Genomic DNA, 68,879 nt, shown 5'->3' on the forward strand with positions numbered 1-68,879 from the left:
CGTTATTTCGGTTATATTGTTCTGCTTCTATTGCGTTTGGCTTGCTTATCAAGTGATCTAGACACCATCACGACCGATTGGTGGTTTTGGGTCGTGAGAAGTTGGTATAAAAGCTCTAGGTTCATAGGTTCTACGAGTCACGAGCAGGTTTAGTAAAGTCTTACAGATCGATACGAAGACGTCTCTACTTATCTTTAAGAGGCTATCGAACTGTTAGGAAAACTTCACTATCTAGCATTCTTGTCATGCAAATTTTTTAATTCCTAAGTTTGACCATTACCTCTTCTTAGAGTGATTTCAGAGGCTTCATCCTCCCCAGTTCCGTGGGGGTGAATCAGAGGATACTCAGATTGTTTTATTAGTGTCACCGGATTCTTTGCACATCGAGTCTTGTGGATCTAATGAAATTGATTTTACTATTTTTGAGCTGATGGGGCCAACCTACAGGTGGTGGAAGACCTATAAGTCAGAAAGACCAGTTGGAGCAACACCATTTTCATGGCATTAGTTCTCAGTTTTCTTCTTAGAGAAGTTTGTTCCATAGACTTGAAAAGAGGAGTTGCGTAGGGAGTTTGAACATCTTTCACAGGATGGTATGAATGTCAACCAGTACAAGATGAGATTCGTGGAGTTTGAACGTCATGTAGTATTTATTGTCCCTACTGAGAGAGAGAAGATCAGGAGGTTCACTAATGGCCTCAACTATAGTCTACGATATGGTTTGGATGAGAGGTCAAGGCGGACACTAGATTTGACCAGGTGGTTAAGCTTTCTAGGCATTTGGCACATGTTCGAAGGCTTGAGCGTGAGGAGCGGCTGGCCAAGAGTCCCTGTGGTATGGGTTGTGTTGGTGGTGCCTCGTCTGGAGGCTAGTCATGTCATAGTAGAGTTCGTCCTTTTAGGCTCACTCAGGTAGCTGGTCAGATTTCTCGTTGTTCATCAGTTACCTAGAGTTCATATAGTTCTCACCCAGTTCAGACATTATTCAGTGTGCTACCGACAAAATGTGCTTACGTGCTCTATTGGCGTAGGGTTCCACAAGCAATTATTCGAGTTATCAGGGTCACCAGCCTCGTCTGAGGAAGAGTTGTTTCGATTGTGGAAACTTGATTCATCTCAAGAAGGATTGACCCCAAACTTCTGAGTAGAGTCGTACAACAGAGCACACAACCTTTTGTTTCAGCAAAAGTAGCTACACCACCAGCACAACCAGCTAGGGGTGGGACTTAGTCGGTTCTAGGTCGCCCTAGAGGAGGAGGCCACTCATATTGCAGACAGGCTCATTGCTATGCATTTCCATCTAGGCCAGAGGCAGTAGCTTTCAACGCCGTGATGGCAAGTATTGTTTAAGTGTGCCACAGGGATGCATCAGTATTATTTGATCCTGCTTCCATTTATCATTATGTGTCATCGTAGTTTGCTAGTTATTTGGATATTCCACGTGATTCATTTGATATTCCTATTTGTGTATCTACACTAGTCGGTGATTCTATTATGGTAGATCGCATATATTGGTTTTGTATGGTTACCATTGCGGGTTATGAGACTAGAGTTGATCTTATATTGCTTAGTATGATTAATTTTGAGGTGATATTGGGTATGGATTGGTTATCTTTGTACCACGCTATTCTTGATTATTATGCTAAGACTGTGACATTGGGTATGTCGGGGTTGCCGAGGCTGGAGTGGAGAGGTTCTCTTGGTCACACTCCTAGTAGAGTGATTTCATTCTTGAACGCTCAATGGATGGTTGAAAAGGGGTGTTTGGCATATATGGCCTTCAAGAAGGATGTTAGTACTAATACTCCCACTGTTGAGTCAGTTCCAGTAGTGAGGTAGTTCTGAGATGTACTTATAAGTTGGTATTTTACCAACTTATCTTGTCTTTAAGCTCATATTTTTGCTATGTTTGAGTGATAAAATCATGTGATTAATGTCGTTTACTTCTATTTTATAGGTACTATGTGATTTAGAAGTAATCACGATGAAACCAAGCAAAAACGAGTCAAAAATGAGTTGAATAGAAGAAAATATGGAAAATGGCCTCAGATATCGCAATTGAGACATAAATGTGGGAAATACGAAGATAGCAGCAATCACAATTGCGATTAACAAATCGCAAATACGAAGTCAACCCAGTCAAGCAGTGTACGCAAATGCAAAAAAAGGATCGCAAATGCGAAGTCAAACCAGACAGTCAACCTTCGCAAATGCGAAGTCTTTATCGCAAATGCAATAGTCAAGAGTAAAGTCATAGTTCACAAATGCGAACATAGCTTTGCAAATTCGAAGATCGCGCTTCAGTTCTGGGTACTTCTGTAATTTCATATTTTTTGGCCCCAAAACCATTTAATACACGACCTAGCTCATTTGTAAAATATCTTTGGCAAATCTTTGGCAGCCTTGACTAGAGAAGACAAGTTTTGGAGCTAGGGTTCTTGCACACACACTTGGGTCTCGAAGATTTGGAGCTTTTGATTGAGAATTTCTTACCCATTTATGTTCATTTCTTCATTTCATTGCTTTGTATTGTATATCTAAGTGTGTGGTATTTTTTCCAACACTTGAATCTTGTTTATGGAAATATTCATATTTAAAGTGTGATTAAATATCTTGTTGTGCTTATGTATTGAACGATTTTTATTTATTATGAAGTGAGTTATTGTTTCTTTATTTATTCTTGTTCTTTAATGTTTCCAAAGGGATTAGCTAACTCTAAAACTCACCCATTTACTTCGAATTAATTTTGGGAAAGATAATTTGGGGTTGGGAAAGATTAATTAACAAGAACTTGAGGCTTTAACCTTCACTTTATAGGTTCTACCTAGGGATAGGATTGAACTACTTGTAGCCATATTCGGGTGTGCTTAATCTCTTAATTTTTTAGGGATAATTCAATTAGGAAGTCTTGTTAGTTTTTGGAAGAAGTTAATATAGAATTATTACCCGAGGTTAATTAACATAAACTCGCTCAAATTGGTAAAATCGTGAAATACATTGGATCGTTACTTGAGTGTAGTTCCCTATGCATCCATGTTGTAGCCATTGATAATTTTATTTTCTTTCTAGGTTATTTTACATTTTCGCAATTAGATATAAATATTTTCTCAAAACATTTCTAAGTGTATGGCTTAGCACAATAAGTGATAATTCTCTTACACGCCTAATCGCCTACATATTGTTCTCTGTGGGATTCGATCCTGACTCATAGTTGGGTAAATTATACTGCATGTGACCGTGTCCATTTACTTTTTAGTAATGGATTTGGACGTCATCAAAATTGGCGCCGTTGCCGAGGAACAATTTGGCGTATTTAGGTTGTTTGAGAAGTAAGCGTACGTGCTTTGGTCCAAACTTGTGAATATTTGTTTAATTATTTTCAAATATTTGTTTATCTTCTTATTTGTTTTCTTGTTTGTTTTCTTAGTTTTCAAAAAATGGCATCATATAATGAAAATTGATCGGATGGTAGTTGTTCATACTTTGATGAACCTTGTCCTTATGGTGGAGGACCACACTCTTGGCAAAATTGTTTAAATTCTCCCAGGGGTGGATTGTGCGCACAATCTCAAAACCATGAGTGGAGTATTTGTGATACGTGTGGTCGTCAAAATGGTCATTGGGATTATTGTGCTTATTTGTCCTTCCCTTCCTCGAACCCCTGCTATGATGATTCTACTTTTTGTGATGACACGTATAGGCATATGAAAGTGAAAGAAGTTGAGCATGGTAAAAATAGAGAGTTCAAGGTCATGGTAGAATGCCTACTTGAAGGAGGAAACAAAGAGCAAAATGCCTTGGAGGAGCTTTTGAAAAATAGTCTCCAAAACGATTTGGTGCTTGAAAGGTTGAACTCACAAATGGGAGAAAAATTTGAAGCTTTATAGGTCCAAAAAGCCTCAGAAGTGAATGATAGCCAAGAACCTTCCTTAGAGGTTGAAGCCGAAAATCCTCCTTTGGCACTTGATCAAAACCAAGAAGAACTCTCAAATGCTCAAAATGAGAGGATGATGCTAATGTTGGAGGCCATTCTTGAAAATGAGGATAAGCAAAGCTTGGCACTCGAGGACTTAAAACAAGCACTACATAAAAATGATGAGACTATCCACACTTTGGAAGATCAAATGAAATCATTGATTGAGGCTCATTATGCCTATCAATTTGAAAGTGTGGAAAGAGGTCAAGAAGAGTCCTACTCCGAGGAAGAAAGTGAGATTTATTTTGAGGAATCAAGAATTGAACATCCGCCAACCGGCTTCATACTTGTTGGTGATGCCCAGAAAAATATAGAATTAGAGTCAACTGGTGTTATTAAAAATATGGTTGAGATTGACTGTAGTTCGGGGGGGAAAAGAGGATGTCAAAATCCGAAAAGAATTGAAATTTGGAGGATTGATGTCACATTCCAAGCATTTTTCAACATTGGAATTGTGTAGTGATATGGAAATTTAACTACACGAATCAATGAGGGATTGCGAGGAGGAAAGAAAAAGGCCATACATTTTACAATTTGAAGGAACAAGAAGGCAAAATGACATTCCTCACATGAAAGCCAAGAAATGCAAAATGAAGAAATTAAAGTTTGGCTTGATCATCTATTTACCACCCCCCATCGCTCGTGGTCACAAGTTTGAGTCCAAGTTAGGTGCCCAATTCATATCGTCCAAGTGGCGATAAAAGTGGTAAAGTTGATTCGCGTCGTGACACGACGTTAAATGCGGCGCTTGGTGGGAGGCAACCCATCATTTTCAAAAATTTTAGTCGTTTTTGAAATTTTATTTTAGAATAGCTTATTATATTATTTTTGACTAATCTGCCAAGTTTTAAAAATTTTGGAGTTGATTTGAGCAGGTCGGGGTGACCAGAGAGCCAAAACAGTAGTTGCTGAAGTTGCTGAAGCTCAGTGTCCGCATTTGCGAATAAAGGTTCGCATTTGCGAACTTGGACCCACCGAAAAACCGAGGACTAGGTCGCATTTGCGACCTTTGATGAAATTTTAAAGTTCGGAATAGCGAAGAAGGGGTCACAAATGCGACATCATGGGCCTTAAACGAGTAACTGTGTTCCATTTTGAACAAAAATTAAAAACAATTGGGGATCTAAAACCTTCATCTTCCTCACTCTCCTAACTCTCAAGTTCAAACATTTTCACTCTTAATTGCAAGCATCAAGGTATGAAGTCTTAAGTTTTATGCTCTTTATGTTCTATTGCATCATCATATTCTTCTTCTCTCCTTGTGCTCTCAAATACTAGGGCTTAAATTAATTCTTCTTTTCTGTGCAAATACTGTTTGAAAAACAACAAGAATCGTGTTGTCATTTATGGGTGAGGTTGGATGAGAGTGTGAGATTATTTCTTTGCTTGAAAAATAGGAAAGTCTGAGTACCCATGACTTTGTTAAAATAAAAGTGATTTTGTGTGCTTCCTATGTGATCGATGAAAGGCCCGAATGAGATTCTTGGCCGAATCATTGAAATTTCTTCAACTCGTGGTTGTGTGTGAAGTTTATTGCATGTTTGTGTGCCTAAAAACTGATTGGGTTATCCAAATGTGTGCTTTTGTTCGAAATTTTTGGGGCTTGGGACTGTTCTCTAAGAGAAGCTTGGTTGGGGACGACGCGATCGCAATTGCGATGACCTCTTCACATTTGCGAAGAGGTGGTCGCAATTGCGAAAACTGTCAAGCCTGGCAACCTTCGCATTTGGAAGATGAGCTAGCAATTGCGGACTCTGTAAATCTTTGTTGCCTTCATAATTGCGAAGGAAATATCGCAATTGCGACATCAGAGAATTGTGCTTTACAGATTTGAAAATCTAAAATTTTTTCTAAGGTTGAGTTTCGACTGTCCAATCATTTCTTGACCATATTTGAATCATTTTGCAATGTTTATCATAGCCATACCATGTTTTCACTCCAATACTTTGTTTACCGATACCGTAAGCTGGAAATGAGCTCTAACTCTGATGAATCCGCGAATGACAACCCTTTGGAAGTGGAGGAGAACTATGACCAACACCGGTTCTTGTCATTGGAATGCCAGGAACGGTACTATGCCGAGTTGATTTCGAAGAAAGTGCTCCCAAAAAGTGGTATATTACTAGAAAAGGTCCTGGAACGTCTTCCCGAGTTCCATCAGAGGCCTGTGGACATGGGATGGACCTGTTTTACCCCTCAACCTTGTAGAGACAATGAGCAATGGGTGGGGGAGTTCTATGCAAATATTCCAGCCATCGGGTTAAAAAGCCAAAGATGAGGATTCGCGGCAAAATGGTGAATTTTGAAGTTGAAGATGTGAACCAAATCTATCACCTACAGGACTATAACATGCCCTCATTCGGTGCGAAAGATTGTACCTCATGCGATTGGTTGGTATCCAAATTGTGCCCGAGTGTGGATGTTCCATGGGCAGCTGAAAAGAGATGGATCACGTCCCAAGAATTCACTGCCGAAATAAAGACTCCTTTTCGTCGAATATATGGAATGTACCAATAAAGAGAGCTCAAATGATAGCCTCCATTCTTGATGGTATTTAGATCAATGTTGGTAAGATTTTCATCAATGAAATGAGGAATGTCGGATTCAGAATGGTCCATCATTGATATTCCCATCTCTTATCGCTGAGTTGCGCCAACTTGTTGGGGTTCAGGAGGACCCGGGAGACAACTGGATAGATCCGGGAAAGCCTAATAATCCATTGAAGAAAAGAGGAGAGGGCTGCACCGTCAAAAACAAAAAGAGAAAGTTGGGATATTCTTCTCAGACCGGCCAGGGTAGCCAGCCATCATCTTCTGCAGGAGGACCATTTGCTATGCTTTCCGAGGAAATGCGGCTAATTCGCGACCTAGTAGCTGGCCTTCCACAGGAACCTGGGGAAACATCTGAGGGACCCTCTGTAGGCATTTCAAAGAAAGAATTTCAAAAGTATCTTGATGATCAGAAGAAGCAGGGGGATCACCTTAAGAAGCCGGAGAAGGCATATACTGATTTGTCCATGGCACACGGTACTTTGAGCACTTCTCATGACAAACTGGAAAATGCACACACCAGGATGAAGAAAAGGGAAAAGAAGAGAGATAAATTCTTCACCCGCATGTGGAAGGGTGTGAAGGGGCTATGGAAAGTTCTAAAGCCTCAAGAGCTAGTGCCATCGACCGAGCCGGAAGATGATGATGATGCTCCAGTTCATTGGTCCTAGGAAGAAGAAGAGGAGGAGGATGCGACTAAGTCCGACAGCGAGGGGATCACTTGATGCAGTATTCAGGGAGTACTTTCCACCATTTTACTCTATTTTGTTTAGTTGCATTGGGGACATTGCAACATTTTTAGTTGGGGGTGGCTTCTTGTATAACTGTGGATATGGTAGATTGATATTTTATTTTTATGTGATGTTATTTTATTTTCATGTGATGTGTTATATTAGTATGTTTACTAGCTTCTTGAATTTTTGTTTTTATATATAGTTTGTTTTATTGACTTGATGTTTATTAGCTTCTTGATTATTTTTAAATAGTATGTTTTATTTTGGTGGCGATATCCTTGGTTTTCTTTTTACCACGATTCTTTTTTCGAGGATGCCAATTTTCTTTTTGAACCGGGTATTTCTTGGTAAATTTTTGTGTCGACTTTTCCCGATGATGGATATCTAGGAGACTTTCTTAAGGGAATTAGTCTTGTATTTTATATATAGGTTTTGTTAATTTAGGAAGAATAAGTGGTATGAGTTGGGGTTTATGCCCATTGGCCAATTTGTGGCTTGCTTGGTACCAACATGATTTAAACATCGACATATGAATTCTTGATCTTTAAAAAAAGAAAAATGATTGAAGTAAAGATCATTGTCATGACTTTTAGACTCAATTTTTGGCTCTTTGATTCACTAAATAGTTGTTTAGGCTATATATGACTTCTTTGAGTTCATTGGTTTCAATTGGATTTTGGATTTGTATTCCGCTTGAGTTTTCATGTGCCATGTGTGGTGAGATTTATTGTGAGTTCTTTTGCATCATTTGTAGTCTAGAACTTGTCTGGAATGTGCTTCAAGGAGAAATTCTAGACTAACTTGGGTTGGAAAATGATGTTAGGCCTTCCTTGGATCGCTATTGTGCCTTAAATTTCCTACCTTTGTATTTTTTCCCTAGTCAACCCCTTTTGAGCCTTTAATCTTTTTCTTTGGAAACCATGTTACAAGCTTTAACCCTTCGTTCTTTATTGATTTATCTTTTGTCCCCCTACCTCCCTAAGTACTTTGAAAGTATAAACATAGGCTAAAAGCCTAAGTTTGGGGGTGAAGGTTGAAAAAGTTCTGATGTGGAAGTTGCTTAAAAGGTGAAAGGTAATAAACAAAAAGAAAAACAATGAGAGAAAAAGAGTAATATTTGAGAAAAAAGAAAGAAAAATAAGGAATTGTGAATAAATGGAAGACTAGGTAATGAAATAAAAAACGAAGAAAGGGTGGAAAAGTTCTTGAAGGAAGTGTACTTTGATTGTTGAAAAATTATAGTGCTTAGGGAGGTTTTGATTCACTCTAACCAAAATTGTGCCCTACCTTAACCAAAAGCCTAAACTACAACCCTTTAAGTCCTAATTTATTTTGAACCAAGTTTGTCTACATTAGTGGAGAAATACATGAAGGGAAAGCCTATGGCACTACTTGTGTGCATTTGACCATTTTTGTGAGAGAGTTAATTCTTTCCATTTGATATCCCATTTAAGTTTTGAATTGCAATTTATGAGTGTGGGATTCTCTCTTAAGTGTGAGGGCACATGAGATTTGAGTTGTGAATTTAATCCCATTTTTTTCAATTGGGAGGAATGAACGAGGGAAGTTAATTATGATAGAGAGGCAAATATTAAAGATTTAGTGTCATGACTTGATTGCCACTTTTAGTTACATAGTGTTTGAGCACTTGAATTCTTTTGCTATTTCATATGCTTTGGATTAATTGTTGGTACCAATCGAAGTCATATGTTTGTGCTTACAGTAGACCTTTTTGACTTGGCATGATATTGATGCACTATTGAGTTAAATACTTGGAAGGAGATTTTGTCGCTTTCATTGCTTGAGGACAAGCAATAATTTAAGTTTTGGTTTGATAAGTTGGTATTTTACCAACTTATCTTGTCTTTAAGCTTAGATTTTTGTTGTGTTTAAGTGATAAAATCATGTGTTTAATATCATTTACTTCTATTTTATAGGTTCTATGTGATTTAGAAGTGATCATGAAGAAACCAAGTGAAAACGAGTCAAAAAGGAGTTGAGAAGAAGAAAATCTAAAAAATGGCCTCAGATGTCACAATTGCGACATAAATGTGGGAAATGCGAAGATAGCAGCAACCGCAATTGTGATTAACAAATCACAAATTCGAAGTCAACCTAGTCAAGCAGTGTGCGCAAATGCGAAAAAAAGATCGCAAATGTGAAGTCAAACCAGACAGTCAACCTTCGCAAATGCAAAGTCTTTATCGCAAATGTGATAGTCAATAGTAAAGTCATAGTTTGCAAATGCGAAGATCGCGCTGCAGTTCTGGGTACTTCTGTAATTTCACATTTTTTGGCCCCAAAACCATTTAATACACGACCTAGCTCATTTGTAAAATATCATTGGCATATCTTTGACAAATCTTTGGAAGCCTTGACTAGAGAAGTCAAGTGTTGGAGCTAGGGTTCTTGCACACACACTTGGGTTTTGAAGATTTGGAGCTTTTGGTTGAGAATTTTTTTACCTATTTACGTTCATTTCTTCATTTCCTTGCTTTGTATTGTATATCTAAGTGTGTAGTATTTTTCCAATACTTGAATATTGTTTAAGGGAATATTCGTATTTAAAGTATGGATTAAATATCTTGTTGTGCTTATGTATTGAACGATTTTTATTTATTATGAAGTGAGTTATTGTTTCTTTAATTATTCTTGTTCTTTAATGTTTTCAAAGGGATTAGCTAACCCTAGGACTCACCCATTTACTTCGAATTAATTTTGGGAAAGATAATTTGGGGTTGGGAAAGATTAATTAACAAGAACTTGACGATTTAACCCTCAGTTTATAGGTTCTACCTAAGGATAGGATTGAACTACTTGTAGCCATATTCGAGTGTGCTTAATCTCTTAATTGTTTTAGGGATAATTCAATTAGGAAGTCTTGTTAGTTTTCGGAAGAAGATAATATAGAATTATTACTCGAGGCTAATTAACATAAACTCGCTCATATTTGTAAAATCGTGAAATACATTAGCCATTGATCTGTCACGACCCAATTTTTCCTCTGTTGGGTATCGTGATGGCACCTAGTCTTAGGGACTAGGTAAGCCTAACATCTCTTGAATAACAACAATAATAAAGTAACATCTAATAATTTCTGAAATGAAATTCTCTATACAAGTTTACAATTCTCAAAACCGGTAGTACAAGTCATAAGCTCTAAAGAGTTTTACTACATTTTTCTAATACAACTGTTTGAAATAAAGTAAACAGTGGGAATATAGATCAGAAGGTGACTCTGAAGCCTGCGAACGTAACAACAGGTTTACCTTGAGTCTCCAAAGCAGCAATCCGCACAGCTAGCTAATGATCAACTGACTTCGAAATACCTGGATCTGCACAAAAATGTGCAGAAGTGTAGTATGAGTACACCACGGCGGTACCCAACAAGTATCAAGACTAACCTCCGTGGAGTAATGACGAGGAACAGTCAAGACACCTACTTGACTAAGCAACCTGACCGAGTATAAATATAGGAACAATAGAGTATGATATCTATATAAAGACTACGCGAATGGCAATTAATGCGGTAATTACAGTAAGGAAGAAAAACAACAACTAACAGCGGTGCACCATAATAATGACATAAAAGAATGACCGGAAACACAACCTAAATCCGATAATCACAGATAAAGAAATGGACAAGAACAACTCGACAAAAAATGACCGTTTTCACATCAGGTTTTAGTCAATAAACTCCACAAGGTACCGAACCTCGGGCTAATAACAACTCACGGGTCTCAATACCTAAACCCTAACAGTTGGCATCCTATGCCCTCATTACACTTCACAACTGCACTGACGACTCACGGCCAAATAGAGCCATTCTCAGATAGAAGGCAAGTAAACAAGGATGTGCATCTATACTCAACAATATCAAGAAACAAAACCTCTTAACCGATAAGAGTGCTTAACTACGTGTATACTTGTGCAAGTGTCCTAACATAGTTCAAACCAGCTAGTAAGCATAAGAAAAAGAACGGATAGCACGTAGAATGTTTTCTCACAACTTTCAAAGATAAAGCTCACACAGGTAAGTGTACCACTTCACAAATATCAACAACAAGAATGCCCCCAGGCCATCACAAATCATGACAATTCAATCCCTGACATAGCCCACCTTGTCTCGCCACATGTGCAATAGTAAAGTAAATGCGTTGTCTTGCCACACATGCATAATAATGTTCCTACCTTGTCTCGTCACATGCGTAACCCACATATATAGATATCCCGCCTTGTCACGCCGTATGTACAAATATCAATAGTAACAACAGCACGGCAGAAACCTCGTGCAACCCCATAACAACACCACACGGCTAAAACCTCGTGCATCACAATAACAAAAACCACATGGCAGAAACCTCGTACATCAACATAACAAGTACAACAACAAAAATGACAATAATAAAAAGTACGGCAAGTAAATCAACTCAAGAGCCTTCGATCACAAGAAATGGTAGAACTAGTTCACAAGGAATAACCATATTTAAAGAATACCAGGCGTAATAAGAACAACTCAACAGGGAAGAAATAAATATGTAACAATGGTCCCGCAACATAAGGTTCAACAGCAAGAAACTAACACGAGTCAAATAATTCCAAATAAGGGCAAGTCAACTAAGGCATAAGATATCTAAGCTTCTTTTAAGGTTGGGCAATTATGAAAGAGATACAACAAATTCCATTAAAGGTAGACAGCGGGAAGATAACCATAACCTCAATTAAGAATGGACAATTACAAAAGGGGTAGCTATAACTTCAAACAAAGATAAGCAGTTAGGGGAATGATAACATGGCAATAGAAGAGATAACAATTCCAATTAAGGCACATATGAATCAAATAAACAATAAGAGTGGATCATGAAGAAATTAGTTCTAACTAAAGCAGGTAGAGGTGAAGCTAGTCATTAAGAAACGTATTCATAACAAAACAACAGCATGATTAGCGGACACAAGGACCTGAGAACCCTAAAAGGCCAATTTCCACAAATAAGTCCGGGCATGTACTCGTCACCTCGTGTACACGGACTACAATCAACCTAGAAGACTCAAATCCTAAGGGGTTGTTCCACCACATAAGTTTAGGCAAGATACTTACCTCAAAGAAGACAAACCGATACTCTAAAATGAACTTCTTGGGTAAAATGACCTCCAGACGGCTCAAATCTAAACCAAAATAACTTCAAAGCACAAATAAAACTCATAAGAAACTATTCCAGATCATAAAGTCTCAATCTTTATCAAAATCTAAAAATCGACCCAAAAATCGATCGCCGGGACCGCACCTCAGAACCCGACAAATTTCACAAAATCCGAACACTCATTCCGATACGAGTTCAACCATACTAAAATTATCAAATTTTGATACCAATTCGTCCCTCAAATCATGATTTTTCATTTTGAAGATTTACTTCAAAAACCACCATTTTCCCCAACTAAAAACACAAATTAAATGATAAAAATAAAGATAAAATCATGAAATATATTAAATTCTAGGTGAAGAACACTTATCCAATCGATTTGCTTGAAAACCCCACAAAGAAGCTCCCAAAACCGAGGTCTAAATATCAAAATATGATAAAAATAGCCTAACCTCGGTTTGAAGATCTTATATTCTGCCCTGGACTTTATGCATTGAGAACGCGGAGAAAGGATCGTGCTCGCGAAGAAGGAAAATGAGGCTGCCAAGAAAACCCTTCGCGAACGCGAGAGAAGGGTCGTGAATGCGAAGAATAAGGGACACAAACTTACGCGAATGAGGGATAGCAGCTGCGGACCCGAAGAAGGAAAAAGCAAAACTTCGTGAACGCGAGCGTGTGAACGCGAACGCGAAGAATAAATATGAGGTGGTCAGCAGAAACACTTCGCGAATGCGAAAGGCACTTCGCGATCGTGAAGAATAACATCAGATGACAGAAACAGCAGTTCTAAAATATGAGGAAATGACCTGTAGCCCATCCAAAACACACCCGAGGCCCTGGGGATCCCGTTTAAACACACAAACAAGTTGTATAACCTAACACGGACTCGCTCGGGATCTCAAATCGCATCAAACAACACCGAAAGTACAAATCGCGCCAAGAATCAAACTTATGAACTTTCAAATCTTCCAATTTCGAAAACTCGTGCCGAAACCTATCAAACCATCCCGAAATGACGTCAAATTTTGCACGCAAGTCCCAAATGACATGACGGAGTTGTTCCAACTCTCAGAATCTCATTCTGATCCTGATATCACCAAAGTCAATTATTGGTCAAACCTCCCCACCTTCCAAACTTCAATTTTTCCAACTGTCGCCAAAATACTTTAAATCACCTTACGAACCTCCAAATCCGAATCCGGATGCATGCCTAAGTTCATAATAATCATACGAAGTTGTTGAAACCATCCAAAACCCATTCCGGTGCAGTTTACACAAAAGTTAAATTCTGGTCAACTCTTACCACTTAAGCTTCCAAAACTTGAATCCTTATTCCGATTTGACTCTGAATCATCCGGTAACTAAATTCAACCACGCATGCAAGTCAATACCCATAATACGAAGCTGCTCAAGACCTTATGCTGCCGAACGGAACTTAAATTCTCAAAACGACCGGCCGGGTCATTGCATCCTCCCCCTCTTAAACAAACGTTCATCTTCTAACGTGCCAAGAATCGTCTCAAATTCTTCAAATCACTGAATGCACACCTCCAACATACACCTGCGGGTGACCCCACGTCACCCCAATCCACATAAGCATGACGAAACCATCTCATCCATAATTTATCCTTTCTACTTGCACCGATAAGCCTTGGAGTCAAAACTCTCATCCTCCATTCATCTCCAAAAGACCCAATTCTACATCTTTACCCGGTATCAGTCTCAACCAGCCGCAACAACTCATGTCTACACCCACAAGATACGACCACCTAACATGACACACCACACATAGGCCCATAATGACATTTCTGATCACAATAGCTTCCTGTAATCAAAACCAGCACCGACAATTAGCCTCAGATCCATTAGCAACATATTTCAATTATCCACAACGCTGACAATGATGCAAGAAACAGGAAGACCTCATAACCATAAGCCCGAATCAACAAGTCACAACTAACACCAGCGGGCACACACCCCGCAAGCTAAAACTCAAGAAGCAAATAACGAAAATGACTGAATATGTAAAGAGAAATGCATAAGAGAAATATCAAACAAGCCCGACATGCACAACTCTCTATCAGTACCATACTACGAATCAATTTAAATAGGAAAATCAAAGTACATGAAAAACCATAAGGATCTCATCCTGGTATAACTCTCCACCGCGGCACGTAGCTTGGCTCAAACATAATAAATCACATGGAATCGCGAGGGTCTCACCCCTAACTCTGAATCACAAGCCGAATACACATCATGCCAATTGAAATCTTCCACTAACTCAGTTATGCCAAGTAAAATCACAACAATTACGGAACTCTCACCCCGATAGAGTACCAAATTACAAATCGTAACAAGAATACTCAGGAATCACATCAAAATCTACCATAAGGGACAACATGGACTCACTTCTAGTCTCATAACTCTCAATGATGAATAAAAACAAACGATAGACACAGGCTACCACTCATAGAATCTCCCAACAAGGGCAAACACATAAACAGAGTGCAAATCATGAAACTCACCCATAAGTAAAGCAACAAATAAGGGAACTCGTCCCGATAAGCAGAACCGAAACAAAAATATGAATGGTTTCCCTATGTAACAAATCAAAAGCATACATGTGCGACATCATCTGGCACAATGGCCTCCAGCCTACTATATGAACACATCAACGGGTCAGGCCTCCTCCTCTTGGGCGCCCTCTACTCGCCTGAATACCCCGTTGTGACACATCTGTCCGGAGTCTGGGATAATCTCTCACTATGTGGCTGGTATCTCCATACTCAAAGTAACCTCTCTGCTGATGTGGCTGTGAAAACTATGCAGTACGGGTAACCTGAGACCCATGCGCACCTGAAACACTGTGCGAAACCGGAAGTGTAAACTGAACTGGTTGACCCATAAAACAACTACCATGCCGTACCCTGCCTCCAAAATAAGGACCGGTGGATCTCTTCGATCTATGAGGCCTCCTCGCCTCCCTATACTCTCTCTCTTGACTTTGCCTGTCCTCTCTCTTATAGCCCCGCCAGTCCACTCTCTCCTGATCCCACATGACCTCTACTCAGCGAGCGATCCCTACCACCTACTGAAATGAAACATTCGACTCTAACACCCGAGCCATGCTGAACTGAATATCATGCCTGAGTCCCTCAATGAATCTACGGACAAGCTCTCTAATTGTGGAGACCAAAGAAGGTGCATGCCTGGCCAAATCACTGAATCTCACGCCATACTATGATAATGACACAGTGTCCTGGCACAGCTGCTCAAACTCCGCGCGCCATGCATCTCGAAGGGACTGAGGTACAAACTCTCTCAGGAACATCTCTGAAAACTGAAACCATAAAAGTGAAGCTGCCTCGGCCGGGCTACTCAACTCATACGCCCGCCACCACTGATAAGTCGCTCCCCTGAGCTGGAACGTAACAAAAGCAACTCTGCTCGTCTCCACAATACCCATAGTGCAAAGAATGCGGTGATACTGCTCCAGAAAACCCTGGGCATCATCTGTCGTCATTCCATTGAAGGTAGGAGGGTGGTACTTCTTGTACCTCTAAAGTCTAAGATGTTCTTCCTAAGATATTGCTGCCCTAACCACAGGCTGAACTGGGACCACAGGCTGTGTCGCCATGACACCTGGAACCTAACCAACATGAACTCGCTGCTCTGGAGTATGGGCAGCGGGAGGCTGAGCTCCTCCCCTGGTCTATGAAGTAGCTGGTGCAATCGAAATCAATCCTGCCTGAGTCAATGTACCAAACATACTCAGGAACTGTGCTAAGGTCTCCTGAAGTCTGGGGGTAATAGCAGGCGCCTCCGGTATCTACCCCCCAACTTGAACTACTGGCGGCTCCTCAACTGTTGCTTTAGTAGGTGCCCTAGCTATGGCACATGCTCCTCGTCGACCTCTGCATCTACCCCTAGCGACATCTGCTCTGGGGGTAACATCATCAGGAACTGCAGCTCGTGTCCTCACCATCTGTGAGAGAAGGGAATGATAAATGTTCGAACTCCGAGATCAATGAACTCCCACAATAGGAATGAAGGAAGTGAAACTATCCTAATAGTTTCGTAGCCTCTCGAAGATAAGTACTGACATCTTTGTACTGATCCGCAAGACTCTACTAAACTCGCTTATGACTCATAGTGCCTATGAACCTAGAGCTTTGATACTAACTTGTCACAACCCAATTTCCCCTCCGTTGGGTATCGTGATGGCACCTAGTCTTAGGGACTAGGTAAACCTAACATCTTCTGAATAACAACAATAATAAAGTAACATCTAATAATTTCTGAAATAAAATTATCTATACAAGTTTACAATTGCCAAAACTGGTAGTACAAGTCATAAGCTCTACAGAGTTTTACTATATTTTTCTAATATAATTGTTTGAAATAAAGTAAACAGTGGGAATACATATCAGAAAGTGACTCCGAAGCCCGTGAACGCAACAACAGGTTTACATTGAGTCTCCACAGCAGCAATCTGCACAGCTAGCTAATGATCAACTGACTTCGAAATACCTGGATCTGTGGGCTTTTTAATACATATCAGTGGGCTTTTTAATTGAAAGAGGAAAACTCTCAAAGACTATTTGCTTTGTATATTTTAAGAATATGGACCTAAAAATATAATCTTTTGTTACTTTCGTATTTCTCTTTTCGTAGAGATTTCAATATATTCAAATGGGATAAGAGAGCACCTCAAATTCCAAACTTGATAATGTGATATGGAAGCAATGATACACCAACTGTATTGAATTTAATATGATCTCACCTCTGCAAATCAGTACACAGATTTGTTTGGCTTTGGTATCTTTCATTTTGGTATTGAAGGTAAGAGAAATTGATATATCCCTTAGAGAAATCCATTTCTAGAAATTTTATTGTCCATATTCTAGACTCTAACATGGCTTAAAATTAGTTATTATTCTTTGATTTGCTTATTATTTAGAATTTAATCATTTTAAAGATATTTTAATTTTTTATGCTACTAGAATTTCGCTAAAAACCGACCAAAAAATCGACCAAAGTTGGTCAGTTATGGCCAATTACCAACCAAAACGCGACCATTACGGTGTGGACGGTGTTTTGATGGTCGGTAGCTTAAAACGACCATCTGACAAGTTTAATTACTTACCGACCAACTTTGGTCGGAAACATATTTTATTAATTTAATTTTACCGACCAAAGTTGGTCGGTTTAACTAAATTATGTTTTTTTATTAATTATTAAAATTAAAAAAAACTGACCAACTGTGGTCGGTAATTGAAAATATATATATTTTTTAAAATAATTAAAATTAAACATTACCGACCAACTTTGGTTGGTATTTTGGAATAATTTATTTTTTTAATTAAAAACCACCAACTTTGGTCGATTTTTCTGGGTTAAATTTTGGCATAAAATGCCTGTTTTGGCAGCTACACCACCTGCCAGCATACCAATACACCTAATAACAACAACAACACAACAACAACAACAACACAACAACAACCAAAACATTCAATAAATACTTTAAAATTAACAAATTAAAGTTCAATTGAACATAAAAATCCAAAACCAAGTTAAAACTAATTACAACTAGTTCAAATCTGGTTCTATTTGTCTAGTTCAAAGTATATAAAAGTCAAGGGGTGTTTTCTACAACATCATCATCACCGTCTGATGAACTTTCATTTACAAGACGATATAGAGAATGGTCTTGTGGAGGACGGGAAGCATGATCACGGGGAGGACGGGAGGAACGATCACGAGCAGGATGGGAGGAACGATCACGTGGAGGTCGACCCTCTGGAGATGACTCACGAGATAGGGGCAACGGAAAAGCTCCACTAGATAGGAGAGTTCTGATCTTAGCTTGCATGCCAAGGAATTGAGCATCTCTAAGCCTTTCTCTTTCCTTGGCCGCTTCTAGCTCTAATGTGAGCTTTGTGACTGTCTCCTGCATAGCGGAGAGACTCTCCCTATTAAGTTGGTAGCCTTGCGAGGAAGTCCCTATTCCTCGCATTCCACACTTATAGCGATGGAAGTTTTAAGTAGGAAGCCTGTATACCTTCCCCCATTTTGGACCGCCAACAGACTCCAACCATATTCTTTTAGCATCCTCGTCCGAAGGTTGGGTTGGCTCACCCGATTCACCAGCTGGATGACTATGGATGAATTCATCCACGTTACTTTGGTAGCAACCCTATATTATTTTAAATTAAATCAGTATTTCAAAAATTTTATAAAAGTACTTAAAGAAAATTGAAAGCTTACATATGCAGTCGAGGCCCGGTCCTCGACCCACCTATCTTGATCCCCCTCTTTCTTCTTCTTTACAATATGTGTCTCCTTGAATAGCTCATCATGACTCATTGGACGCCCATACTTTTTTTTTCTGAAAACAAATTAATTTAGTTAATAAACAAAATAGATATACTTAGAAAAGTAAACTAATTTAAGCAATTACGTACCAATCTTCATTTTATTGTCCCTAGGCTGATCGCACCTCCAGTGTGCAAGGAGCCTCCCTTCTCGGATGCGCGAGCTTTCTTTCCTTTTTCGCTCCTCTATAAGAACTCTGCGGTAAGCCATTGCCTTTGCAAATCATTCCACAAATTCTCAAGTAACCAGCTATGCCTCTTGTTCTTCTTTCTAGCATCCGAGAAAGCATCCGCCAATCTCTTGCGAGCTTTATGATGAAAATTTGTAGCCACTTCCGCGCTATAGCGGTCTTCCCATACACACTTGCTCTATATTTCAAAAGTTAAATATTAGATGGAAACATCATAAATATAAATTATTAAACTGTTTAAAAGAACATTTATACCTTAAATTGATTGAAAATTTGCTCCTTCAGGGAGAATGGGCAATCAGTCCAAGTCGCATAAGGGCCCTCATAAAGCTTTCTGATGGCATTGGTGTTTATCCTCGTAGTCTTATTACCCGGCCTGAACCTGCAATTTAACAATAAAAATACATTAATATCTCAGTAAAAATGTTACAAATCAATAAACGCAAAAATATAGAATAACACTTACCCATCACCCTCAGGGACTATGATGATCCTGCCATATCGATCATAATACACTACCTCATCATCACCATCCGAAGCATGTGTATCAGAGGCATGTGAAGACGGTGTAGGCTGGTCAGAGCTACTGCCTCGCAGGCAAAGGCCTGCAATAGATAGAGTCGATGATAAAGATGGTTGCGATCCATGTGACTGTGACATAGCTGGATGCGACCCAAGTGGATGTGATACCGATGGTTGTGACCCGAGTGGCTGTGACATGGATGGATGCTGTGATATGTAGGGATGTTATCCATGTGGATGTGGTGTAGATGGTTGCTATGCAGATGGCTGTGATGCAGCTGGACTGTATGTCGGACGTATAGTCCTATGGCCCTGTGATGGAAGACTTGGTGTCTGAATGAAGGTGTACGGCTCGTGATGCTGTGGCAGCTCAGTATAGCCGTGTGGTGGAGGATAAGACATAGGCATCTCTGAAAAGGGTGGACAAGAGGGAGTATTATTTTCTACCCTCCTCTTTCCCTTCCTACCCTTTTCTCGACCCCGAGAACTAGTAGGGTCATTGTTACCTTGACCCTTGCCTGCCATCTGCATAATATAATACACATTTAGATTGAAACATATAAGAAACTAGCTACAAAACGAGAGTGCTTTAAAAACCCAACTTTTTAATCCTCATCGACGTATTGTTCCTCGTCCGAGAATTCTTCGTCCTCACTTGTTTGAGCTTCATCAGCTGATTCTTCGTCCTCATTTTCTATAATTGTTACTTCATTTATATCAACTTCTTCCAATATGCGTTCAGGATGTTCCAAATCATTTTCTAACTGATCGTCCACTATTTGTTGAACATTGGAGACATCATTTTGATATGTAACATCTAACACATTCTCGACTTCCACCCTACCTACAGGCTTAGTTTTTATTACAACCCACCAATCGGACTTATTCTGTTGCAATGGATAAGGAGCATAATACACTTGCCTAACGTTATGTGCAATTATGAAAGGATCATAGCGATCATACTCCCTAGTATGATTAACCTCAATTATGTTGTATTGGTTGTGTACTCTTGTACCTCTTGTTGGATTTGGGTCAAACCACTTGCATCTAAAGAGTATCAATTTCTTATATGGCCAACCTGTATATTCTAGTTGTAATATTTCTTTGATCACACCATAATAATCAATATCTCCAACTTGGTTGCCATCACCACCTTGAACCCACGCCCCGATGTTGTTGCTATTTTTATTTTTAGAGCAATCCTCTGTATGAAACTTATAACCATTCACTACGTACTTAGACATTGTTGTGACTTGAAGCCCAGGTCTCCAAGATATATCTTTCAAAAATTGATTTACACCATTATTTGGATTATTTACCTACATAGAGTTAAAAAATTCATAAGTTAGCACAACTTATGAATCAATTTTTATACATTCACTACATATATATATACACACTTACAAACTGTTTGAACCACGTATCAAATCTCGTATATACAGCATCATGGCCAAATTGACCCACGAAGTGACTGTGACATATCAAATATTTTTAGTAGTTGCATCAATATGTAGGCACGGTAAATTTTACATTTTGATAACTATTAAATCAATACTTACTTGAGAAATGGTACAACTTCGGGACAATTTAGCAACACATGAAGTGTAGCTGACTTGTACTCCATATCACTCAAACTTCTCTTTCTAACATCCTTAGAACATCGACCTGGTTGATTGAATATGGACATTGGTGTATATAATGGATCATTCACACATTCGACCGTGTGCCTATTGGGCCTATTCCTAGAACATGGCACGTTACTCTCAAAATAATAAGAACAAAAATGTGCAGTTTCCTTTGTAAGATAGGCTTCGCATATAGATCCTTCAATCTTATTCCTCTGCTTAACAAATTGTTTGCATTTGCCAATTGTCCTACATAATATCATGTTAGCCAAGAACATTCAAATAAAATAGAATATTACATCAAACTTATAATATTACCTCTCAAAGGGATACATCCATCTGCATTGAACAAGCCCTCCAAGTCGTGCCTCGTGTACAAGGTGTATTGGAAGGTGTTCCATCACATCAAAGAAACCACATGAGAATATGTTTTCCATCTTACTAGAAATTACACGGATGTTCTGGTCCATTCGAAGTAGGTTTTTCTTCCCTTAATGTGGTAGAACACAAGTCTTTGAAAAACAAACTAATCTCTGTGATGGGTTTCCTGATTCTTTCAGGCAAACAACAAAATGTAATAGGCACTAAGGTCTCCATGAAAACATGGCAGTCATGACTTTTCAAATGGCTCAACTTCCCTACCTCCATATCTACTTTTTTTTCCAAGATTCGACGTATAACCCTCAGTCATCTTCAATTTCATAACCCAATCACAAATTTGTCGTCTTTCCTCCAAAGTGAATGTGTAACTTGCTTTGGGCTTGAACACCTTACCATTGTTTGCTGTCTGCAAGTATAATTCAGGTCGCCTGCAATATTCTTGTAAGTCCATTCTAGCCTTCGGGTTATATTTTGTCTTACCTTTAACATCCATCACTGTGTTGAACAAATTATCAAAATAATTCTTCTCAATATGCATGACATCAAGGTTGTGTCGAAGAAGATTATCCTTCCAATAAGGCAACTCCCAAAATATACTTTGTTTCGTCCAATTATGATTAACACCATATCCGGGGAATCTATAAGGTGGAGCCTCTGTAACTTTACTGAAGTTCTGGACCCTCTCCCAAATTTCCTCACCTGAAAGTATCGGAGGTGGAGAATCATATTCCACTTTATTCTTTTTGAATGCATTTTTCATCCTTCTAAACATATGATCATCAGGCAAGAATTGACGGTGACAATCAAACCATGATTGCTTTCGGTCATGTTTCAAAGTGAACGCTTTACTATTTTCCATGCAGTAAGGACAAGCTAGCTTCCCAGCAGTCATCCACCCAGACAACATTCCATACGCAAGAAAATCATTAATAGTCCACATTAAATTAGCACGCATATTAAAATTCTGCTTGGTTGATATGTCATATGTTTCAACACCATCATACCACAATTGTTTTAGCTCATCAATCAAAGGTTGCAAATATACATCAATAAAACTTTTCGGATTACGTGGACCGGGGATAATACAATTTAAGAATATATATGGACTAGTCATACACAACTCAGGTGGTAGATTATAAGGTGTAAGAAAGACATGCCAACATGAATATGGTGTCGCAGATATAGAAAAAGGCGTGAAGCCATCCGCACACAGACCTAACCGAATGTTCCTTGGTTCACTAGCAAAATCTGGATATGTCCTATCAAAGTGCTTTCAAGCTTCTCCATCTGAAGGATGACACATAACACCAGGTGGTCTTCTATTTTTAAAGTGCCATCTCATATGAGGAGCAGAACTCATCGACGCATATAACCTCTTTAACCTAGGTATAAGAGGTAAATAATGCATCGCCTTGATAGCGACCATATTCCCGCTGGAAAGCCTCTTGAAACGAGACTTTTCGCAAAATTTACAACTGCTTAAATTTGCATCATCTTTATAATATAACATGCAACCATCTTCACAACAATCAATTCTCATTGACGAAAGTCCTAACTTAGAAACCAATCTCTTTGCCTTATAGAAATCACCAGGTAAGTTGATATTAGGGTCAACTAGTTCACTCATAAGGTCAATGAAAGAGTCCATGGCTGCTTGAGAAATATTCCAATTAGATTTGATACTTAGTAATCTAACTGCAACAGACAGCTCAGAGTGCGGACTTCCTTCATGTAGTGGACGACTAGCTTCCTCTAACTGTTCATAAAAACGTTTTGCGTCATCATTAGGAGTTTGTTCAACATTTTCATTGGGCTCACCCCCGAAGTGCATCCCAAAAGCATCCGCAACCATATCCTGAATTCTAGAATCAAGATTTGTATTCTCCACCGACCTACTACTTTCACCAACAACCATGTTATGAAATATCCCACGGCTACCATCGATCTCTCCATGATTAGTCCACACAAAGTAATTCTCTATAAACCCCTTCCTATAAAGATGAAGCTTAACTTCCTTCGATTTTTTAAACTTCATACAATCGCACCTGACACAAGGGCACCTAATTACTCCTTCACTTTGGTATGGTGGAAGTGACATTGCATGTCTAATAAAGTCATCAACCCCTTCTACAAAATCCTCCCGCAATCCCCACCGATTAGGATAATTCCTACTGTACATCCAAGTATGATGTTCCATCTATACAAATAAAACAAGAACAAATTAATTTATTCTACAATTATAAATTAATTATATATATTTAGTTAATTCAAGATGATAATTGGCTCCTAATTACTCCAATTTATATCCTTAAAGTTCAATTCATATCCAAAAGGTCCAATTCATATCTTAAAAGTTCAATTCATATCCTAAAAGTTCAATTCACAAGAACAAATCCTAAAAACTAAAATTTTAATTCATATCCTACGAGTTTAAACATAAACTAACTAAACTAAAGAAATTCAACTCATACCCTAAAAGTTCGATTCACAAGAATAAATTAATTTATTCTATAATTATAAATTAATTATATCTTTTTTAGTTAATTCAAGATAATTATTTTTTTCTAATTACACCAATTTATATCCTAAAAGTTTAATTCATATCCAAAAGGTCCAATTCATATCTTAAAAGTTCAATTCATATCCTAAAAGTTCAATTCACAAGAACAAATCCTAAAAACTAAAATTTCAATTCATATCCTACGAGTTTAAACATAAACTTACTAAACAAAAGAAATTCAACACATACCCTAAAAGTTCGATTCACAAGAACAAATTAATTTATTCTACAATTATAAATTAATTATATATATTTTAGTTAATTCAAGATAATTATTTTTTCCTAATTACACCAATTTATATCCTAAAAGTTCAATTCATATCCAAAAGGTCCAATTCATATCTTAAAAGTTCAATTCATATCCTAAAAGTTCAATTCACAAGAACAAATCCTAAAAACTAAAATTTCAATTCATATCCTACGAGTTTAAACATAAACTAACAAAACTAAAGAAATTCAACCCATACCCTAAAAGTTCGATTCACAAGAACAAATTAATTTATTCTACAATTATAAATTAATTATATATTTTTAGTTAATTCAAGATAATTATTTTTTCCTAATTACACCAATTTATATCCTAAAAGTTCAATTCATATCCAAAAGGTCCAATTCATATCTTAAAAGTTCAATTCATATCCTAAAAGTTCAATTCACAAGAACAAATCCTAAAAACTAAAATTTCAATTCATATCCTACGAGTTTAAACATAAACTAACTAAACTAAAGAAATTCAACCCATACCCTAAAAGTTCGATTCACACGAACAAATCGTAAACCCTAGATTCTAACTAAACTATTCATGACAATACAAAGTTAATAATTCAATCCTAACTAAACTATTCAAGACAATACAAACTCAAAATTGAAACACTCATCAATTAAAACTAATTCATAACTAATTGACTAATTAACAAAACTAATTAGTTAATAAAACTAATTAACAAAACTAATTAAAACAAGACCTAAACCCTAATCCTCAATAAAATGCAATGTTCAAATAATTAAAACACTAATCAATTGAAACTAATTCATAACTAATTAACAAAACCTAGAAATAATAAATAAATGGGTTGTAATTCAAACCTAGAATTTTTAGGAGATGGAGAAGGAGAGGGGCGGCAGTGGCAGTGGAAGCGGCGACGGCGCGGCGACGGCAAGGGCTGGGCGGTGGCGACGCGGGGTGGGGAATGTGATTTATGTGAGGGAAATAGAGAAGGAGAGGGGAAGGTTTTGAGTGAGGAAAATAGAGAAGGAGAGGGGAAAATAAGAGAGAAATGGGGGTTCCCCCGTTTTTCAATTCTGATTTCAGAATTACCGACCAAAGTTGGTCGGTAATTTTGGTCAGTACATTAAGTGTTGACCCTTTGACCAAAAACCGACCAACTTTGGTCGGTTTTTAAAAATAAAAATTAAATTCTTTTTTTTTTGTGTTTTTTTCCTTAAAATATTATAAACTATAAAAAAAATATTATAAACTACAAGCATTTATTTTATTTAACTATGCAATTATTATAAATAATTATAAACTATAAGCATAATCTTTATAAATAATTATATTAACTATTTAATTTTAATAAATTATAATAGCATCTATCTAAGTAAATTTTCTAAGTTATAATTAAGTATGTGAGTAATTTCTCACACACACACATACACTATATTGTAATTGATGCTAATAACTTCTTTTTTCATTCGTTCATCACTAATAATGCATGACATAGATTAATCGATATATAGGTCGAGACGTTTTGATGAATCATCGATTAATATTCATCGATACATCTAAGTAAGTTATAAGTCGATGAATCAATTTACAAATAGATATATTTGATGATAAAGTATATATACTAATTAGTATCTTCCCAAGTCTATCCCTAAAAGAACCCGACCCTGTGGTCCTAGCGCTTCGTGTTCTTATATATATACAGCTATATATATATATATATAGCTTGTTATAGTATATGTTAGTGTGTATATATATAGCTTGTTAAAGTTTGACCATGTTTGACCTATTAATTTAACTCGTTTACTTAATACTAATAGCTTCTTTCGTTTATTTAATTTGTGATCCTCCATTCATTCATCACTAATAATGCATGGCATAGCTAGATTAATCGATATAGGTCGAGACGTTTTATTTTTACTATTAGTCGATATAGGTCAAACGTTTTGCTTTTAATATTCATCGATGCATCTAAGTAAGTTATAAATCGATGAATCAATTTACAAATAGCATGTTATATATAGTATATGTTAGTGTATTCATTATTTGTATTACAAAAGTGTTAACGAATTACATTTATATTATTTAGATAGTAAATATAAAAGTAATTCGAAAGTTTGACCAATGTTGACGTAATAACCGACCAACTTTGGTCGGTTATTTTGCAGAAAATAACAATTACCGACCAAAGTTGGTCGGTAAATGCTTTTCCTACATTAACCGACCAACGTTGGTCGGTAATTTTAAATATAAATTTTTAAATATTATAAAATATTTTAAATAATAAAATAATTATTAAAATTTAAAAAATTGGATCCAGATTACCGACCAACGTTGGTCGGTAAACCAAAATTTTCTTGTCTGACCAGCTGGGTCAATTCGTTGACCAATTTACCGCCCAACGTTGGTTGGTATTTAGTTTTAAAAAAATGTAAAAAAAAAATTCCAGTTTCCGTCCAACCTGGACGGTTTTTGGTCGCTTTTTTTTACCGACCAACGTTGGTCGGAAATATTTGGTCGCTTTTTAGCAGATTTTTATAAGTGAATTTCTCGGCTTTCTTGATTCATATTCAGTTTTTTTTTAAAATTGACTTAACTATTTAGTAATAGTAACTACGTAGGATCAATGAGCAAAAAACTTTGATCTCATTTGTAGAGATAATCTTATGTTGTTTGTTTGAAACAATAGATTATCAAGAGAGAGGCTGATGGAAGATAACAGGGATGGAATGGAGGTACTCCACTGGAATAGAACTAATTTTGTTTCATCTGGATATGAGAGTGTAGGGCATTGTCTACTTTACTATTGTCAAGCCTTTTGAAGCATAAAACTTCTCATATTTAAGAAATTGAGGTTAACTTTCATCGATCAACAAGTCTTAAGTCTTTCGTCATGTCTTGCCTTTTTCAACGAGTTGTAATTAGATGAATATAATAATTTCTTTATTTTAATGATTTTAAGTAAATTAGTTTAAATTTCTTTTTAAAAGTCTATTTTATTAAATAGTTTTTAACTTTGAACATCCTACTTTGGAGTTAGTGAAGTGCGTGAATAAAATTTGGAATTGGTGATATTATGTGTTTTGGAGCTAATGAGTAAACATTTATATTGTGTATATTAATGCATGAATATAATTCTCTCGATTAAGTTTATAATAAGATCGTATGGTATATTTACTTTTTTTGCTAACTGCGCGAAGCGCGGGCAACTTAACTAGTAGTACATATATAAAAGGGAAATTATTGTAATAACTCAAAGAAATCCCATAATCAATTTGTACATTGTACAGAAATGTAGACATGCTTTTACGTTTAACAGCTTAAGTTCATCACTGATAAAATATGCCAAGTATAATTTACATGAGGAATGTTGCATCTCTATGTCAACATATCAAATGTGCATGTCACATGTAATGCATCACAATGATAAACTCATGTACTCATACTCTCAGAGTATTCAATCTCACTGTCTCACACTCCCACTCGTCACTCTCAACCACTCAGCACACTCAATCACACATCACTGTACTGTACATGCACTTACTGTTAGTATGTCAGACTCTGGAGGGGCGGATAATGCCCAAGCACTAATATAAAGCCAATATGGCCTGCTGCGACGTGCAACCCGATCCCATAATAATAGATAAAGACGATATGGCCTGTTGCAGCGTGTGGCCCAATCCATAATAATAATATATATAAATCCAAGAATACGTGCTGCGACATGCAACCGATCCACAACCCCACTCATAACATGGCCCTCAGGCCTAACTCAATCATCAATCTCTCCAGTATCTCGGACTCACAAATCTCATGCTAATCAGCCCAAGTGATGATAACATAAGGAAGCAATAAATGACAACAGAGACTGAGATATGATATGCAAATGATGAATATGATTGAGTACATAATTGTAATTTATGTAAATAATTCAACATCAAAAATGACCTCAATGTGTCCCAATAGAATAAGCATATAGCCTAAACATGATTTCTAACATGGATCGCAACTCGATTACTCTAGCGCGTAGGGATTATATGAATAACAACTAGGTTTGGTAACTACACGGTACCGCAAAATCAACCACGGCAAAATTAGCACGGTTTATGCCCACACACCCGTCACGTAGCATGTGTGTCACCTCAACACCAACCACATAATACGTATTTCAGGGATTCATACCCACAGTACCAAGTATAGAAGTGTTACTTATCTCAAACCGCACAAATAACAACTCCAACAAGCCCTTGCCTCGCGAATCAGTCTCCGAACGACTCGAATGTAGTCACAAACAACTTAATTTAACCAATGCAAGCTATAGGAATTGATTCCATACGATAAATCTCAACTTTTTAACCAAAGTCAAAAAATTAACCCAAAAAATCAACACGGGCTCACAACTCGGAACACGACAAAATTCATAAAATTCGAACACCCATTTAACAAGTCCAACTATACCAAAATCATCCAATTCTGACCACAAATCGACCCTCAACCCCCAAATCTTACTCTTCAATCCCTAGTCTAAATTTCCCCAAATTTAACTTTAAAAACACATAATCTAGGTGTAGAGATCAATGGGTATTCAATGTTATTGGACAAAAGTGATAAAAAGATGCCTTACTTCTTGATTTGTAGTGAAATCCCTCTCAAAAACCGCCCCTAGCCGAGCTCCCCAAGTCTAAATATGAAATTTTTACTCTAACCCACGATTTTGAGATTTTAAATAGTCTACCTAGTGGTTACATTACGCGATTGCGGCATTACCCATGCGATCGCGAAGAAAAAAATCTTGAGTGGCCAAAATTCTCCTACGCAACACACTCCCCTGGTTGCGAATGCAGTGAGTAAACTCACAAACGTACTCGATCACGGACTCACACATTGATCGCGTAGACCAACGCGTCTGACTTCATAGGCCTCCTCTTCCTTCATCGCGAACGCGTCACCACTCATGTGTTCGCGTAGCACTAACTCCCCAAGCTTCACGATCGCAGTCCAATTCTCGCGAACGCGTAGAACAACTTCACACTTGCCAGACTTAAACCTTCGCGATCGCGACCCCCTTCCTATGATCGCATAAGAGGAAACCAGATACGGGAAACATCAGCAATCCCATAAGGCCAAACTCAATCCGAAATCATTCTGAATCTCACTCGAGGCCACCGGGACACCATCCCAACATACCAAATTCGATTGATTTCATATTTTACACACAAGTCATAAATGACACAACACACCTATTCCAACTCTAGGAACCAAAATCCGAGTCCGGTAACAACAAAGGCAACTCTCGGTCAAACTTCTCAACTTTTCAAACCTTCAACTTTCGCCAATTCAAGCCAAAATAATCTATGGACTTCCAAATCAAAATTTGGACATACTACTAAGTCCAAGATCACCATACAAAGCTATTGAACTATCAAAACTTCATTCCAAAGTCGTTTACTCATAAGTCAATATCCGGTCAGCTCTTTCAACTTAATCTTTCAACCTTGGGACTAAGTGTCCCAATTTCTTTCGAAACATCCCTCGAACCAAACCAACCCCCCCGGCAAGTTACATTACAACAAACGGACATAGAGTAAGAAATAAATAGGGGAACGAGGCTACAATACTCAAAACAACCGACTGGGTCATTACATTCTCCCCCTCTTAAACAAACGTTCATCCTCGAACAGGTCTAGAATCATACCTGGAGTCTCAAATAGCTGTATGTGGATAGCTTCTCCCCATCTCCCGCTCGTTCTCCCAAGTAGCCTTCTCGAGTTGCTTGTCTCTCCACTATACTTTCACTGAAGTTATATTTTTTTATCTCAACTTTTTAAACTTTCGATCCAAAATGGCCATTGGCTCCACATCATAAGTCAAATACCCATGTAACTGAACTGTGCTGAAGTCCAAAACATGACACATATCACTTAAATACTTCCAGAGCATGGAAACATGAAACACGGGGTGAACACTCAATAGACTAGGTGGCAATGCAAGCTTGTAAGCCACCTCTCCAATCCTCTCAAGCACCTTAAAAGGGCTGATATGCTAAGGGCTCAACTTTCCCTTCTTCTCGAACCTCATAACACCCTTCATGGGCGAAATCTGATCAATACCTTCTCTCCGACCATGTAAGCAACATCACGAACCTTTCGATCGGAGTAACTCTTCTATCTAGACTGTGTCGTGTGAAGTCGATCCTGAATCAACTTAACCTTTTCTAAAGCATCCTGAACCAAGTCAGTACACAATAGCCTAGCCTCACCTGGCTCAAGCAACCCAACCAGAGACCGACATCGCCTACCATACAAGGCCTCATACGGAGCAATCTGAATACTCGATTGGTAGTTATTGTTTTAAGCAAACTCTGCAAGTGGTAGAAACTTATCCAAAGAACCCTGAAATCCATGACACAAGAGCGGAGAATATCCTCCAATATCTGAATGGTGCGCTTGGACTGTACGTCTGTCTGAGGGTGGAATGTTGTACTTAACTCAACCCTGTGCCTAACTTTCGCTACACTGCTCTCCAAAATTGAAATGCGAACTGCGTGCCCCGATATGAAATAATGGACACTGACACACCGTGAAGGCGAACAATCTCGCAGATATAGATCTCAACTAACCGCTTCGAAGAATAGGTAGTCCCAACTATAACGAAATGCGCGGACTTAGTCAGCCAGTTCACAATCACCCAAATAGCATCAAATTTCTTCAAAGTCTATGGGAGCGCAACTACAAAGTCCATGGTGATACACTCCCATTTCCACTTAGGAATCTCAAGCCTCTGAAGCAAACCGCCCAGCCTCTGATGCTCGTACTTCACCTGTTGACAATTCAAGCACCGAGCTACAAACTCCACTATATATTTCTTTATTCTCCTCCACTATAGTGTTGCATTAAGTCTTGATAAATCTTCGCAGCACCCGGATGAATGGAATACCACGAACTGTGGGCCTCCTCAAGACTCAACTCATGTAGCCCATCCACATTGGGCACACAAATCCGACCTTACATCCGCAACACCCCATCATCTCAAATTGAAACCTCATTTAGCATCACCATGTTGAACCGTGTCCAAAAGGACAAGCATATGGGGGTCGTCATACTCACGTTCTCTGATGCGATAATATAAAGAAGACCAAGAAACCACGCAAGCTAGAACCTGACTAGGCTCCATAACATCTAACCTCAAGAACTGATTGGCCAAGGCCTGAACATCTGATACAAGCGGTCTCTCACCAACACGAATAAATGTAAGGCTACCCATGCTCACCGCCTTTCTACTCAAGGCATCGGCCACTACATTGGCCTTCCCAGGATGATAAAAAATTGTAATATCATAGTATTTTAATAGCTCCATCAATCTTCGCTGTCTCAAATTTAGATCATTTTGCCTGATCATATGTTGAAGACTCCGATGATCTGTAAATACCTCACAAGACACTCCGTAGAGATAATTGCCTCCAAATTTTTAATGCATGAACGATGGATGCCAACTCTAAATCATGAACGGGGTAGTTCTTCTCATGAGGCTTCAACTAGTGTGAAGCATAAGCAATCACTCTACCCTCCTACATCAAGACACACCCAACACCAATCCGAGAAGCATCACAATACATTGTATAAGAATCTAATGCTGAAGGCAAAACTAAAACTGGAGTTATGGTCAAGGCAGTCTTAAGCTTCTGAAAGCTCTCCAAACACTCATCAAACCACCTAAATGGAGCACCCGTCTAAGTTAACCTGGTCAATGGCGCTGCAATGGACGAGAAACCCACCACGAAGCGACGATAATATTCGGCCAAGCCAAGAAAACTTCGAATTGCTGAAGACGGTCTGGGCCAACTCAGAACCGCCTCAATCTTCTTCGAATCTACCTTGATCCCCTCATTCGACACCATGTGCCCCAATAATGACACCGAATGAGCCAAAACTCACACTTGGAGAACATAGCATAAAGTTTCTCTTTCCTCAACGCCTGTAGTATAATCCTCAGATGTTGTGTATGCTCCTCCTAGCTACGTGAGTACACCAGGATATCATGAATAAATACTATGACAAACGAATCAAGATATGGCTGGAACACTTTGTTCATCAAGCATGAATGTTGTTGAGGCATTGGTTAGCCCAAACCACATCACAAGGAACTCATAGTGACCATAGGGGGTCCTGAATGTCGTATTCGGAATATTCGAGTCTCGAATCTTCAACTGGTGATACCCAGACCTCAAATCAATCATAGAGAACACTCTAGCTCCCTGAAGCTGGTCAAATAAGTCATCAATACGCGGCAAAGGATACTTGTTCTTAATTGTAACTTTGTTCAACTATTTATAGTCAATGCACATATGCATAGTACCATCTTCTTCCTCACAAATAGAACCGGTGCACCCCAAGGCGATACACTAGGCCTAATGAACCCCTTATCGTGAAGCTCCTAAAGTTGCTCTTTCAATTTCTTCAACTCTGCTACTGCCATACGATATGGAGGAATAGAAATAGCCTGAGTGCCCGGCACCAAGTAAATACCAAAATCAATGTCCCTGTCAGGTGGCATGCCCGGCAGGTCTACAGGAAACACATCTGAAAAGTCTCGCACTACCGAAACCGAATCAATAGTAGGAGTATTGCCACCAACATCCCTCACAAAAGCCAAATATGATAAATGCCCCTTCCCAACCATTTGTTGAGCTTTTAGATATGAAATCCCGTACTAGGAACGTAGTCCAGAGTACCTCTCCACTAGATCCTAGGTAATCCTAGCATCACCAGTGTCACGGTCTTAGTGTGACAATCCAGAATAGCATGACATAGGAATAACCAATCCATGCCTAGAATCAAGTCAAAATCAACCATACTAAGTAGTAAATGATCAACTCTCATCTCTAATACCACAATGGTCACAACACACAATCAATAGACACGATCTACAATAATAGAATCACCCACCGGTGTAGATATATGAACAAGTGTAACTAGGGAATCACGAGGTATATCAAAATAATGAGCAAAATACGATGATACATATGAATAACTGGAACCAGGGTCAAATAATATGGAAGCATCCCTATGGGACAATGAAACAATACCTATGATCACTACGTCTGAACCAACGACCTCTGGCCTAGAAGGGAAAGCATAGCTTCAAGCCTGACCACCACTTAATCGACCTCCCCTTCTAGGGTGACCTCTAGCTGCATGAGCCCCACCTTGAGCTGGCTGAGCGGGAAGTGAAGTAATTGTTGCTGACGTCACAACCTGGCCCCTCTACTAAACAAGGCCTCCCTATAGACGAGGATAATACATCCTCACATAGCCAAACTCCTGACACTCGAAGCAACTCTGATCCGCTAATAGTGAAGGAGACTGAATCAGGCTGTGAGAACTAGAATAGTTGTTAGAAGAACTTGGTAGCAATATTAACCACCTCATCGAACCTAGGACTGGATGAAATCTCCCAAGTCATGACGAAGGGCAGTCGATAGTTGAGACCATCAATGAACCTCCTAACCCTATCCCTCTCTGTGGGAACCAACCAGATCGCTCAATGAGCCAACTTTGAGAATCTCATCTCATATTGGGTCACTAACATACCCTCCTGGCTTAGCTGCTCAAACTGCCTACGCAACTCCTTCATGCGGGTCTGTGGAATAAATTTCTCTAAGAAGAGAATTTAGAACTCGTGCCATGTAAGTGGTGCAGCGCTGGCTGGCCTCCTCAACTCATAGGCCTCCCACAATCTGAAGGTTGCCCCCAAAAGCTGAAAAGTAGTAAATAAGACTCCATAAGTCTCCAAAATACTCGTCATGCGAAAGATCTACTGGCATCTGTCTAAGAAATCCTGAACATCCTCCGACTCATCCCCACTGAACTTTGGAGGCCTGAGCCTCCCAAAGTGCTCTAGTATCTTCTGCTCCTCGTCACTGATAGGTGGACCAATCAGGGCATGAGCCGCTGTAACCAGCTCGGCTGGTAATACCCCCGATGTTTGAAGTCCCTGAACTACCTGCTCTGGAGTACGGGCGGCGGTAGTTTGAGCACCTCCCCCGGCCTAAGAAGTGGCTGGTGCAGCCAGAACTAAAACCTCTTAAGCAAGGCTAGTGCATATAGTCAATATCTAGGCTAGAGCCTCCTGAAGGCTTGGAATCACAATGGGCACACCTGGTGCCTGAGCTGGTCCAACCAGCTCAATCACATCTAGTATCTGCTCCTAAGCTGGAGCAACTGGTGTTTCCACTGGTGTTGCTCTAGTTGTTGTACGAGCTGCACCTCGGCCTCTACTGTGACCCCAGCCTCTCGCGGCCCTAGATGGTGGTAATGGTGGCCGTCCGCCCGATCCAGTCGTACGTGTCCTCACCATCTGTGAGAGAAAATATAAATATAGAAGTTTACTTTACGGAATCAACAAATTCAAATGACAAGAATACAATAAAGTGGAGATTCCTAATGGTTCAGTAGCCTCTCGAATATAAGTAAAGATGTCTCTGTACCGATCCGTAAGACTCTACTAAACCTGCTCATGACTTGTGATACCTATGTAACCTAGGCTCTGATACCAACTTGTCACGACCGAAATCTCAACATATCATGATGGCGCCTATCATAGTACTAGCCAGGTCGACAATTCACAAAATAACTACGCATTTTAAAACTAGAAGCATGATATATTAAGTTTAACAGTAAATATTCTCATAAATAACTGATAAGAACAACTGCAACTCAACTACAAAATCTCCGGAAATACGGATGTTACCGAGTACATGAGCTACTAAGTGTCAACATGATCTAAACCTCTAATACGACTATTTGAAAGATAGAATAGTACAAAATAAACTAAAGGAAGGAGAGTCGAGGTCTGTGGGCATCATAGCAGCTACCTCAATAATCTCCGAGCAGATACTGCAGCAAGTCTAGCAATCGCCGTGCCCCTAAGTACCTGGATCTACACACGAAGTGCAGAGTGTAGTATGAGTACAACTGATCCAATTTACTTAAGACGTAACAGGACTAACCTTGGGCTGAAAGTAGTGACGAGCTCAAAATAGTACGGTGTATATCCAGATAATAACAATACATATATAATAGGGAAATGATAGTAATAACTAAAGAAATCCCATAATCAATTCGTACAATGTACAGAAATGTAGACATGCTTTTAAGTTTAATAGTTTAAGTTCAACACTGATAAAATGTGCCAAGTATAAACTAATATGAGGAATGTTACATCTCTATGTCTACATGTCAAATGTGTATGTCTACATGTCAAATGTGCATGTCACATGTTATAAATCATAGTGATAAACTCATGTACTCACACTCTCAGGGTACTCAATCTCACTATCTCACACTCCCACTCATCACTCTCAATCACTCAACACACTCATCATTCAGCATTGTATGGTACCTGCGCTCATTGCTGGTATGTCAGACTCCGGAGGGGCGGATCCTACCTAAGCACTAATATAAAGCCAATATGGTCTGTTGCGGCATGCAGCTCGATCCCATAATAATAGATAAAGCCTATAAGGCATGCTGCGGAGTGTAGCCCGATCCATAATAATATATATAAATCTAAGAAGGCATGCTGCAGCGTGCAGCCCGATCCACAACCTCACTCAAAACACGACTCTCAGGCCCAACTCAGTCATCAATCTCTCCAGTCTCTTGGGCTCACAAATCTCATGCCAATCAACCCAAACAATGATAACATGAGGCAACAATAAATGACAACATAGACTGATATATGATATGCAACTGATGAATATGATTGACTACATAATTGCAATTTAAGCAAATAATTCAACAACATAAATGACCTCAGTTGGTCCCAACAGAATAAGCATATAGCCTAAACATGATTTCTAACATGGATCACAACTCAATTACTCTAACATGTAGGGATTACATGAATAGCAATAAAGTTTGATAATAATACGGTACTACAGAATCAACCACGTCACAATTACCACCGTGCACACCCACACGCCCGTCACCTAGCATGTGTGTCACCTCAACACCAACCACATAACACATAATTTAGGGATTCAGACCCACAATACCAAGTTTAGAAGTGTTACTTACCTTAAACCGCGCAAATCACAACTCCTAAAAGCCTTTGCTTCGTAAATCGGCCTCCGAACGACTCGAATCTAGTCACAAACAACTTAATACAATCAATACAATCTATAGGAATTAATTCCATACGATAAAGCTAAGTTCTTTAACCAAAGTCAAAATATCAGCCCAAAAGGTCAACCCCGAGCCCACATCTTGGAACCCAAAAAATTCCAACGATTTGAGGTTTTAAATAGTCTTCCTAGTGGTTACACTACACGATCGCGGCATTAACCACGCGATCGTGAAGAACTAAATCTTCAGTGGCCAAAAATCTCCTACGTTAACGCACTCCCTTGGTCGCAAACGCAGTGAGTAAATTCCCAAACATATACGATCGTGAACACACACATGCGATCGCGTAGAGCAACGTGTCTGACTTCCCAGGCCTCATCTTCCTTCATCGCAAACGCAGAACCACTCACGCATTTGTGTAGCATTAACTCCCCAAGATTCGCGACCGCTGGCCCCTTCCCGCGATCGCGTAAGAGGAAGCCAAATACCTGAAACGTCAGCAATACCCTAAGTCCAAACTCAATCCGAAATCAATTTGAATCTCAGCAGAGGCCCCCGAGATCCCATACAAACATAACAACACATCCTAAAACATCATACGAACTTAGTCGAAACCTCAAATCACATCACACAAAATCAAAAACACAAATTGCACCCCAATTCAAGCCATATGAACTCTTGAACTTCCAACTTCTAAGACCAATGCCGAAACACACCAAATCAATTTTGATTGACCTCAAATTTTGCACACAAGTCATAAATGACACAACATGCCTGTTCCAACTCTTGGAACCAAAATCTGAGTCAGTAACAATAAAGTCAACTCTCGGTCAAACTACTCAACTTTTCGAACCTTCAATTTTTCAACTTTCACCAATTCAAGCCAAAATGACCTACGGACCTCCAAATCAAAATCTGGACATACTCCTAAGTTCAAAATCACCATACTAAGATATATGAACCATCAAAACTCCATCCCGGATTCGTTTACTCATAGGTCAATATCCGGTCAACTCTTTTAACTTAAGCTTCTAACCTTGGGACTAAGTATCCCACTTCATTCCGAAACATCCCGAAACCAAACCAACCACCCCAGCAAGTCACATAACAACAAAAGAATCTAGAGTAAGCAATAAATGAGGGAACATGGCTACAATACTCAAAACGATCAGTCGGGTCGTTACAATTTAGTACAATATTTCAAAGAAAAACCTAATGAAGAGAAACCATCAATGTTGAAACATAAAGTCAACATCAAGGATGAGACTTAGGATAGACAATAAGGAAAGGACAAAGAATAAAAGAAGTAGTATGAAAGTAAGTTGTTCTCACGTTAGTTTCTTCTATAAATTAGAACCTAATCAACGAAGAAATACGTCAAGTGTATACGGTAACAAGGAGATAGAAATCAAAAAATGAGGTCCAAAGTTATATGTTCAAGGAATTCAGAATATGTGGGAATTAGATCAGAGTTACAAATAAGGAATATCATAATATAAGTCTAATAAGAAGTCGTTGACAACTAGGGGCAATGAGAAAAATAAGGAGAATGGAAAACCAAAATGGTACACATGTTTTATATAAGACGACTTAGAACTAGAATAAAAAGAGTGGAATTAATATTGTAACGGATGTGTTTAATCGTAAGTCACTGGTGGTTTGATAAATGAGCAAGCCCAAAAGGTAAGGGTTAATTAGAGGTCTTCACCAATTAACAGGTTTGGAATACACTTGGTAGACTCAAATAATAAAGGTATAATGGCTTGGAATATGGCGGATTCGCCTCTTGTAGATAGGGAAGATTTCTGTTTTAGGAAAATTTAAAAGAGATATTCGGCAAGAGAAAACTACAACTTTTGAATATATTGAAGGATTGATCTTGAAATATCATGGTCGATTGCTTATTAGGACAGAGGTTTATTATAGAAAATATTCTATTCATCTCGAAATGTCAAAGATATACCATGATGTCAAAGGATTACATTGGTGACGACATGAAGAAAACCACTGTAGGGTTCGTGGCTTAATATTCCAGTTGCTAAGTGGACAACATAGAACATCAGGAACCTAATAGATTGACACGGAATAAAGAAACCCAATATGAAAATGAGAAGTGATTGGCATAAGATTTGTTACAAATATAGCAAGCTCGATTCCACGTAGACGACTATGGTTAGATTCACAAAAATCAGTTTACTTTTACTGAAAAAATTACTAAAGGTTATGTAGAATGGAAGGGTGCAGAAGGTAGATCGTGTAAATAATGTTTCCGCCTCGATTATGGTTAATAAGGGTGCTCAGTTACAGATAACTTCTGAAAGACCCCTCAAAGAAACTTGGGTACATAAGATAATTCTAGGAAGTGAACCGTACAATTCAGATGCTCAAAGACATGTTACAAGCTAAGATGCCAAATATAACGGAAGGATGGGATAATTAATTTCCAACTATTGAGTAGCACACAATAGTAACTATAGTAGTATCTATATATGCGGGAGGATCATAAGGATAAATTTTACACTGCACGGAGTAGCTCCTTATAAACAATGACGCAGAAGGAAATGTAGATTCCCTATAAGACAGATTGAAAGACAGAAATGTTTGACCTATTTTAACGTATCAAGTTATAGAAAAGTCAGGCTTATTCAAGAGTGTTTGTGCTTAGAAGCATCCCAAATCGAACCCTAACATGCGACAACGAGACTTAAGAAAATCTTGAGTTAATAATGAGGTCTTCTTGAAAATATCATTCACGAAGAGAATAATAACATAATGAAATAAGCTAATCAAGACATATATAAATCCACATCCAAATTAACCAGAAAAGAGACTAAATTGAATTTTCCCTCAGAATTAGGATCCATTGAACTGGTTATCATGTTCTGATATTTAAGAAATGCATTAAATGATATACAAGTAATAAAAGGTCGATCTTATGGGAAATTTCTAGTAGCTATAGATGAATCAGGAATCTATGTTGCAGAAGCACATGATGTTCACATTACAGAGAATCTATCTTACGAGAAGGTTCTAGTTGCTATTTTGAGATCGGTAGGTCCGAAAGTTAGGGACAAATAAAGTGACTTCCGTAAAGATATTGTGGAGTTATAATAATGTCGAAGGAAAGACGTGGGAAGACGAATAAGAAATGAGTTCTAAGTACCCTCAGTTTTTTCACATAGAAGATTCTTAACAACTGTAGCTCGATTATGTGATTTCTTAGCCTATGTTATATGATTTTTATTAACACTCATTCTATGATTAAATGATATTCAGAATTGAAGCACTATAGTGTTTTCAGGAGCGAAATGATTTAGACACATGGTAAGTTACAGTTTATGACATTTTCATTGACATTGATGGTCATGTGAGGCCAAGGAGATATTGTTTATGTTTTATGGCCATGTGTGGCATTTGATATGTTTTTGGCTGTTTGACAGGTATGGAATAGTCCTATTTATAAAGGAGACTATATCGAATTTTCTGTAAAATCTGTAAGAGCTAGTTTCTCCTCTAAGACTCCTTTACTTTCGAGGATGAATGTTCCAAAGGAGGAACGGATGTTACACCCTGTACTTTATTGTTAGAATTCATCTTAAGAAAATCAATATAAGCCAGAGAGTTGAAGGACCTTTACAAATATAATGATGGGTTAAAACATTTTAAAGGAAGTATCATGAGGGTTGGAATGTTTAGAAACTAGACGAATCGAAGAAAATAAGTTTCGCTGAAAGTCGGCAAGTTGGGAAAATTTATAACCCGTACTTTTGGGGTGAGACTAGGGTGCTTAAGATGATAACAAGGTGATTTTATGAGGTATTTTAGTTGTATGATAGTCGTTTAAGTTTTAAAGTCAAACAAGTTGTTAAATAGAAGTCGACGAAACGTCACAAGTTATGTTCATAAATGTTACAGAAATATGGGTCTAATGTCACTAAGATATTCTCTCAATATACTTGGCTCTATGAGGTATTCCACCCGCCAAATTGAAGGTCTATGAGTCTAGTTTTCAACGCATTAAAGAGTTTATCAATACAATGTCAGAGTAGAGGTATTTTGTTTTTTTGGCGAGACTGCACAAGCAACTCCCTTTGGGACCCACAAAGTTGGTAGAGGCTTATATTGTTATATAAAGTGGTGTCCTTTGTCTTCAAGAATCATTTTAGACCCAACTCATACCTAAAACTCCCTTTAGACCTCCTGACGAACTTAAAACATATACTTAAATATGCTCGCTAGTCAAAGATAGTATAGTATAATATCGTATCCATGGGGATTGGGGTTAAACAATATTATCATAGTTTGTAGCTAGATTGCTATCCAAGATGATCAACAGTTTAGAATCATGTGATTTAAAACTAAAATCAACTAAGAATCTAGATCTAATTGACTAAGGACAATCGCAACAAAAGTAAGCAAGGAAGATATCAATAGGAGAAAATATGGGTTGATTGGATAGGTGTAAGATAATTGTCTGGGATTTAACTCTAGTTAATTCACTTCTAATGTTCAACTGAGTCTCCCGAATTCACTCAATTATTAGTTCAAATGCTTAATAGAAACTCCTCTCTCAATTAAGTCTCAACCTCACAATATGAACTAAGTTAAGCTTGGTGAAGATATGCAAGAATTCATAGTGGATTGATCTTTAGGAGAACCTCTTTCGATTATCCTCCTAACTAGGTCTAAACACTCATTCAACTAGCCTCTTTCGATTACTATGAAGAATCAATGAATTCAACCAACAAGATAATACAAAAATATCACAAGTTACTACTCTCTCGATTACATGTGTCGCGCCCCCTTTTTCTCGCAAAATCGGGTTTCGACATGTGATAACTCTTTCAAGGAGGTATTAAAAGAGGAGAGTCACCACCTAACGGTTTAAGGTGCGTTAGGGCACCTATTATGCAAATGAATCTGTTTGACTAGTCAACGCCACCAAAGATCGGGTAAGGGCTCAAGTTACCTCAAAGAGAAGGTGTTAGGCACTCCTCAAGGTCCACAATTGTAGGTCCCGACTGAACTTAAGATTATGTGGATTAATCTAAGTGATCAAATAAATAAAGGAGTTCAGAAGTCACAGAACTTTATTACAATATGATTAATACATATCTTAGTGTGAATAGAGGGATACAACTATTTAGATCTAATAACAACATATAAAGAGGAGCGGCGTCCTAAGTTGTTTGGCCTAAAAGATCACCCTGTGCAACATAAATAACACTTCGTAACTCCCTCAAGATGGGGTATTACTCATATTATTCAGCGGATACAGACTATGTTAGTTAAAACCTTGTAAGATGCGGCTTCAACCCATTTTGTGAAATAGTCTATTGCCACTAGAATGAACATGTGCCCATTTGAAGCGGCGGGTTCGATTGGACCGATGACATCCATCCCCCAAGCGGAGAAAGGCCAAGGTGCACTTGTTGTATTGAGTTCATTGGGTGGCACTCATATCATATCCGCATGTACTTGGCATTGATGACACTTTTGGACATACCTGATGCAGTCTGTTTCCATGGTCATCCAGAAATATCCTGCTCTTAATATCTTCTTAGCTAAAACAAAGTCATTCATGTGTGGTCCGCAAGTTCCGGCATGTATCTCTTCGAGAAATTTGGATGCTTCCTTGGCGTTGACACACTGTAATAATCCTAGATCTGGAGTCCTTCTGTACAGAATTCCTCCATTTTGGAAGAAATGGTTGGGCAATCTTCGGAGTGTGCGTTTCTGAGTATGATTTGTGTGCTCCGGGTACTCTCTGTTTGCCAAGTATTCTTTGATGTCATGAAACCACGGATTCCCATTAGTTTCTTCTTCAACATGAGCACAATAAACTGGCTGATTATGGATCCCTACTGGAATAGAATCGATGAAATTCTTGTCTAGGTGTTGTATCATGGAAGATAGAGTGGCCAACGCATATGCGAACTCATTCTGGATTCTTGAAACATGTTTGAACTCTATTTTTGTAAACCTCTTCATCAACTCTTGTACATAGTACAAATATGGAAATATTTTGGTATTCTTTGTAGCCCATTCTCCTAGAACCTGATGTACCAAAAGGTCTGAATCTCCAATTACCAGCAATTCCTGAATGTTCATGTCAATGGACAACTTGACCCCCCCAAGATGCAAGCCTCGTATTCTGTCATATTATTGGTACACGGAAATCTAAGTTTTGCAGATACCGGATAGTGTTGACCCATCTCTAATACCAAAACTACTCCAATACCTACTCCTTTGAAGTTTGCAGCTCCATCAAAAAACATTCTCCAACCGTCATAGGTTTCAGTGATATCTTGTCCTACGAATGATACCTCTTCATTGGGAAAATACATTTTCAGTGGTTCGTATTCTCCACCCACAGGATTTTCTGCCAAGTGATCTGCCAATGCCTGCCCCTTGACCGCTTTCTGAGATACATAGATGATGTCGAACTCACTCAGTAGTATCTTCCATTTTGCCAACTTTCCCGTAGGCATGGGTTTCTTGAAGATGTATTTTAACGGGTTCATTCTTGATATGAGATATGTGATGTAGGCACATAAGTAGTGCCTCAACTTCTGAGCTATCCACGTCAAAGCGCAACAGGTGCGCTCCAGCAAAGAATATCGTGCTTGGTAGGGTGTGAACTTCTTACTTAGATAGTGATTTTGTTACACCCCATATTTTCGTACGTGAAAGTACGCTATAAATAAATTGATGAAAGGTCGGAAATGAGATGTTAAATCCCGCATTTTTGTACATTAAAATTTTGTCGTAAGTTAATCGATGTGAATTCGGGAATGAGGTTATTTTGAAATTATAAATATTTTGCTATTTCAAACAAGTGATGAGTAAATTCATGAAGTTGAGAGGGTAAGTAAATCGAAGAAAATGAATTTCATCGAAGTTTGACATTTTGGGATAAAATACGGCCCGAGCTAAAATACCCGGTATTTATGGACTAGTAACATGCAAGGTACCACATGGCCATGATAGTAAGGTGTATAAGGTGTGTTTAAAGTGAGTAGTATTATAAGTAATTTGAGATAATTATTAATTATGTGGGTAATTGGTTAATTATTGAATTTGTGGATAAATATTTATGAGAGATTTGTTGGATAATTATAAGGAGGGAAACATCCACGTGGGATTTTGGAAAGATGGCAGCAAGTTGCCATCTAGTCATATGCTTAAGGAGGTGGTGGCTTACTTAGAGGAGTTTGTGGCTTAATCACCACATAAGTGGGGCCTACACCCCCTAAAACTAAAAGAACCCCTCTAAATCACTTAAGGGATATACATATATCTCTAATGAAAAGAAGAATGCTTCAGCAAAACTCATATAGGTGAAAGCAACGTGATTTACTTCATTCTATTGCAAATATTCATTCTCTTTTGGCGGGAGGTCCTTTCTCTATGAGTAGTTCAGAAGATGTTGATGATACTTTCTCTAATACACACATAGAAGATTTTGAAGACCAAGATAGACGGAGCACGGTACAATCTTTCTCAAGAATATCATACGGATTTTTCCCTACTTCGATCCGACGTTATGTGTTTTGTCGCAATTGACGTGTGATTTAGTGATTGTCAAGAGAATTGGCTCAGGTATGTTAAGGCTATCCCTTCTTTCTTTTTGGCATGATCTATGCGACACGAACGAAATGAGCAAATGCACAATTTCCATAAATGACTATTCATAGAAATATTAGGGGTGATTATATTCTTGATTCCCCATGTGAATTATTATTATATCTTCTGTTCATGGGTCTCAGAAAAATACGTATTTAATAAAGTCTATCCGACATGCTTATTATTTTTATGACATTCAGAAAAATCTTTTTAACGTATTTCTTATGCATTTCATGCATTTATACATATATATTGACCCATGACCAGATGGCATTATATACGCGTATATATGTATATATATGTATATGGGATATGGAAAACGGTTACGGCATTATATACGCACCACCACCTGATCAGCTGGTATACGTTGATGATTTGCCCACAGTGGCCGAGATAATATGATGGGATGCCCTCAGAGGCTTGATGATGTTATGAACGCATATACCCATGCATGGTATGATATTTTATATGCATATGCATGCCATTATAATTTAAATGATTCACAGAGCTATTCGGATATACATGTTGAGTCCTTTACTCCATGTTTCTCTCATGTCTATTGTTTACTGATTTTCATTCCTTACATATTCGGTACATTATTTGTAATGACGTCCCTTTTGCCTGGGGACGCTATGTTTCATGCCCGCAGGTCTCGATAGACAGGTCGAGAGTCCTTTAAGTAAGCTATCAGCTCAACGGAAGATGTTGGTGCGCTCCATTTGCTTCGGAGTTGCTTGTTTGGTCAATATGATTTAGACGTGTATTGTTTGGTATGGCGAGGCTCTGTCCCGACCTTTATGAAAATTATGTATTCTTAGAGGCTTGTAGACAGATGTCATGTACGTAAAAGATTGTATGGCCTTATCGGCCTATGTTCAGTGTACGAGTGGTTATTTTGGTCTTAGAGGCCCATATGTCTTATGTAAAGGTTGGTATTACATGTTGTATTATACTTATCTCACGACAGCCTCTCTGGCTCAATTATCTATGATAGTATGATACGAAAAGATATATTATGTTGGTACTCGGTTGAGTAAGATATCGGGTGCCCGTCGTGGCCTATCAGTTTGAGTCGTGACATATATGACATGTTCCTTTCTTCATGTCTCGTCGTGTTGTCCTAAGACACAACCGAAAGCTCCATCCAGTACAGATAAATAGAGTAGCAGAGGTATCCCAGGTTCTAGTGGGACCAAAACAAGTGGTTTGGATAAATATTCCTTGATCTTATCAAAGGCTTTCTGGCATTCTTCAGTCCAACTCGTTGCAGCGTCTTTCTTTAACATTTTGAAAATCGGTTCACAAATCACAGTTGATTGTGCTATGAAACGGCTGATGTAATTGAGATCCCCCAAGAAACTCATCATATCTTTCTGGTTCTTCGGAGGTGGAAAATCTTGTATAGCCTAGACCTTTGACGGGTCTAGCTCAATTCCTAGGCGACTGATGATGAACCCTAACAACTTTCCAGCAGGGACTCCGAAGGCACATTTTGCGGGATTTAGTTTCAGGTTGTATCTTAGAAGTCGATCAAAGAATTTCCTCGAATCAGCCATATGATCTGTGCTTCTTGTGACACCCCGAAAATTTTTGAAGTATTTAAGTATAAAGCCCCGTAAATTTCGCAAGTGAATTCAAGGTTTCGTGGTGCCGGAGTGGGCTTACGTGTTTGAGGATGGTATAAAAGCTTTGCGGTTCAGACTTTTTGGATTGAACAATGCACCGAAAAGTAAAAGAAACCTTTTGGCAGAAAAATGTATTTATGCGGTCCATTATGCGACCGCAGAACTACTATGCGGCCCGCATAATGGCCGCAGAAGTTAGCAAGAGAAGGGCCAGTCTGGGGGCAATTATGCGGTTGACTGTGCGACCAACAGGTTGATGTGGTGCATTATGAGATCGCATAACAGTTATGCAGACTTCATAGTGACCGCATACACAGACAGATTTTTCATTGTTTTGGTCTGTAATTATGCGACCGATATGCGGTCCGCATATCCATTATGCGGTCGCATATGCGACCGCAGAACCTGTTCCGGAGCTTCATTTTTGGGTTCTTAAAACCCGACCCTACTTCGTTAAATATACGCAAAGGGTTATTTTTGAGAAAAAATTCTAATGTTTTAGAGAGAAAGGAGAGTATTTTAGAGAGAGAGAAAACCCTAGGCTAATTATTCATCAAGTCTTGCTCAAATCTTGGAATATTAACAAGGAAAACCCATAAGTTTTTCATCTAAGAAGTAAGGTTCCATACCATAGTTTTCAATTTCGAATTTGGGTAGAAGATGGTTGATTTGGAGTATGATTCATGGGTATGAGATTATTATTTATACATGTATGTACCAATAAGAATTGTGGGAAGATTGTTGAGCTGAAATAAGTAAGGATTGGGTTGTGGAATTAAGGAAATCTTGTAGAAGAACCTTGTGGTTAAATTTGCACACTCTGATAAAATGCTCAAATAAGCTGAGACCATGAATATCTTCCTAATTATGGTTCAATTTTGTTATGTCTCAAAATAGATCGGGATTGCTAAGAATTCCAGATCATTCTAGAGTTAAGGACGCCCGATTGAGGTATGTTGGCTAAACTTTCTCTCTTGGAATTGAACTCCATAATGTTTCGCTGAGTTTCAAAGTATGGGTTGCGTATTAAAATGTGGTGGCTTGAATCGTATTTCAAATGAAAGCTAGTATGCCAAATTGTGTTAGAAAATCTCAATATTCTTAAGACTCTTAATTGCTCATATATATAGCTAAAGTCTTGATTAAGAATGTCTTATTGTTGATAACCTATAAAGATGGTTGGAAGTGAAATCAGTAAATTGAGAATATAAAGTGTGGCCAACGTGCCAATAGTGAAAGTTATACTTGTGACCAATAGTTCCAATGAAATAAAATCATGTGATAAAGATTATGAAATGAGCTTTGACTCAACTATTCCAAAAATGACTTCGACAATATAATCGGCTAAAAGTTTATGAACTCAAGTGATGCCCATATGTGGCTGTTTTAGATAATGTTATGCTTTGTAAGTAATTTTCAATGTGTTTTGCGTTCTTACATATTCGTGAGTGGAAATTGTGTATGATTTTAACTTGTAATTCGATTCCCAATCATTTTACTCCATTTATTAGAAAGAGATGGTTTGTGTTTAAAAGCCTTCATTACTAATGAATTTAAAGTTGTGATTTCCGGAATATTCTACTTGTTGATAATTATGATGATGATCTATGAAAGGGAAGAAATAAAAGTGTGGAATTTGAAATACGGCCATTGCGCCATGAATAAAGAATCATATGTATGACCAAGAGAACCAATGAAATAATAATGTTGTAAGTGGTTGAAAGTACGGATTAGGTGATATGTGGTGTGAAAGGTTATGAGATGTACGTATTTGTACTTTTGTTTCCAATGTGTTATGAAACCCTATGGACGGTATATAAAACGCAAAGGTATATTGTATTATGAAACCCTATGGACGGTCTATGAAACGCATAGGTACATTGTGTTATGAAATCCTGTGGTCGGTCTATGAAAGCATAGGTACATTGTGATATGAAATCCTGTGGACGGTCTATGAACGCATAGGTACATTGTGTTACGAAATTCTGTGGACGGTCTATGAACTCATAGGTACATTGTGATATGAAATCCTGTGGACGGTCTATGAACGCATAGGTACATTATGATATGAAATCCTGTGGACGGTCTATGAACACATAGGTACATTGTGTTATGAAATCCTGTGGACGGTCTATGAACGCATAGGTACATTGTGTTATGAAATCCTGTGGACGGTTTATGAACGCATAGGTATATTGTGTTATGAAATCCATTGTTATATGAAATCCTGTGGACGGTCTATGAAATGCATAAGTGTATAATATGATATATGAATACTAAGGACGGTCTAATGAGACATATTATTAATGTAGACAATAGGTGCCCCTTTTGTTGTCCTTGTTCGTACAGGTTGTTTAAATTATATTATATTATGTGTTCCACGTATAGATCATATGGGCATTCTATTTTGAATGAGGATTTCTAGCTATACATACTAGTGTTATTCGACAGTACTAACGTCCCTTTTGTCGGGGGTGCTGCATCTTTAATGGATGCAGGTGGTTCTACAGCAGGTGGCATTGATCAGTGATAGCAGTACACTCCTTTCAGCCGATTTGGTGAGCCCCACTTCATTTTGGGGTCATGTATCTTTTGTTTCTCATGTACTTGGTGGTTGAGGTATAGCTGGGGCCTTGTTGCCGGCATTTCCATATTACTCTTCAGTTGTACTTAGAGGCTCCGTAGACAGGTTGTGGGTAGTATTTGATGTTGGGAATTGGATTAGAATTGTTGGTATTTGGCAATATGTTTTTCATTAAATCTATAAACTCATACTATTTTGGAAATATTGAATGATGATGTTAATGGGAATGAAATGGAAGCGGTTAATGAAATCTCTTCAGTATTTGATTAACGGAGTACATCTCCTCTTAATTTACGAGTGAATTTGGGTAGAATGAAATCTAATAGGCTTTCTCAGTTGGGTTCACTCAGTTGAGCGCCGGTCGCGCTCCTCGGTTTTGGGGCGTGACAAACTTGGTATTAGAGCCTAAGGTTTTAAAGTGTCCTAGGATGTCTCTGAGCCGTGTCTAGTAGAGTCCTTATTATCGGTGTGTTGTCGACCACATATTTAATGAGGAGGCTACTTGGACATTTAGGAAATTCACACTTCTTTGATACTCCATATCGTGCGATAGAACTCAAGATAGGAAGCTAATTTCCTCGTCATGTCTCATTTTTCAAATGAGTAACCTACGGGTTCGAGGCAGCGAGAAGGAAATGAAAGAACTAGTTGCTAGGGAAAATGTCCATGTTCCTATTAATGTCACCACGCCACTAGATCATGTGGTGAGAGAACATAAGAAACGAAAGAGGGTTGTTTGTACCAATAAGACAGAATGTTTGATATGAAATAATAGCCACTCGAGTTTATGTTAGATGATTCTTGAAATATGTTATGGTTGTGTAAAGAGGGGGAACAAGAAGAATAAATTCCCTTAGAATGGATACACCTATCCAGGCCTTCCCGATATGCGAGCGAAAATATTTTGCATCATGTTGTGAGTATGCTCAGAAGCGTGTTATGGGTGGTAGATTTGGGCAATTCCAAAATTTCATACAACTAGTTGTTGCAGAGATTGTTACTCCCAGCTTGAAGGCTTGGAGGAAGACTAAGGGGAATGCTTATGATGTATGCAAAAAGGGTAAATATCGGGTAAGTAGGGCGAATTAATTTAGCGGACCCCATTCTTATTGTGTGAAGTGTATGAGATGTCATTCGGGGGTATGTCACTATGGTACTAATGTATGTTTTGGATGTGGAGTAGAGGGGCATCAATTAAGGTACTTCCCTGTCAATCTAAAGTCATCAAGTAAGCCACTCCTTAGTACATCATTATGAATACCACATTATTTTCCTTGTTGTATATGCACACCATATTGAAGAGGGCTACATAAATATGGTCTTAACCAAAACGTTGAATCACAAAACATTGCATGTACCTACTCTTTGAAATGAGATGCGTTATTCGTGAATCCACTATATCACAAATTCTCTTATTTACAACCTCTTGTGGAATTGAGCTCTATAATTATGTCTTTAAATTGAGTTATAACTCTAGGATTAATACTTCCCACTTGCTTTCCTAACTTCTCAACAAGGGAATGTATCTGATGAATTTCTTACAAAACCTTTTGATTCAAATGGATAACATCTGCTCACTTATGCTTATGCATGCACAGTCATAAAGTTCACCTATGTGGTATCAAATACATTGCATAGTGGCCTAGTGTTGAGGTCCTTCTTGAGCCACTCTTTTTCTCTTTGGTGTATGTGGCTCCTATGGTTGGAACATTTACTTTAATCATTTATGAATAATATCATGAATCCTTTTCATTGTCAAGTAACATGAGGGCATATCTCAGTACCTATTATATGTGTGTGTGTCAATTGAAATGGTCACTTATTTGTATAAAGTTTCTTGGGAATTTGAGGTTTTCGTGAATTTTTCATAAGAAGATCTTTTTGTTTACCCATCTCAGTGTGACTTTCATATCCATCTATATCATGTCCCAATGTGTAACTCACTTTGCTCCTAGAATTGTAGTTACCCATGAAGTGGCCTGGTATAGTAGCTGGAGAATTATTATGGGAGGAACATGTCTAGCTCATAGCAAAGTGTACATTCTCTCTAACCAATACATGATATCATCCAAACATTAAGATGTCATGTCTACATGATTTCATTTGTGTGTGGTTGAAAGTTAAACAACCTTATGATGAGCATATTGATTTGAAAGACAAAATTTGTCGTATCTCTAGTCCTCTCATATAGGATCAATTATTGATAAAGGTTAAGTTGTCAGAATGATAATAATCTCACAAATGATCAACTTCTTTTTCAATCTCATGGGTTTCTGGCATAAATTTCTTGTGGCAAATACAGTTAAGAGTGTAATGCAACTTTGTGTATCTTGAAACCCATATCACATTCAGGGTGCTAGAATATTCTAATTTCGAGTTAAACTGATTTTCACTACATTCCAAGAGGCGACTGGTGTCACATAAGTGTTATCTCTTTTTGAGGTATACCATTTCCAAATAAGGCACGAATGGAATGAAATAATTATTGATGTCCTTTTCATAACTCATTTCTTTTAAATCTCAGAATCATGAACATTTTCCCTACATTATCAATGCCTGCTAGGCAACTCTATGACTCGTTTGTTGAACCAATGATGCCACCACAACGAATCACCATGTCAGCGCTATTGGTAGTGACCTTCATGTCTCTCAGGATATAACCTCTTAAAATGTCGTGCTCAGCACGTTGATGGATTCTTGAATAATTCCAGCGAAATCTCGAACCTCGTTGTTCCTATTTGTAGAAATCTATAGAGTATTGTAGGTTCAGGTATGTCAAACAAGAAGCATCATCCGTGTGGAGATTTAAATTTGTTTGGGTGTTCCGCGTGGAGATTTAAATTTGAAGAAAGTGAATGGTTTATTCTCAATATTTTTTGCATGAGGATGCTATGTGAATTGTTAATAAAGGTAAAGTATGTGAAGTCACATTAGGCCTTATGAAATTTTGAAAGGAAATAGGCTAAACTATGAGTATGATGTTTCCCTATTATTGTTCTCCGTGTACCCGGTGCTTCATGTGTCTATGTCTAATAATGTGAATATAAGGAATAATGGGATTGTGAGGATCAACTATTTGCTATCCTTGTTAGAAAAGTCCGGGAGTTGAGATTGTCTCCGTTAATGTGTTATGGCAAAGTCTGTAAGTCGAGGAGACCACATGGAGAGGCAAAAGTGTTAAGGAAATAAAATGTTACCACTTGAGTGTATAGTTAAATGATTGTGATTTGAAAGGTACTTCTGTGTGTTATGATTTAAATATGTGCAGCTCATGTCCAAATACCACTCTTGATAGCATAATACATGTAATGATGAGATTAGTGACGTTGTTATACATGGTGATGTTTTGTCAAGTTGTGGATGTGTTGTTAGGAATTATTTTGGTGTTAGGGGAGACACTGGCAAAATTTTTGAAAATTTAGGGAGTTAGCCAAATTTTGAAACTACTAGTGTGAGTGAACCAACAGTTAAACCACATTGAATGCTAATGATGGATTTTGACCCTCATTCGAGGACGAATGATCCTAAGCGGGGGAGAATGTAACACCCTGAAAATTTGTAAAGTATTTAAGTGTAAAGCCTCGTAAATTTTGCAAGTGAATTCAAGGTTTTGTGGTGCCGTAGTAGGCTTACGTGTTTGAGGATGGTATAAAATCTTTGCGGCGAGCTTGCGAGCCGCAGTTCGAACTTTTTGGGTTGAACAATGCAGCGGAAAGTAAAAGAAACTTTTTGGCGGAAAAATGCATTTATGTAGTCCATTATGCGACCCGCAGAACCACTCTGCTTGCCGCATAATAGCCGTAGAAGTGATCAGGAGAAGGGCTAGTCTGGGGGCAATTATGCGGTTGACTATGCGACCACAAAAACTGTTATGCGGTGCATTATGCGATCGCATAACAGTTATGCGGACCACACAGTCACCGCATACACAGACAGATTTTTGATCATTTTGGTCTGTAATTATGCGAGCGATATGCTATCCGCGTATCCATTATGCGGTCGCATATGCGACCGCAAAACCTGTTCCGGAGCTCCATTTTTGGGTTCTTAAAACCCGACCCTACTTCGTTAAATAACGCAAAGGGTCATTTTTGAGCAAATATTATGATGTTTTAGAGAGAAGGGAGATTGTTTTAGAGAAAGAGGAAACCCTAGGCTAATTATTCATCAAGTCTTGATCAAATCTTGGAAGATAACAAGGAAAACCCACAAGTTCTTCATCTAAGAGTTAAGGTTCCATACCCTAGTTTTCAATTTCGAATTTGGGTAGAAGATGGTTGATTTGGAGTATGATTTATGGGTATGAGATTATTATTTATACATGCATGTACCAATAAGAATTGTGGAAAGATTGTTGAGCTGAAATAAGTAAGGATTGGGTTGTGGAGTGAAGGAAATCTTGTAGAAGAACCTTGTGATTAAATTTGCACACCAAGTGTCTGATAAAATGCTCAAATGAGATGAGACCATGAATATCTTCCTAATTATGGTTCAATTTTGTAATGTCTCAAAATAGATCGGGATTGCTAAGAATCCCAGATCATTCTAGAGTTAAGGACGCTCGATTGAGGTATGTTGGCTAAACTTTCTCTCTTGGAATTGAACTCCATAATGTTTCCCTGAGTTTCAAAGTATGGGTTGCGTATTAAAATGTGGTGGCTTGAATCGTATTTCAAATGAAAGCTAGTATGCCAAATTGCGTTAGAAAATCTCAATATTCTTAAGACTCTTAATTGCTCATATATATAGCTAAAGTCTTGATTGAGAATGTCTAATTGTTGATAACCTATAAAGATGGTTGGAAGTGAAATCAGTAAATTGGGAATATAAAGTGTGGCCAACGTGCCAATAGTGAAAGTTATACTTGTGACTAATGGTGCCAATGAAATGAAATCATGTGAGAAAGATTATGAAATGAGCTTTGACTCAACTATTCCAAAAATGACTTCAACAATATAATCGGCTAAAAGTTTATGAACTCAAGTGATGCCCATATGTGGCTGTTTTAGCTAATGCTATGCTTTGTAAGTAATTTTCAATGTGTTTTGCGTTCTTACATATTCGTGAGTGGAAATTGTGTATGATTTTAACTTGTACTTCGATTGCCAATCATTTTACTCCATTTATTAGAAAGAGATCGATTGTGTTTAAAAGCCTTCATTACTAATGAATTTAAAGTTGTGATTTCCAGAATATTCTACTTGTTGATAATTATGATGATGATCTATGAAAGGGAAGAAATAAAAGTATGGAATTTGAAATACGGCTATTGCGCCATGAATAAAGAAACATATGTATGGCCAAGAGAGCCAATGAAATAATAATGTTGTAAGTGGTTGAAAGTACGGATTAGGTGATATGTGGTGTGAAAGGTTATGAGATAGACGTATTTGTACTTTTGTGTCCAATGTGTTATGAAACCCTATGGATGGTCTATGAAACGCATAGGTATATTGTGTTATGAAACCCTATGGACGGTCTATGAAATGCATAGGTACATTGTGTTATGAAATCCTGTGGATGGTCTATGAACGCATAGGTACATTCTGATATGAATTCCTATGGACAGTCTATGAACGCATAGGATTGTGTTATGAAATCCTGTGGACGGTCTATGAACGCATAGGTACATTGTGATATGAAATCCTGTGGACGGTCTATGAACGCATAGGTACATTGTGTTATGAAATCTTGTGCACGGTCTATGAACGCATAGGTACATTGTGTTATAAAATCCTGTGGACGGTCTATGAACGCATAGGTACATTGTGTTATGAAATTCTGTGGACGGTCTATAAACGCAGAGGTACATTGTGATATGAAATCCTGTGGACGGTCTATGAACGCATAGGTACATTTTGTTATGAAATCCATTGTGATATGAAATCCTGTGGATGGTCTATGAAACGTATAAGTGTATAATATGATATGTGAATACTAAGGACGGTGTAATGAGACATATTATTAATGCAGACAATAGGTGTCCCTTTTGTTGTCCTAGTTCTTACAGGTTGTTTCAATTATATTATACTAGTCAACTTGTCCGCGCTTCGCGCGGTCATAAAATGAGATAGCAAATTTAAGATATGAAACTACAATAAATTTGATTGAGGTTTAAGAGACAAAAACTTTGTATATCGGTGTACAAATAGGTATATTTACTCCGATCAACTTCATAATTCTCTGTGTCATCAATTCCTGAACTTATTTTATTCAAATTGTAAAAGTAGGAAAATGATTATTGTTGGTTGCTGATCATCACTAATCCCTAAAACAGAACATATGTGGTATTTTGAACTCTTTCTATCCAGCATGATGTGAAGGCAAATACAAGTTTAGGGATCTAAATTATAAGGCTTGAACTGAAGTCAAAGTGAACTTCAGCGATTCTATTATGAATAGGAGAAGAATTCCTACCTAAACACCATAATCTTAATCAGCTAAAAATTGATCAAGAAATTGCTTTGCCATTGCTTCTATTCTCGCCCAAAGCGGACTAAAGCAGATCCTTTTGTTATTCTCATCCAAAGTAATGACTTGCTTAGTTGCTTCTTTCAACATTCGTATCTCAGAGAAGTTCATAATTGACATAGTAGCTTCTTACTTCATTCTTGTCATGAAAAACAAAAGACAAAATAGGAACCATTCGCATCTGTCTCGTGAACTAAAACTTTTGAATGTGACTGGTTGAAGTGGAAATTAATTTCTAGACTTGCAAAAACTCATCTACAAAAATGTGATTGGCTGAAGTGGAAAACATGCAACAACTATAAAATAAGAAAAGAGCATAAACCTCTGAAACATGGAGTAACTTATTTGTATTTTGTAAATTATTTTGCTATGCTCAATTTATCCAAATATAGTTTGTATTCCCATGCAAATTTAAGTAATTGACAAAAAAAGAAAAAAGAGCAATCTTAGTTTAAGAAAATATCTTCGAATTTAATCTAATATTTAATCTACCTATAAATAGAATTTATATATTTTGTCCGATTCAAATTTCACTTGTCCAATATTATGCCAATATTACGAAAAGAGAATGAGGACATAAAGGGCATACTATGTCAATTGGAACAAAGACATAATATGAACAAAGAGATACCAACATGCCAGCAACAGTATTAGCTATAGCTATTTGTATAAGTTTTGAAAGCTTGAAAGGTTCAATCTCCTTAGTGGTCTTCACACTTCAGTACTATGAGAAATATAAACTAATTATCGACTAAAGTTTGCACATCGAATAAGTAGAAGGGATAAAAGATTGATCATGTTATTCTACATCATGATGAGATTCAAAATTATAGGAAAATCCGATATATTAAATAAAAATATTAAAAGAGAGAAGGACAAAGGCTTTATTTTATCATAACAGAGAGAGGAACCGGTGCATATAACTGAAGCTTGAAAGAATATCTGTAATTAAACATATAACACATAAAAGAAAAACTGGATTCAACTATATAAACTTTCATACCAATGAAAAGCTAACGGATGAATGAGAATATAGAGACAATCTGCAAGAAATCTTCTTCAACTTCAAAACTCATGGTTCCACTCTTACCAAAATCATAAATCCTGAAAATCTATATAAAATGGAAAAAAGCAAAAGTATTAATCCTCCAGTACCACCAGCTTTCAAGGATTACGGAGAGACATTAAGTAACACTAATTTCAGCTTAAACTAAATGTAAAAAAAAAAAAAAAAAAAAAAAAGAAGATATGTTGCCTCCATAAAATAATGCAAAAGGAAGAAAAAAAAGTGGAAGAGAATTTTACCATATATACATTAGTGTTGTTCTTCTTCAGTATGTCCATATATAGCCCTTGAGGCCTTGATAAAGATGTAACCCAAACGATTGTAAGCAGAATAAAGCTATTGCAAGAGTAAGCCACTTCGGCTTGGTAAAGTTCCATTCCACTGCGCACCGGCCTCTCCTAATTGAACTTTGTCTACTGACATCACAAGTGTACTCCGAGTTCAAAGCCTACTTAGGAAAGTAAAAAGCACTCACTTTGTTTAGATAATTGATAGTGACTAATGGAGTATTCGTGCCATCCCACATGAGAAGCATCTGACTTATCTTTTTCAACTTCATATACATGAAGAATCTTGTATATGCAATTTTAATTTCCAATAGAAGCGTTAGTGAATTTGAATGTTGTGTCAATACCCAAGAACATGTGAACTTATTTTAAGAACACAAAATTACATTGCAGAAGCGTTTTCCTTTTCTGATCTTTCCTAAGGAAGGTAAATCAGTCAAATCTACGAAAAAATGAAGCATATCTTGAGTACGTACCAAGAAAATTGTGAGCATATTCTGAGGAAGACAATATTAAATTCAAACAAAAAGATTAAGAGAGAAAAAGAGAAACAACTACTATAATATAAATAACATCTGTTCTGTTTTGTTGGAGTACGGCGTTTCTGTGATTGGATCAATGCTTTAAAGTGAAGCTGATCTTTGTATGCATCGTTACAAAGATTATGCACCGTTACAAAACTGTTGTGGCTTTTGGTATTCCTAATTAATGGGAATCGTTTGTAAGTATGTGACTTTTAGTAACGGTTGTGACTTCTGATTTTTAAAACAGAAGTTGAATTGAGTTTTATATATTATATAAATAATAAGGAGAAAATTGCAAATAAATGAGAAAAAAGATAAATAGGTCTCTTGGAATTTGAGATATGCCACATCACTTTTGCTATTCCCTACTTTATATTTATATATAGATATATAGATTATGTGTTCCAAGTATAGATCATATGGGCATTCTATTTTGAAAGAGGATTTCTAGCTATTCATACTAGTGCTATTCGACAGTACTAACATCCCTTTTGCCAGGGGCGCTGCATCTTTAATGGATGCAGGTGGTTCTACAGCATGTGGCATTGATCCGTGGTAGCAATACACTCCTTTCAGCCGATTTGGTGAGCCCCACTTCATTTCGGGGTCATGTATCTTTTGTTTCTCATGTACTTGGTGGTTGAGGTATAGCGGGGGCCTTGTTGCTGGTATTTCCATATTACTCTTTAGTTGTACTTAGAGGCTCCGTAGACAGGTTATGGGTAGTATTTGATGTTGGGAATTGGATTAGAACTGTTGGTATTTGGCAACATATTTTTCATTAAATCTATAAACTCGTACTATTTTGGAAATATTGAATGATGATGCTAATGGGAATGAAATGGAAGCCATTAATTAAATCTCTTCAGTATTTGATTAACGGAGTACATCTCCTCTTAATTCACGAGTGAATTTGGGTAGAATGAAATCTAACAGGCTTGATCAGTCGGGTTCACTCGATTGAGCGTCAGTCGCGCTCCTCGATTTTGGGGCGTGACACTTCTCTTGGATTTGATGATGACGGCATCCACTTACACCTCTATCTCTTTGTGTATCATGTCATGGAAGATGGTTGTCATGACCCACATATCGGTGGCTCCAGCATTCTTTAGGCCAAACGGCATCATCTTTTAACAATATACTCCCCACGGTGTAATAAAGGCTATCGTTTTGGCATCATCTTCATCCATCCAGATCTGATGATATCCCGCGAAGCAATCCACGAAAGATTGGAGTTCATGCTTGGCACAGTTGTCGATCAGTATGTGTATATTAGGCAACGGGAAATCATCTTTGGGACTTGCTCTGTTTAAGTCCCAATAGTCGACACACACTCTGACTTTCCCATCTTTCTTTGTAATTGGCACAATGTTAGCCAACCAGGTCGGATATTCAACCACTCTAAGAACCTTGGCTTTGATCAGCTCGGGGACTTCCTCCTTTATTTTCAGACTCATATCCGGCTTAAACTTTCTGAGCTTCTGCTTTACAAGCGGACATATAGGGTCGGTAGGTAGTTTATGAGCCACTATGGACATGCTCAATCCGGTCATATCATCATAGGACCATGCAAACATATCCTCATACTCCTTCAAGAATCGGACGTACTCTTTCTTCTCTGACGGTGATAGGTAAATGCTTACACGCGTTTCCTTGACTGTTTCGGAGTCTCCCAAATTAATTGTTTGGGTCTCATCCAAATTGGACTTAGGCTTGTTTTCAAAGTTTTCCACTTCTCTGATAATTTTCTCGGGTATTATATCCTCTTCCAGATCCTCTGAATCATTATCCTGATGTTGCGTTATCTCATTACATGTCACAGTCGTAGGTTCATCGGGATAGGTAATAATAATGTTGTAGAGAAAAAATGTAAAGAATAATAATAAATACTAAAAATAACAATGCATTAGATAAATCTTGAAAACGTCAAACAAGTACGGCTCGATGACTCGAGCAAATATTTCAAAACAAAATACGTTAAGAACAAAATATTCAAAATGTCTTAAATGCTCATAAAATTGCTTTCAAAATAAATGATGCTAATTGCCAGGATACCCAGGAACTTGACGGGCCCTTGATGGAGAAGAAGTCCAATTCTTGAGAACAACTCCCTTCTCCACGGTCTAAATAATGAGGCATTCCTCCTCCTCCTCCTCAACTATCGCACCGCAATCCATGTCTTCATCATCCAGAACTAGATTCCATATGTCAGCTAGAACTTCTTCTTCTTCGGACTTCCACATCATGTCATCTTGATGAAATGACTGGCTCAAATGTGGTACTGGTTGCTCTAGATGGTAATAAGTACCACGCCATGGTGGCGACCAATTCTGATACGCGTGCCAGGTGTATTCATACCCAAGCCCAAAAGTTGTGCCATGATGCTTTAGCTGTATTGGTTTGGTGATCCCCTGGAGATTCTTACCGAGACCCTTGCCAGGCTCATACCCTATCCATGCCAATATGTCTTCTATCTTACTGCTCCACCATTTGTCCTTTTCAATTGCGTTAACGCGCTCGATGCGATGGTATGTTTCTCCACCCAACTTCCTTCTATTCTCGATGACCGGAACAGTTTGACTGGTGTAAATGGGAGTACTTCCATCCCCATGGATGATCACTTCCTGATGGTTCCTCTCAAACTTCATGACCTGATGTAGAGTAGAAGCTACGGCCCCAGCGACATGTATCCAAGGTCGTCCAACACATGAAACTCAACATCAAACTAGGTCGGGCCCATCTGTAGGCTGAGGTTGCTTTCCCCAATTGTGGCCCTTTGAGACCCGTCAAATTCTTTCGCATTCATACTTCATACTCGTATCTCGTACATGCCTTTACCCAATCTTTTCAGAGTAGTTAGTGGACATATGTTGAGACTCGAACCCCCATCTATCAGGACTCTGGCAATGAACTTATCCTCAAACTGCACAGTGATATGCAGTGCCCTGTTGTGACTTAGTCCTTCTAGTGGCAGCTCGTCTTCATGAAAAGTGATTTTGTGGCTTTCCAACACTTCCTCTACCATGTTGTCCATCTCTCCACTGGTGATGTTGTTGGGTACGTAGGCTTCATTCAACACCTTCATCAGGGCATTCCTATGTGCCTTAGAGTTTTGCAGCAGTGATAAAATAGATATTTGAGCAGAGATTTTGTTCAGATGATCAACCATAAAATACTCTCTTGCCTGCACCTTTCTCCAAAGATCATCTGGGCCAGTCTCAATGACAGGCGATTTAGGGGCAACTTCTTTGCTTGTTCCTCCCAAATACTCGAGTGTATAAATCCTACCAGTTCTGGTCATGCCTTGCGCTGCACCTATTTCTTCCATTTTTGCTTTTCCTTTTCTTCTTGCTTCTGCAACATAATCCCATGGTATAGCATTGGACTTATAAGACATCGTAGGTGCTACCATCACGGTGAAGGGCGTTGTTACTTCAACCTCAAACGGAGTTGGTGCAGCTACCTCAACTTCAATTGGTGCCTGAGTCTGTACCATGATAGGTGTAAGAGTAACTGGAGATGTATCAGAATTATCCCCTTCTCGAATGAGTCCAATTGACCCCTCTAAGTCCCATTCTTCATCGGTCTCTATCACGTTTACCCCTCCACCCAATGATCTGGGAGAGGATTGTTACGGACATTAGGTGTAGCCTTCTTTGCCTATATGACTTTGGTGTCAATTAATGTCTGAATCTTATCCTTCAAAGTACGACACACATCAATAATATGACATTTCATGCCTGAGTGATAGGCACATGTCTTATTTGGATTAATCCACTGGGAAGAGTTTTCCATGGCAACAACGAGAATGAGAGTGATATAACCGGCAACCTTTAGTCTCTCGTACAACTGGTCTATAGGTTCAGCAATTGGGCTGTATTTTCTGGGTGGTCTGCGGTCAAATTTTGCTCTAGGTTTTTGGTAGTTTTGGTGGGCTGGTGGTGAGTGGTAGTATACTGGTTGGGTGTTATAAGTATGGTAAGTGGCGGTAGGTTGTTGGTATCTGGGAGGTGAAGGCTGATATGTGGGTGGAGGTGTTTGGTATGTAAGAGGAGAATTTGGACCTTGGGCTACCATCACCGCACCTACTTCTTTCTTCTTGGAGATACCTCCTGACTGTAAGGCTTTATTTGTGGCTTAGAGTGCTTCAAAATTTGTAAGCATTCCGCTTTTGATCCCTTCTTCTATTCTCTCTCCCAATTTGATGATGTTAGAAAATTTATGGTTTTCAATAACCATCAGTCTTTCGTAGTATTGTGGATCCTGAACTTTGACGAAGAACTTATTCATCTGTTCTTCTTCCAGTGACGGCCTTACTTTTGCGGCTTCAAACCTCCACCGAGTAGCATACTTGCGGAAAGTTTCTGTTGGCTTCTTCTTGAAATTCTGAATGTAGAAAACGTGTGGTGCGTTTTCTATGCTAAACCTGAACCGATCCATGAAATCTGATGCCATACTCAACCAACTAAGCCATTTCTTTGGGTTCTGACTGATGTACAAAGACAGGGCATCTCCAGTGAGGCTGCTCATGAACAACTCCATACGGATTCTTTCATCATTGCCAACCCCTACAAGCTTGTCACAATACGTTCTCAAATGCACCTTCGGATCACCAGTCCCGTCGAACATTTCGAACTTAGGAGATTTGTAACCCTCTGGTATTTCTACATCTAGCTGAATACACAAATCTTCATAATTCAAACCCTCAATGCCTTTGCCCCCTTCGACACTTTGAACTCTGCTAGTAAGTTTCTTGAGTTCCTCTGCAATGTTCTTGATGAGAAGGTCCTTCTCGGCGGATTCAGGTATGTATAGGGTCTGTTGTGGGGTGTGGGGTAAGGTTTCCACATATATGGGATAGCTTTGGTGAACTCAGGGAATGGTGGTCATTGGTTGAGTTTTGCGGGTCAAGAGTAGGTTGTGGTACATTCTGAGATGTGTGGTATGTGGTTGTTTGTGGGTATTGAGTTGGGTGGTGATGGTGTTGTTGAGGAGTAGGTACCGGTGGAGGGTTGTGGTTCTGAGAAGGTGTGGCATATTGATGTGGTGCGGGAGGATTTGGTGGTAGGTTTTGATTCTGCGTGTTTTGGGGAGGTGTCGGGTTTTGGGCGTTTGTGTTTTGTTGGTTGATGTCAGGGACGTTTAGTATGAGGGAAAGGTTTTCCAAGTTCCGGACCTGCTCAAGTTCCCCTTGTAGCTCCAATATTTTCTGTTCCAGACGTAGGACAAATTCATTCTGTGTTGGAGTACTCCAACCTTCCGAAGTTTCAACGTTCTTTGCATTGTCCTTTCTGATACTGCTTAAATCGTCCATTTTTCCTTTCCCTTTGCTTTTGCCTTTAGGATCACTTGGTTGAGGAGGAGGTGGAGGACTTCTGGATCTAGTGTGATATGTGGATGATGCCAGTATGTACGAACCAACCTTTGGGGAATGGGAATAAACAAAAGAAAAGAAAAACAAAAAAGGTAACCAAATCAGTAAGGGATATTGAAAGAATGCTTACAATATTGAACATGCTATGCAAAATCATGTAACAGAATCGTGTCCTAATTTGGGGGACCTCGTTGTGCTCGAGGTAGGCCTAAGCGACACATACACTTGGAGAAAATTGATGCCAATAATTGTGTCATTTCATTAATGCGAAAATGAATCAGATCCATACTAGAACGACAATAATAAGAAAATTACTAATGGCATTTGCCTTATTACAATCTAAATCTAAAACCAAGCTAAAAAGTAGTAAAGAACATCATTTCCTAATCTATTTGGCCCAAGAGGGACCTTTTCCATGCTTGGCCTTCTTGGATCCATCAATCAAGTTCCCCAGGTTGAGCATGTCCAATAGTAGGTAAGCCCTTGCTAGGTCCCCTCCCTCATTGTCTTCCATATTCTGACAATCCGAGAGCCTCTTCCTCATCTTCCCCTCGAGTTCCATTAACCCTTGCTCCAAATATTCCAATCTTTCTGTTGATTTAGTAGCAATTTCTTTCCATTTGTCGACAACTTCCATATCCACTTTGTGTTGTTCCAAATGTCTAGCTTCAGACTCGAAAACCCTCTTGCGCAGCATCCTATACTTGACTTGTGCTTCAGCAGCGTCATCTATAACCCTATTTTTCAGATTAATCCCTGGCTTGACATCTCCCGCTATATCATCTGACAACCATGATGGGTAGAAGTATACATGGTTGGCATGGTACCTGTCTGGATCGATAGTGTCTTTCTCTACAATGACATTTTGATTCCACATATGTTGTGCCTCGAACTTGAACAGAATGATGTTCCCTTTAAAGTCTGCTTTATACTGGACCATGTTGGAAACCCAAGGTATAACCTGCTTTCTTCCCGCTTGCCTCATTACTCTAGCATAAGGATAGATTCCTCTTAACCTGATCATCACTAAATGAGTGGTTTCTCTTGACCTGATGATGAACTCGCTGCTAGAGAACTATTTGAACATCCAATGTACCCTTTCGTTAGTCAAATTGCTGAAGAAACGCACCCAACTCACAGCATTTCCAGGTTACGTGAACCTATCTGGGATAAATTTCATTCTTTTTGGATGATGGTAGGCTATGTAGTCATTTAATGGTCATCGCAGAAGTTCCTAACGATATTCACCTCTCTGGAAATGTTCCAATAACCAAACCCGTTGCAACAGATTGCAGCCCTCGAAATGCCCATACCCCTGCTTGCCTCGATCTAGAGCTCGGTACATTTTGGCCAAGATCATGGGGATGATAGTGTAAGTTTGTCCTTCAATTCCTTCCATTAGAGTCCTAGCGACCATGGATAAGCGAGTGTGGATCCTCCCCCTTTTCATCGGAAATATCAGCAACCCCAAGAAACAGACAATGAACACAAAAACTCGACGGTGTGTCCAACCTAAAGAAGTAATGGCAAGTTCATCACGGTGAAGGCGATATGCCTTGCTATGCCCATAACGTTCATAAAGGAATTCAAATGGTATGTAGGACTCCTTCAGACAAAGTAATTCATTATCTTTCTTGAAACCTATCATTTTCAAAAAACTACGGGGAGTGCGATTATCTGGTACTAATAAACCCGGACTATCCCATGGTAGCCTAGAGAAACCTCCTATTTTCTCTAGGAGAGGGGTCATCTCTACATTACCAAAGCGAAAGACAACTTTTTTTCTCATCCTAAAACATAGTGGCGGCCTCGATCAATGCGTTATTTGGATGAATGTCAAATAAGGAAGGTAAATTTCCGAGGACCCTTTTCACATTATTCTGGCCACTAGGAGAGAGGTTCTTCCACCAATCAAGCAGCAAAGGTGGGATGTTTTGAACCATGCCGAACCTGGGGACTTCGTGCCTCATTTTCTGCAAAACAAATAGAGTTAGCCCTTTCCCCCCCTCCGGGTCTCACTATTTATACATTAATGATCAACATATCGGCATACTTTCTCCAAGTAATGCACATAACGTGATGGTGTCCATTGGGATTATAGAAATCCCGTCGGGCTTTGGACAAGTCTTATCTTAGTGGATTATCACATGGACAACGTTCTAACCCATACTAGGTTTGACATGTGCATGCACAGTTGATATTGGAGTGAGGTTTCTAGAAGGGTCTAGACTGGTACTCTCAAGTGGACAACTTGAGAAGGGAAGGCACGGAACAGTCGACTGCACCGCTGATCGACTAGTTTACCGCAAATAAGCCTTTTCAATTTAACAGGGTAATTTTGGAAGAGCGCGGACACTCATCAAGTGCCGCTATGTTATTAATCGGGCACAAGTGGAATATGACATGGAGCATGCTTTATGCAAAGATAATAATACATTGCCAAGTATTTGCATGATAGATATGTGAAAGCAATAAATGCGGTATTAAGATAAAACATAAAGGATGTAAAAAGAAAGACAAAAGAAGAAGTTAGCTCGTGGAACATAGGGAATATAATAAAGTAAGCAGGGGAGTAGGGATGGGAGAGACATGATATAGCTAATAAATAGCAGTTAGAGCAACTAAGGGTGAATAGGGAAAAGGATGTGAATGTAATAGCAAATCTAACAAATAAAGATGGAAAAGAAATGTGCGTTTATAACAAAGAAAACTAATCTACATAAGCCAATTTCATTACGGTAAGAGTCTAAGTATCCCCAGCAGAGTCGCCATGCTGTCGCGCCCCCTTTTTCTCGCGAAACCAGGTTTCGACATGTGACAACTCTTTAAAGGAGGTATTAAAAGATGAGAGTCACCACCTAACGGTTTAAGGTGCGTTAGGGCACTTATTATGCAAATGACTCTATTTGACAAGTCAACGCCACCAAAGATCAGGTAAGGGCTCAAGTTACCTAAAAAGAAGGTGTTAGGCACTCCTTGAGGTCCACAATTGTGGGTCCCGGCTGAACTTAAGATTATATGGATTAAGCTAAGTGATCAAATAAATAAAGGAGTTCAGAAGTCACAGAACTTTATTACAACATGATTAATACAGATCTTAGTGCGAACAGAGAGATACAACTATTTAGATCTAATAACAACATATAAAGAGGAGGAGGGTCCTAAGTTGTTTGGCCTAAAGGATCATCCCGTGCAACATAAATAATACTTCGTAACTCCCTCAAGATGAAGTGTTACTCATATTATTCAGCGGACACGGACTATCATCTCCTGCTACACTATTACTATGTTAAAGTTGTTACCTAAAAGCGTTCTAATTCAATTATAGGTCGTACTCTATGCGTGCATTACCCGTCCCACACCTATGGTCCAGGAGGGAATTGGACCTCTATTTAGGGTGGTTCTAGACTTAAACTTAGGCTGCTCAAAATGATAAAACTAGATGACATATAAAAACACTTTGGACTTCAAATATGACAATAAAGGGGCTCAAGTTTGCCTCTGCACTTAAGCAATAAATGCACGCAAACACATATGCCAAACAGGAATCTGCACAGTCCTATAGATAGGCTTTCTAGGCGATCAAAGTATGCAAATGATTTTAGATGCAGGATATAGCTTATAGACAGAATCATGCGGGTATCATAAGCTAATTGTTGAGAGCCTTAAGTTACCAATCCTATATGTGCGATGCCTAAGTGATTTATGCAGCTGGGTATAATAGAATCTACTAAGGAAAGAGTCCCAGAATTATTCATACGACGTGCATGAAGCAGTGTTTGAATGGTCTAGCATTAACCAATTATAGCGAGCAATTATTTCTTATAGGTAGGATCTCTAACGCATAGTACTTTAGAGCTTGTTTTATTATACTTAGACCTATGAACAAGATTTCTAGTGGACAATGTAATACAATAGCAAATGCAATGATCCAAATCCTATAGGCATGATTTCTAGTGAATAACTAAAGTGAATTGAAGGAAAATTCATTTCGTTTCTATAGGCAGGTTTCTAATGCGGTTGAAAGCCGTCATGCAAATTGAAAGAGTGCTCACTTCCTATAGGCATGTTGTTTATAAACACGTAGTAGTAGGCATAGCATGTGAACTCATGTTTAATGGTAAATAGGCAGTGCGTATGTGCTTCTCCTAATGTCATGATCTCTATAGTGCTCATGTAATTGAACAACACATTATCAAGTCCTATAGGCATGTCATCTACCCATCGTATGTAAATATTAAAATCTACCCCCATTCTCTTTTACTAACAACCCCAATTGTTTATACAAAGATTATTACAGGCCCAACAATGAGTAAAAATATTACATAACAGTGAATAGGCCCACAGTATGCCCAAATAAAATAACTAAATACCCAGCCTTACTGGGCCTTCAACAAAGAGCTACATTCAATACATGATCATGGGTCCATAGAAGATCCCATACCCATTCAAATGAGCCACAACACCAAGTGTTGCATCACTTGGAACAACCAATATATACATGCAGTACATAACATGAAATAGAGTATTAGAGATAATTTTGGAGGTTGAGAGAATGACTAGGACCAAGCCCTAGTGTGTTAGAGTTCACAAGGGCCTCAATTGGACCTCGAGCAGTGCTCACACTAAGGAGGCCAATAATAGAACCTAGGCAGTCTTGGCTTTCAGCCGGCTAAGAATGAAGAGTTCAGAATAGCACAAGTTGCCAGTGAAGAAAATGGACAGAAGTTAGGAGATACATTCATATCCTAAGGTAGACATAGCCAAATTGAGCATATAGAGTAATTAATCAAATAGGCCAGTAGGTTCAGCAGAACAACAAAGCACCACATAGATAGCCTCATATTGAAATAAATTGGGGAAGAAATAGGTTTGCAAGATATACATGACATTAAACCAATTGGGACATAAGAGGTTCGGATTAAGCTAAGCATACATCTTAGTATCATAAGACAAACATCTTAATTCTCATCAGAAGGCAAGATTGCATTGAAACATGATAGGGAGCACACATTATGACAATCCAAGCAATCACTGAAGGGACAGGGGATTAAGACATACTGGGGGCATATTAGCAGGGAAGCAAGATCACAGTTGAGGGAAAAGGTCTTATAACATAAAAACACATTATGTATGCAAGACAAGCATCATAGAGATTCAGTACAGAGTGAAGATAAACTCATGTCAACTGGCAAACATAGGCATTCAAGTATTGACCAGTAGACGAATTAACTAGGGACGGTCTAAGTTATGCCAGGGATTCATCTTAATATCGACACAGCTCAAACGTGGCAGGGAAAACAAGTTGAGATAATTGTTTCATAATTTAAAGCCATCATTAAAGGGGTATGAGATCAAGTGAGCATGCTGAGTGACACAATAGCAGAGAAACAAGTCATAGTTAACAATGAAGGTCTTAACACAGGTTATTACATATGTGAGGCATTCATTACAGAGATTCAGGACAAAGCAGGTAAGCATATTCATGAACATTCAGACACCAATATACTAGCTAAACGAGCTTAGGAGGGTTCAAATTATCCAAGTTAGACATAGACAATATCAAAACTAGCAGCATTAGGAGGAGTTAAATGCTAGAGAGATTTAAAACGAGTGTAAAGCTAACAGAGTTATGCATAAAAGTAGCCCAGAAACACATTAAGCCATAGATTTCAGAAGCGAGAGCACATGAAAATCAGAGACACATAAAAAATGAAATTGTAAAAGATCAAGCGACTTACCAGTTAAACGGAAAATAACAAAGAACAAAAATTCCACAAGAACCCAGAATCTCAATGCGTCAAAGTTCCCAAGAGCTTCAGAAGAACTCCAGGCAATGATCGCACCAAAAGAAAGTTCAAATAACAGAATCCCAGTGGCCTTGGATTTCAGCCGCCAAAATGAAGTACAAAACAAGAGAATGAGGGAATCACAGAACAAAATTCCAATTTTTAGTGAAAGTATCTCGATTCGAGTCTGCTTCAAAGGGGGATAGGGATGGGTTTATATAGTAGCAAAATTAAACGAACAAACAAGGAAACAAAGTAAATAAAAAACCCAAAATAAGGAAATAAAGCATGAAAAATCGATTCATATCAATTTAGGAGAGAAAACGGGTAAACCCTAGTGTAGACGAGGAACAAAAATGGCCAAAATCTCGCTGAATCGAAGCCAAGGAGTCTGATAGTTAATGTATCAAGTCAGAAACATGAAGATGATACAGAATCAGAATCAAACGAACACAACGACTTAGCTTCCATAAATAATCAAGTAAGCAGTACTTGTAGTGTTCAAAATATGGTAAGTAACTCTGCATATGCAAGAAAGGAAAGGAATCATGGATGGTTTCCATGTAATGTCAGATTGGGACTGAGATTTGAGTGAGGACGGCTAGGGTTTAGGTTTGAGAGATGAGAGAGTGTGAGGATATAGAGGCGGTGGGGTGTGGATTTTTGTCTCTAGGGTTTGGGCTATTGGGGATATAAGGAAAGGGTAGGTTAATTACAGGTCGTTGATCATTTAAGATCAACGGCCAAGATTGAATAGGGCAGCGGGGCGGGTTATTAAGCGGGTCGCGACCAGGTTAACTTTCAGAGGTTGCTTAGATAGGGCTTTGGGGGGTTGGGCCAGAGATTTGGGTTTGTCTGGTCCGAAAATAACTCAAAATTGGGCCATCTCTTTAAAATAAGAAATTAGGGGGGAAATATTTTAATAAAATAGTTAAATAGATTATTAAAATGTTGTTTATGAAAATTAATACCTTAAAACAATAGTATAAGATTATGAAAATATAAGATATTATTTTGACCCTGAGTAAAACGACAAATGCAATACAATTGTAAAATATAGGCTATTATTGCGAGATTGTGCAAATAACCTAAAAATACTAATGTAATTATATAAAAAATAGAATAAAAT

General features: G+C 38.3%; 1 long non-coding RNA gene across 1 annotated transcript; it reads right to left on the reverse strand.

The window, feature by feature from the left end:
* Positions 1-55,610: 55,610 nt before the first annotated feature.
* On the reverse strand, positions 55,611-56,972 carry LOC107824145 (uncharacterized). The gene is made up of 2 exons (XR_001656792.2): positions 56,016-56,972; positions 55,611-55,822 (listed from the first exon to the last, which is right to left on the reverse strand). It is a non-coding gene; the product is annotated as an uncharacterized LOC107824145 (long non-coding RNA).
* Positions 56,973-68,879: the final 11,907 nt, after the last annotated feature.

Source organism: Nicotiana tabacum, chromosome 17 (genome assembly GCF_000715075.1).
Source record: "Nicotiana tabacum cultivar K326 chromosome 17, ASM71507v2, whole genome shotgun sequence".
Lineage (NCBI taxonomy): Eukaryota > Viridiplantae > Streptophyta > Magnoliopsida > Solanales > Solanaceae > Nicotiana > Nicotiana tabacum.